We start from the raw sequence: 72,089 nt of genomic DNA on the forward strand, positions 1-72,089 counted from the left end.
AGTAAATCGTCACATGTCCATTAAGGTGAGAAGCCACTTAGGTAAAGGTAGATGAATGAAACAAAATGGTACGGCTGGAATAAATAAGTGGTAAGGATTACCCAATCACAAACCAAATATCTGCGGGAAGAAATACTAGAGCTACTTGAATTCCCACCTATAAAACTCCCGAAACTTTCTGGTTATGCAATTAGGTGTTGGGGATACAGGGGAATAATAATATCTCACCCAAACTAACAATCCCTACATCCAGCTTTATCCATCCTTTAACACATAACCAAGAAACCTTCGAAAATAATGTACCTCAACCTTCGAAAAGCATCTGTTATACGAGTTATGGCCATACTCCCGAACTCCCGCCGCAGTACTGGGTGGCGTCGAGGTTATCTCACCGACAACTGCATAAAAGAGATTTTCAATGTCGGCGAACTCAGGTATTCCAGAACTGCAACGATAAAATTGTACTGACAAAACATCGGATCTCAACTCCCTGGGACACTGCCACAACCCCTAAATGTCAGGAGGCACCAAGAATAATGTTCTCGTCACAAGACTATCGAAACGATTCCAAGATACCCGCGTGATCCTTAAAATTCTTTTTAGTGAAATTTGAGGAGAGGAAAGTCAAAACTTCTACGTCAGGAGGCCTCACCAGAGCGACGAAGGGACTGAGGAGTAAAAAGAATCCTACTCTTCGATATATATAATCCTAAGACTCAAAACATTTTGTTCTAGAGTCGACACCGTCAGCGATTCGATCAAGCAGGGGGGCTCCTAAGTCGGGGATGGCTCTGATTACCAACTTGTAACACCCACGATGCGGCTATATCTCCCACGTGTCGAGGCACGACTTAGAGGCATAACTGCATGGTGGTTTAGTCACAAGTGGGGTAATCTTCACACAATCCCACGTATTGAATAAGAAAGGGATAAAGAGTTGGCTTACAATCGCCACTTCACATAAATAACAAGTTAAACATACATCATCCAGAGTACAATCAAAGGTCCGACTACGGAATCAAAATAAAGGAAGACCCCCCAAATGCTAGATCCCCGATCGTCCCAACTGGGCTCCACTACAGATCATCAGGAAACGAAACATAGTAACGACCCAGATCCTCGTCTAACTCCCACTTGAGTTTGGTAGCATCACCTGCACTGGTATCATCGGGACCTGCAACTATTTGGAAGTATCCGTGAGCCACGAGGACTCAGCAATCTCACACCCGCGAGATCAAGACTATTTAAGCTAATGGGTAGGATAAGTTAGTGAGGTGGAGCTGCAGCAAGCACTAAGCTAGTATGGTGGCTAACATACGCAAATGAGAGTAAGGTGAGAAGCTACACAATGGTCGAAAAGCTATAAGTGATCAAGAAGTGAGCCTGAAACTACTTGTGTTCAAGCATAACACAAGACCGTGTTCACTTCCTGGACTCCGCCGAGGAGAGACCATCACGGCTACACACGCGGTTGATGCATTTTAATTAAGTCAAGTGTCAAGTTCTCTATAACCGGATATTAACAAATTCCCATCTGCCACATAACCGTGGGCACGGCTCTCGAAAGTTTATACCCTGCAGGGGTGTCCCAACTTAGCCATCACAAGCTCTCACAGTCAACGAAGGATATTCCTTCTCCCAAAAAGACCCGATCAGTCTCGAAATCCCGGTTACAAAACATTTCAACATTGGTAAAACAAGACCAGCAAGACCTCCCGACTGTGCTGAGAAATCCGGATAGGAGCTGCACATATCTCATTCTCAGGGCGCATTGGATGAGACAAGCTATATGTAAAACCAGCCCTTGAGTTTCCCCGAGGTGGCCCTGAAGGCGGCTTGGTTCGGACCAACACTCAGAGGAGCACTGGCCCCGGGGGGGGGGGGGGGGGGGGGTTAAAATAAATATGACCCTTGGGCTCGCGAAAACCCAAGGGAAAAGGCTTAGGTGGCAAATGTTAAAACCAAGGTTGGGCCTTGCTGGAGGAGTTTTATTCAAAGTGAACTGTCAAGGGGGTCCCATAATCCCAACCGCGTAAGGAACGCAAAATCAAAGAACATAACACCAGTATGACGGAAACTAAGGCGGAAAGAGTGGAAAAAAACACCAGGCAAAAGGTTGAGCCTTCTACCCTTTACCAAGTATATAGATGCATTAATTAAAATAATAGATATTTTGATATCCCAACATATCCATGTCCCAAACATGGAACAAACTTCAACTTCACCTGCAACTAGCAACTCTATAAGAGGGTCTGAGCAAAAGCGGTAACTTAGCCAAACAACGGTTTGTTAGGAAGGTGGGTTAGAGGCTTGACATGGCAACATGGGAGGCATGATATAACAAGTGGTAGGTAGCGTGACATAGCGATAGAACGAACAACTAGCAAAGCAAAAATATAAGTGATTTCGAGGGTATGGTCATCTTGCCTGCAATGTTCTCAAAGTTGTCGAAAGCATGATCCTCGTTAGTGTACTCAACAGGTTCCTCGTTCACGTACTCGTCTCCCGGCTCTACCCAAAGCAAGAACACAAGCACTGGATCAACAATCAATAACGGTGCAATGCACAAGCAACATGATGCGATACATGGCTTGATATGCAAGATATGATATGCAATGCATATGCATGCTCCGGAAGGAAAATAATGATCAAGGCATCAACTTGGCAAACCAAGTATGCCGCTGGAAAGATGAAGTGATTTCGGTCAAAATCAATTTAAGGATCACCGGAAACGGATGCATGGTTTGCAAATGGCAAGCAAAACAAGAATGCCGCAAATCGGCAATTAATAGCATGATGGCTCTTAGAATGCAACAAGAAACTAAGCTATTGTGCTCCAACATAGCAAAAAATCATATGGTAGTGATGTACAAGAGATGCTTGGCAAAACAACATGCATGGCAAAAGTCCAAAAGATATCAGCTTCACAGACTTAGTGAAAATACTAACATGGCATAAACAACATGAGGAAGCAATGTTTAGACCAGGCAAACAACATGCTCTAGGAACTTATAATGGCCAACAAATGCATGGCATGCTTTTACTAAATGCATAGAACAAAAGTCCCTTAGTGAACATGAGCCAAACAGGAACATAAGATTTGATGGCACACATGCAAAGATAGCAAGTTTTATAAACAGATTCAGACTTCGAAGAAAAACAGAGCATGGCATAAACAGATTCATGATAGAAACTTTGCAAGCTCATGACAATCACCACAAAGCATTAAATGACAACATAAGCATACCAACAGCAATAAGACATGTTCATTAAGCTAACCCTAGCAAGAGAAAGTTCATATGATGCATGGATCACTAGCAAAACACATGGCAATATTGATTATCATGTTAACAATCTGCCAGGAACATTATTTAGCAAAAGTAGAGCAAGAAAAAGACATGCTAGAGTACTCCATAATTGCAACCAGAGGGATGAATGGATATATCATAACCACATGTTCAAAACATCCTTACTGAAGTATCTCAAAATAATCATTAATATCATGGTAGCAACAAGTTGACATGGCATCAAGATAACAATAGGAAAAGGGCTTAGCAAAATCCTAAGTGCCAGAAAATAGCTCCATCATGGAGCCTACTTTGCATGCTTGTGCTAGTCACCACATAGCTCACAAAAATACAAGACTTGCACCCCTGTAAATATGGCATGTTTTAGTTCAAAACATATGTAGACCTCATGCTCATAAGAGGCACACGCCAAATGCAACAAAAAAGACAAATCACCATGTTCTGCTAAGAACCAATAGTTAACATTTATAGCACTCTTGCAACGATGAAAATGGAATCATAATGGCCAGTAGCATGCATGCAAATGCTACTAACATGAAGATCTCAATGAGACAGACATTTCGACATAACATATGCATGATTTGGAGCCATGGTCAAGAAGATGCAACACGATGAAGTAGGCATAAAAATGTCATAGACTTTAGGTCTTAGAAGGAATTTTCGGGGTCAACCTCGCGAGATCTAGGGTTTGCACGTACTTCGAGGCTCGCTGGGGCTTCTCGTCAGAAAAGTGGAGGAGAAGGGCGGCCGAAGGCGTGGACGCTCGCCGGAGCTGCGTTGATGGCGGATCCGATGAGGGGGCGGCTGGATCCGGCCGGGGGAGGTGGTGGTATGCCAGGGAACACGGTGGCGCGGAGGATCCGGCCGGCCGATGCAAGCTTGGGCGGCGGTGGGCCGGCGCGGCGAGCGGCGGAGTCTGGTAGGCGCCACTAGGGCTTTGGGCAACGCGGAGCCGTGGAGCCGCAGAGGTGCAGGCGGTGGTGCGGTGGACTGCGACAACCGAAGGCATGGAGGGGTCGAGGCGGCGCGGGAAGGTGGCCGGAGGAGGTGCGGCGGCTCTCTGGCGAAGGCGGCGCGGCGGCGGCGCGGCGACCGGGCGGTGAGGGCACGAGAGGCGTGGGTCGCTCGGGCGGTGGCTCGGGCCCGGCGGGCCGACGGTGGGCCGAGCGGGCCGAGCGGGCCGCATAGGTGGGAGGAGCCAGCGGACAGGTGGTGGCCCATGATTGGTGCGCACGGCGGCGTGCGGCGTGTCCGGCAGCGCGGAGGAGCGGGGCTACGGTTTCGGGACCCATATTTGGATGGGGAGATGCATATTTATAGGTAGGGGGAGCTAGGAGAGTCCAAATGAGGTGCGGTTTTCGCCCACACGATCGTGATCGAACGGCAGAGAACATGGAGGTTGTTTAGATGGGTTATTGGGCTGTATTGGAGGGGTGTTGGGCTGCAACACAAAAGAGGCTTTTGCGGTTACCCGGATAACCGTTGGGGCATCAAACGACCTCCAAATGGAACGAAATTTGACATGAGGTCTACCCGTGATGTACCAAGGCCACTCGACAAATATCGGCCCATTCCGAGAACGTTTTTCTCCTGCTCACGAAAAGAGACAAGAGGGTGCACTGGGTGCATGTGGGTGTGTCGGATTGCGAAATGGACAACGGGGAAAAAGCTCGGATGCATGAGACGAACACGAATGCAAATGTGATGCACATGATGACATGATATGAACAAAAGCAAAACGAAGACAAAAACCCAACCACGAAGGGAATATCATATCACAAAGCTGAAAATGGCAAGAGTCAGAGTGAAAAATATGGAAAGTTACATCCGGGGTGTTAGATTTTAGCAGTTGAGGCTCTGACCTTTAAGGTTGGCACCCTCTTGGCAGGGGCCTTCTTGTGTAAACCAGGTTTTGTAGTTGCAGCAGTACCATAATCTTTCTTCAACACCTTCTTCTTGGACTTGACTTCCTCTTCAGTGGCCACATAGTCTTCATCTTTCAGAATCTGAGGTTTTCTTCTTCCTTGACCTGGTGGCTTCCTTTGGCAAATTACTGGGAGTGTTCCTACTGCCATCATCTGAGGTGCTTGAGGGACTAGTGCCCTCTCTTAGTTGCACTAGCTCTTCAGATCTATTTTGCTTGTCACATTGGTCATACATCTTGGCAATCACACTAACAGCAAACCCTGTGAGTAGATGTAGATTAGGTAGAATGGATGAGCATCACAAAGTGCAGAGTTTTTGCAAAACTAATGAGTCAAAAACACAGTTTTAGTTCTCCATAGATATCATTTTTGAGCTACCTATTTGCTAAACTCGGTGATACCAAAACAACTTTTGGAACCTAAACTAGTGAACTCGGTCAGACCGAGTCACAGTTCGGTGGCACCGAGATTGCTAGGGTTTCACAAAGAGTCGAAATCGGTCACACCGATTTGCAATTTTTGGTCAGACAGAAAACACATGTGCAATGGCCTAAGCCAAATCGGTGAGACCGATTTCTACAACTTCGTCGGTCTGAGATGAGTTCGGCGGTGACCTAACCCTAAATTTTCGAATCAAATCTAACCTAAAGGATGTTTTATCTGTATAGATTGTTTTCATACGTGGAAAAGATCATGGCGAAGCAATGTGCTAGGAAGCGGAGTAAGGAAATAGCACAAAATATCGAACCCATACCCTAGTTCGGCGGGAGTTCGCTGCGGCGGGAGGTCGCTGGCGGCGAGCAGACGACTCGGAGACCCAAGGCGGTAGAGCAGGATATGCGCAGGATGAAGGGTTTTGGAGGAATTTCCAAAATTCAACCCGTCGGTATATATATCCCGACCCTGTCGGTGTGACCGAGTGGAACAACTCGGTGGCACCGAGATGAAGAATCGCAAGCGGTTACTGCAACTCGGTATGACTGAAAAGTTCAAGTTGGTTGCACCGAGATGGAAAACCTAGATCAACTTGGTCAACTCGGTGTGACCGAAGTGGATGACTCGGTCATACCAAAATGCACAAAGAGGTTTTCAAAGTTTTCCTATGACGAATTGGGAACTCCGAGTGCTCCTCACACAGAGTGGTTCGAATCTGACTTGATCAAACTTTATGATGTAGCATGAATAGAGTTTGAGACGATAAAAGCATAAATAGCTAGAGGAGGTTCCTAGGCATTCTCGTCCATCCATTTGGTAAAAGTGGAAAAGCCAAACAATCAAAGCAACAAATGGATGTCCTCGAAGGAGTAAAATATGCAATCAACATGCTCACTCAATAAAATGGCAAATGAAATATGTGGCAAAGCATGCATAAGCATTCTAGCATCTATCAAGCAATTGGTGATGACTAGGTCATCTATATATGAGTATATTGACTTAGGAGTCAAATGAGAACACTTGATCGTAGGTTATACTCATCGTTTAAGCACAAGTGGGGTTACAACTTTTACATAAAGCATTGTTGTGTTCACACCATTAGAGTTTCTTTAGCTCAATTGATTACAGTAAAGCTCCCCCTAGATGTGATATCCCCTAAGAGGGATGAACTAACCATGGGTTTTGTCGATGATGACTTCATGCAGATGTTGAAGATGTGGATGCTCAATGTTGATGTAGATCATTTGGAGCAATCCATTGGATTGAGCTGCACTTTCAATACCTTGTCGCTTGTCTTACCAACAAGAGGGTTTGTGACTCCTTGAACTAGTGCAAGATGTGGAAGTTGTTTGCACTTGTTCTCGCCAAAGTGATATGAGTGAAGTGTGTTGGCGGAGTCACCCTCAAGAACTTTCTAGTTATTCTTCTTTGGGATCCACATCATCTTGATGGGAATCATTGGAGTTTTAGTCGTACTTGATGTAGTAGAACTTGATGTAGTCTTGGGAATCCACTTGACCAAGGCCTTAGGAGCTTCTTCAAGTGCATCAATCTCCTCTTGGAGCTTGTCCTTGCCTTTTTGCTTGTGGTCTTGTGGTGGAAGATCATATTGAGCTTGTGTCTCTTGGAAAGAAGTAGGACCATACTTCTCTTGTTGAGGAACAAACTTTGTCTTGGGATATTGATCTTCTTCCCACTCAATTCCATTGGCATTGAACTTGCGTTCAAAACCAATACCTTGATTAGCAAGATTAATAGCAAGTTCATCATAGTTTTCATCACTTTGGTCCTGTATCCATGAAGCATCTTCCAATTCCTTCATTTGGTGAGTCAAATATGTCTTAGGAGTTGGTTGACACAAGTGCTTGACCGGCAACACCTTCATCTTGAGTATATTCAGAGTCGGAGTGATAACTTCTCTCGGGGTGATTGTCAAAGTCAGAGCCGGATACCATTCACCAACATGAGCTCGATGTCTTCGTTTTGTGTAGCTCCTTGATGATTTGTCCTTACTTTCCGAATCCTTGCCTCTCTTTGACGTTCTTCGTTCATAACGGTCATCTCTACTCCTTCTCTCTCTAGGTGATGATTCTTCTCTTCTACTTCTCCTTTTGGGTGAATCTTCCCTTCTTTTGTAGGGAGTCGTACACTCATTGGAGTAGTGTCCGGGTCTTCCACAATTGTAGCAATTACGTTCATGACTCGAAGACCTTTTGTCATTGTAGGACCTTGAATTGGAACTCCTTTCCTTGCCTCTACTATTGTAGAAATTATTGAAGTCCTTCACCATTAGGCTCAATTCTTCATTAAAGGCTTTTTTATCACTTGAAGATGTAGGATCATCACATGAGGCTTTGTAAGCACCACTTGACTTGTTGTGAAGCTCTTCCTTATCCTTGAGTGACATCTCATGAGAAACAATTCTTCAAATGATTTTCTTTGGCTTGAGATCTTTGTAATTGGGCATCATTTGGATCAATGTGCACACGGTATCATATTTTCCATCTAAGGCTCTTAGGATCTTCTTGATGATGAATCTATCGGTCATCTCTTCACTTCCTGAGCCGGCAATCTCTTTTGTGATGAGAGCGAGCCTAGAGTACATTTCAACGACACCTTCACCATCCTTCATTTTGAACTTGTCAAGCTGACTTTGAAGCACATCCAATTTGCATTACTTGACAGAGTCGGTACCCTCGTGCATATCAATAAAAGTATCCCAAATTTCCTTTGCATTCTCAAGACGGCTGATTTTGTTGAATTCTTCGGGGCACAATCCATTGAAGAGAATATCAAAAGCTTGAGCATTGTATTGCAGCATCGTCAACTCTTCCGCGGTAGCTTCACGGTTTGGTTCTCTCCCATCAAAGAACTCACCTTGCAAGCCAATACCCACAATAGCCCAAACGGCGGGGTTATGTCCAATAATATGCATTTTCATCTTATGCTTCCAACTAGAAAAATTAGTACCATCGAAGTAAGGACCTCTACGTAGTAATTTCCCTCGCTAGATGCCATACTCTCCAAGGTTGTGAAACCAAGGCTATGATCACCAAAAGCTATGGAAATCAAGGGAAATGGAGAGCAAATCTCTGATACCACTCGTAGGATCGAAAGTATGTCTAGACGGGCGGTGATTAGACTACTTGACCAAATAAAAATCTAGCCTTTTCCCAATTTTATGTCTTGGCAGATTTTTAACAACTTAGCGCAAGTCAAGCAATCAACCTACACATGCAAGTCTAAGAGTATAGCAGCGGAATGTAAAACATTGCACGTGAAGGTAAAGGGAGGAGTTTGGAGGGAGCAAACGCAATAAAGACACGGAGATTTTTGGCGTGCTTCTGATAGGTCGTGCTATTGTACATCCACGTTGATGGAGACTTCAACCCATGAAGGGTAACAGTTGCGCGAGTCCACGGACGGCTCCACACACGAAGGATCCACAAAGAAGAAATCTTATCTATCCCACCATGGTCATCGCCCATGAAGGACGTGCCTCACTAGGGTAGATCTTCACGAAGTGGGCGATCTCCTTGCCCGTACAAACTCCTTGGTTCAGCTCCACAATCTTGACGGAGGCTCCCAAGTGACACCTAACCAATCTAGGAGACACCACTCCCCAAAGGTAATAGATGGTGTGCTGATGATGAACTTCTTGATCTTGTGCTTCAAATGATAGTCTCGCCAACACTCAACTCTCTCTCACAATTTTGGATTTGGTGGAAAGATGATTTGAGTGGAAAGCAGCTTGGGTAAGGCTAGAGATCAAGATTCAATTGGTTGGAATGGAATATCTTGGTCTCAACACATGAGTAGGTGGTTCTCTCTTAGAAAATGAATGCTGAAGTGCAGGCACGTTATGATGGCTCCACCTTATAATGATGGAAGGGTGGAGGGGTATGTATAGCCTCCACACAAAATCTAACCATTACACACAATTCACCAAACTTGGTGGGACCGGATCAGAAAACTTGGTCGGACCGATTCAGTTCAAAATGTGAACGTTAGGCTTTTCGATGGGACCGACATGTGAACTCAATGGGACCGATTTCATTAGGGTTAGGGCATAACGTAATCTCGGTGCAACCGATTACAGAAACTTGGTGGGACCGATTTTGGTAATAAGCTAACCAGAGAGTTGGTCAGGCACACTCGGTGGGACCGAAATGTTACGAATGGGAAACAGAGAGTTTGCATTGCAAACTCGGTGGGACCGGTCACTCACCTTGGTTGGACTGAAATGTTATGAAGGGAAATAGAGAGTTTGCAATCCCATCTCGGTGAGACTGAGATCCCTATCGGTGAGACCGAAGTGACTAGGGTTGGTGGCAGTGGTTATGTCAAGTGAACTCGGTGGCACCGGATAGAACATTTCGGTGGGGATGAGTTTGATTTTTGGTTTGGGACAGATGTGTATATGAGAAAGTGGTTGAGGGTTTTTGGATCATATCACTAAGCATTTTGAGCAAGCAAGCCATTAACCAAGACCTCATCCCGTTTTAATAATATTGGCTTTTCCTATGGACTCAATGTGATCTTGGATCACTAAAAGTAAAATGTAGAGTCTCGAGATTGAGCCAATATGTGTCCTTAGCATTTTGATGGGTCCACGTTCCTAATCCATACCATGCCAATCACTAAACTTTCTGAAATGATCATCTTGAAATAGTATTAGTTCAGTGAGCTATATGTTGTTAGTAATTACCAAAACCACCTAGGGATAGTTCCACTTTCACAAAGCCTAGTGTCTGATTCAAGCAAAGAAGTGTCAGTGAAGAGGAAGAGGAAGAGGGACGAGGACGAAGTCGAGGACGTGGACTCATACTTGGAGTAAGGTGGTAGTGTCTTCGCTGATGCTAGTTCGACTGCAGTGTCAAGAGGACTAATTGTTTAGTTTTATTTCAGGGGTGTGTTGTGCTGAGCCCCCAGCAGAACTATGTTTATGTTCTTTCTCGTTGTTTGAACTCTTTAGTACGTACAGTAGTACTAGTATGTCTTACTACTGTTCTTCTTGTAGTTGGTACTACTGCTCGTATCTTCGTGTTCCTACTGTGCTTAATACGTACTAGTTGTATACTTTGGGTCAATCGATTTGTGAAAGAAATTCGACGGAACGAAGGAAGAAGATGGTAGAGAAGCTACCCCAGTATCTATATTAGGGTGGCATGGTGCCCATGATCTATCTTATGAGTGTTGGGTGTGGAATGCAGTTCACCGGAAAATATGGATCGTGCTCGGGGTTAAATGGATGGCGTGGATGGGGGCATGGCGGTGGTAGGTGGTTCAGGGGAGGGCGGGGCGGCAGCGGCAGGCGGTTAGGCGTGTGGCGGGCTGGCGGCTCGATGCCTAAGAGATAAGATGAATAGTGCATGCATTTTGGAGGTTGAAGAAGCCCTTCTGGTCGTCCATGTTGCATCCAACGACTCACAAGAGTCGACTGACCCAAATTGTTCCTTCAGATTGCAGGATCCACGTGGCATTCAAGGTCTTAGTGGTAGATTCCGCGTCTGCACCCGGTTTGCGGGCTTGACGCGGACACGACCGGCTTCCTCCATGACAGCCACCATGTGCACCTCCTCTGCGCGGGCGGAGACGACAATGACACGCTAGCTCATCCTCACCGGCGTGCTGGAGCACACGCTCGTCCTCTTCTTTGTACGGTGTGGGCATAGATGCGGCTCCACCAGCTGCTCGCATGCTTGGCAGCGCGGCGGCATCCTGAGTAGGGACTGCAGACGATGTGAGCGGGCGAGCCTTCGGCTTCATGGCAGAGCGATGGCGGGAAAACGACAGTGATGGGCGAGAAATGCTTGGCCGGAGCAAGCGGGCGCCGGCATGCGCAACGGTGGCGGTGGCATATTGATGAGTGCGTGTATGGGAGCTTAGCTTAGTTTTACATAGGGTTACTCAAACTTAAAAGAACACCGTACTAGTACACATAAACATTAGACTGAGGCATCACTTATACTACCATATTACTTAGCACAACAACGATACTGAATCCTGTGCAAGCGCGTGCACCACACCCGCGCGGTTGATCGAACGGTGCGTCACCGTGTCGCGCTTGAAGGACATCCATCGAACCTTTTTGTGTGTGTGAAAACAATCCCCGAATATTACTCTACCTTTTTTCCTGGAAAAGTTCTTCATGCTACAATATTTCCATATATTTGAATTTACCTTCAGTTCGTGTTTATTTGGATTTGGACGTTTTAGTTGCGCCCTAGTTTTGTTAATGCTGATTCTGTGTGTGTAACTGAGAGAGAACGCGCGTATGTGTCCATATGTGTGTTGTGGAGGAAGGGCAATGTGGAGACTGTGTGCGTGTGATAGAGACATAGAGAGGTGTGAATGTGAAAATAATCATGCATTGGTGAGACATAGGAAGAACGATCTTTTATTTGTACTTATGTGTGTGCGAGAGAGAGAGAGAGAGAAGCATCTGTAACACAACAACCATCTCTCTCGATGGGTCCATCCCTCGCACGATCGCAAGTAACCACTACAAAAAAATACACTTTCGTGATGATACGTATTTGTCACAGTAGGTCGCGTTTTTTGTCATGCATGTACATCCATGACGATTTTATGACAGAATCGAGATAGTCATACCTATGTTGTAGTAGAAGTGTTCCATGACATTACCAAAATTATCATCACGGAAGTGTCCACTTCCATGATGATAAATCGCGCGTCACAGAAGTGCTTTCGCCAAGGGTTACCAACACGTGGCATCCACCATAACGGAACACCGTTAAGCTATCGGGTCTGGTTTTGGATCCGATAACCCGCTAATAGCCCTGACCGATGGGGATTTTCCACGTGTAAAATCATCATTGGCTAGAGGAAACACGTGTCGGCTCACCATTGGGACAGATGTCATCCTCATTGGACCGAATAGAGGCCCATTCCTGTGAAAAGGCCGGACCGTTTGACTTGGTCAAAAGGTGGTGGGTAGGCCCACGGAAAGCCTGTTAACGGCGTTCGCATATAGCCCATTTACAGCCCGCTAACCTACGGCCCGTTACGACCTATCCGAATTAGGCCCAGTACCGTCATCTGGGACGTCCAATATGATTCCAGCCTTTTTAAGTTCTGGCCCATGACGTCTTTCGGTCCATATGAGGCCCTTTGTAACTCTTGCCTATTAACGACCCATGGTGAAACTGGCCCATAATGAACAATGTATCACTTTATTCCCATTAACGGCCCAGTAATCCATTGGGCCATTTGCAGCCCATGTTATCTTTCGTCCTTATCAGGGCCCATTTATTCTTGGGCTCATTTCCAGCATTCGGTTACTTATGGCATGTTACTGCCATTTTCTGCTTGTGGGCCAAATTCAGCCCGTGGTTATAGTCGGCCCGTTTGTGGCCCGTTAATACGTTGGGCCGTTTTCATAGCGTCATCAAATACGGCCTATTAACGACGGCCCGTTATGGTGGGTCCATGAACGGACGACTCCAACTCTAGCCTATTTACGGCCATAATGCGGTCTGTTTTTGGCCCATGCTTGGCCAATCGATCATACGGCCCGTATAAGGCCCATTGATGATACAGCCCGTAGAAGGCCCATTGTTTCTTCGGCCCGTAGAAGGCCCATTGTTTCTACGGACCGTAGAAGGCCCATTGTTTCTACGGCCCGTAGGAGGCCCAGTGTAACTACAGTAAATATGTAGCCCACGGCCTGTTAAAGGCGGGGAAACTACTATAGGTTTAGACCTGCTAATGGCCGAAGATGATCATAGGCCCACGTTTTGGCCCATATGAGTAGCGGGCCGGGTTGAAGACCGGCAACACTGAGATCCACCGAACCTTCCAGCCTAAAATACAGCATACCAACCAAAGAATAAACCTAGAGTATACAATAAAGTAATTACGGCATATTACATCCACTAGGAATCAAAGTTCGCTACCGGTGATAATAAAGCGCAACATGACCGCAGATTACATACACTTGGCATCAAAGGTCGCCACCAGTGCATATAAACACGCCGACAAAAGAATATACAAAACTGAGAGCACTTCAGAAGGCACTAGACCTGGCAAGGTCGGGCCCCGCAAGCAGCCAGACAAGCTGATGAGACCTCAGTTGTGTCAATGATAGATGCTTCAAACCTTTCCGCAAGGCAGTCCCCTGACATCTTCATTACATCTTTGACTTCGAGTCGGAGCTAAGCTAAAGCAAGCCTTTCCGCTTTAAGTTCAGACTGAAGAAGTCGAACTGATTGAGGCAATGACTGCACAGAGGTTATCTCACACCTGCTGATGAGTAGCTTCAACTCACTGTCTTCATCAAGACAGTTCCTTGGGGTCATCTCGCTGTCCTCAAGATGGTTTGGCTCACTTTCTTTCCTAAAGTTCTGCCTGGCATAAGAGATATGACTCTGAAAGAGAAACAAGGAGACACATAACGGGTTTCACAATTATATAAGCAAATAAATGGATCTGCTCTGCATAAGGAACATGTTTTTACAACTACAATTTTGTCGGAGTAAATAACCATGGGTAGCCTAGCCGGCTCCCCCTGGCCCTTCTGAAAAAATTACGAGCCGATTCGGCCCTCAAGAATCCAAGACACAGGGTCGCCTTCCCCTTGCCGGCTGTCTCCAGGCCGGCTATCGGAACGCGACCCGACTTCAGCCCTCATGAAGAGAAGCCGCGGGAGGGTCGGCTCCGAGAAGCCGGCCGCGAGAAGGCCGACTCCAGGAAGCCGGCTCCCATAAAGCGGTCAAGATCGTACCCTCGAAGTCTGCATCCACATAACGGCGATGTGACAGGGCGTGGCTACAGTCAAGCCTGCCACCCACGGATCCCGGAGCACGCCTGGCACAGTGCATCGTACGGGTGTCCATGGCCCGTCCGACGCGGCATTGTTGCCATGATGATCCTGATGACAACCAGGACAGGCCGCCGGCGCAGCCCACGGGCGGTGGGCCCCTTCGGGCAGAGAAACACCCGATGGCGGCCAGGCCTCCCCTAGTCGGCCCAAGATGGAGCCGGCTCCCCACAACCGGCTTGCCACCTCCCTCGAAAAGGACGCCCCATTAAGGAGACAAGACGCGGTGGGGCTACAGTGATCGCCCGTGGGGCGGCGGCACTCTAGCCACGCCCACTTCGGCGAAGCCCTCGTCACCAAGATTGAGCAACAGTAACCAGCCGCCGACAGGGCCCTGACGGTGGGGCCTGCCTGTCGACCAAGGAGCCGGCAGCCGGCGGGACCCACTAGCCGGCGGGCCCCAGCAGCCGGCGTAGAAGCCGGAGAGCGTAGACACAGACGGCTAGGCCCCGCGCCCAGCCGGATTACCATTGTACCCCCAGGGGGTAGGCCTATATAAACCCCCCGGGGCATCCATGCAAAGGGAGATCAATCCCTGCTAGTCTTAGACACCACGTAGGGAGGAGAAGAGAGCAAGCCGTGCCCTTCTTCCTCCTCTCGCCAAACAGCTCAAGGAGCACCGTGTAGCTACTTGTTCATCTAGTGACCATGCGGAGACCCCGCAGAGCAGCAGTAGGGGTGTTATCTCCACGGAGAGCCCCGAAGCTGGGTAAGATTCGCCCTCGTGCATGTCTTTGCCTCATCCCGTTTCTAGGCACCGGCGACGTCTTACTGGCTCCCATAATGATAAGCCACCCATTGTCATATGTTGCACCTACCACCCGACATTTGGCACCCACCATGGGGCCAGGTGCGCCGTCGTCCGGAGACCTGTTCTGGACGGGAACCCTCTTCCTCCCCCGTGAGCGTAGCCAGCCTGGCACGCTCGATGGCTCTTGCCACGACGCGCTACAAGGCATCACCCACATCTGTGCGGCGAGCAGCCTCGCCGATCTCCTTGACCAGACCCTCATCTCCGACGAGCTTGCCTCCGACGCGGGCACCGACGACCTCGTCAACCTCCTCGGCCGGCTCCACGTCTCCGGCGAGCCTGCCGTGGACTTGGAGTCGGTTGGCTCCACCGATACGATGCCTGTCGACTCCGACACGGCCTCACTCGACACTTTCCCCACCGACGTCGCGATCTACAACGACCCGCTTCCCCGGGTCGATGGCTGCAACGCTGTCACCACCGAGGTGATGGTCATCGGCCACGGCGGCGCTTCCGACGAAAGCGCCCACGACGCCCCGCACGCGGCGGTCCACGACTTGTCCATCCCCCTCCCGGCCGATGCCGACGCTGAAGCACTGGAAGCTCGCCGCCTTGCCCTCCTCACGGAGGGCCGGAAGTTGGTTTCCATGAGACGCCTTGCTGAGGCCCACTGACACGAGGCCGACCGCGCCGCCTTTGGCACGCCGCCCCCAGGCGGGCCTAGCCGGGCCGGCGTTGTCAGACAGCGCGGCACTATCGTCGCCGATATGCTAGGAGTCGACCGCCCAGTCTACGCTATTCCACTCGAGAACCTGCGCGCCGCCTAGGCGGCCGTAGACGAGCTAGATGAACTGGGGGCCGAAGAAGTCCCCCACATGACCCGACGCATCCAGCAGCTGATCGATGCAGCCGCGCAGCGGCACGACACCGATGCCCGTGCGGAAAGCTCTCCCCCGCGCCGAGATCACGGTGCGACGTCCTGGACGCCGACTACGGGTAAAACCCGCGCGCGGCGCGAGAAAGAGTCGGCTGCCAACCGAAGTCAGACCTGAATCTCCATCGAGCGAGACGCAGAAGGCCACCCCCGGGCCGTGGAGTGGCGGGGCAACCCGCCTCCGCCCCGGCCCCGTGGAGAGAGATATCCCACCACGCCACCTGTCGCGCATCCGACTCTCAGCGGCCGGCTAGGTCGTCGCGAAGGAGTCGGCGAGAATGACGCCCGCCATCGGATCGACCGCGTAGCGCGATCCCTGGCACTGGAAGAAGACGATGTCGGCCCGCCTTGCTTCGGCCCCCACATCCGCGACGAACCTTTCCCCAAAGGGTTCTCGCTCCCAAGAGACACGCCCAAGTACAACGACTCCGTGAAGCCGGAAGATTGGTTGATCGACTACTCCACGGCAGTTAGCATAGCCAACGGCAACAGGCGCGTTGCCGTGAAGTACGTGCCCCTCATGCTGCAGGGCACGACGCGGACCTGGCTCAACAGCCTCAAGCCATACAACATCAACAGCTGGCTAGACTTCACAGAAGCCTTCATCCGCAACTTCACCAGCACCTACAAGCGGGCTCCCAAGCCCAAACAGCTCTCCTTGTGCGTACAAGGCCCCGCCGAGTCCACTCGCGACTACCTCACGCGTTGGGCCGAGCTCCGCAACTCTTGCGAAGGGGTGCACGAGGTGCAAGCCATAGAATACTTCACTGCCGGGTGCCGAGAAGGCACCCTCCTCAAGCACAAGCTCCTCTGCGACGAGCCGACTACCCTCGACAAGCTTCTGATCATAGCGCACAAGTACGCCATCGCCGACTCCTCGATGAAGACCGAACTCCGGGTAGACGCGTCCGGAAAGGTACTCAACCCGGCGCCCAAGACGCCGGCTGGGGACTCCCACCGACGCCCACACCAGAACGACCACAAGCGCAAGGGCCCAGTGCCACCCTCCACCAGTCGGCAGGTGGCCACAATCGAAGATGAGCAGCCCGAAGCGCGGCCCGCACCCAAGAAGTAGAGGGGCGGCAAGCCGTCTTGGCAGCCGGCCTTCTCCTACGAGCAGACTCTCAACGCCCCGTGCAAGTTCCACAGCGGCGCGAAGCCATCCAACCACACGACCCGGAAGTGCCACTGGCTCACCCGAATCTCTAAAGGTGAAGGGCTCGCACCGCCTCCGCCTGCCGGTCCGCCGCCTCCGGCTCCGCAGCCGCCAGCCGCTCGGCCCGCAGTCGGAGCCGTGCACGATGAGTTCCCCGACAATCATGCCGCCTATGTCATCTTTACCAGCCAGCCCGAAGACCGGCGTAGCAAACGCCGAGAGCACCAAGAAGTCAGCATGGTTGCTACCAACCCCGCTGAGCACATGCACTGTTCAGAAAAACCTATCAGCTGGAGCCGGACCGACCACCCAGAAGTGATGCCGTCTCCCGGCTCTTATGCGTTGGTTTTGGATGCCACCCTTGCAACGGATAGACGCGCTGCCCGTTTCTCCCGCGTGCTGATAGACGGCGGGAGCAGCATCAACATCCTATACCGTGACACCATGGAGAAGCTGAATGTCAAGACAAAGCAACTCATGCCTACTCGGACTTTGTTCCATGGCATCGTACCCGGCCTGTCCTGCACCCCCATTGGCAAGATCAAGATTGATGTACTTTTTGGGGACAAGGAGCATTTCCGCCGGGAAGTGATCTGGTTTGAAGTGGTCGACCTGGAGAGCCCCTACCATGCATTGCTTGGCCGACCTGCCTTGGCCAGGTTCATGGCAGTTCCCCACTATGCATACCTCAAGATGAAGATACCGAGCACCAAAGGCATCATCACCATAGCCAGTGATTACAAGAAGTCCTCTGAGTGCGCAGCAGCCAGCAGCCGGCTGGCCGAGTCCCTTGTGATTGCCGAAGAAAAGAAGATGTTGGACCGAGTCGTGGCCATGGCTGGCAAGCAGTCGGCCTTGTCCCCCGATCCCAAGGAGCATGATGCTCAAGGATCTTTCCAGCCGGCCAAGGAGACGAAGAAGATACCTCTTGACCCCGAGCACCCAGAGAGGTTTGCCATCATCGGGGCAAACCTAAATAGCAAATAGGAAGGCGAGCTCGCTGATTTCCTCCATGAGAATCGGGACATCTTTGCATGGTCCCCCAAGGACATGCCGAGTGTTCCAAAGGAATTCACCGAGCACAAACTACACGTCCGAGAAGACGCAAAGCTAGTCAAACAACCCCTCCGCCGACTGTCGGAGGAGAAACGCAGGATTGTGGGAGAGGAGATAGCCCGGCTTCTGGCAGCCGGCTTCATTGTGGAAGTTTTCTTTCTAGAGTGGCTTGCCAACCCGGTCCTCGTGCTAAAGAAGAACAACAAGTGGCGCATGTGTATAGACTAGACGAGCCTCAACAAGGCCTGCCCCAAAGATCCCTTTGCCCTACCAAGGATTGACCAAGTGATAGACTCCACGGCCGGATGCGTGCTGTTGAGTTTCTTGGATGCTTACTCAGGGTATCACCAAATAAAGTTAGATCCGGCAGACTGCCTGAAGACCTCCTTCATCACGCCATTCGGAGCCTTCTGCTACCTGACTATGACATTCGGCTTGAGAAATGCCGGTGCCACTTTTCAGTGTTGCATGCAGAAGTGCCTCCTCAAGCAACTCGGCGGAAATGCCCACGTCTACGTAGACGACATTGTGGTGAAGACGGAGAAGCGTGGCACCTTGCTGGAAGACCTCAAGGAAACATTTGAGAACCTACGCCGGTTCCAAATCAAGCTTAACCCCGAGAAATGCGTGTTCGTAGTGCCAGACGGCCAGCTCCTAGGCTTCCTGGTCTCCGTACGCGGGATCGAATGCAACCCAGTAAAGATCAAGGCCATTGAGACAATGGCGATTCCCACTAAACTTCGAGACGTCCAGAAGTTTACCGGATGCTTGGCCTCCCTAAACCGCCTCATGAAGAAGACCAACCACTTCGAGTGGAATGACCAAGCCGATCAAGCTTTTCACGAGCTGAAGAAGATGCTGGCCACGCCGCCTGTCCTGGCAGCGCCGACTGAGAAAGAGCCCATGCTCCTCTACATTGCCGCAACCAGCCGGGTGGTCAGCACCGTCATCGTAGTCCAACGCCCAGAAGAAGGCCGAGCCCAGCCGGTCCAAAGGCCGGTGTACTATTTGAGCGAGGTGCTGTCTACCTCAAAGCAGAACTACCCGCACTACCAGAAGATGTGCTACGGCATGTACTTCGCCGCCAAGAAGCTGAAGCCCTACTTCCAAGAGCATCCCATCACGGTTGTATGCACCGCCCGGCTGGCCGAGATCATAGGCAGCCGGGATGCATCCGGCCGGGTGGCGAAATGGCCATCGAGCTGGCCCCCTATACGATCTTCTACCAGCCTCGCACCGCCATCAAGTCCCAAGCATTGGCCGACTTCCTCGTCGACTGGTCCAAGACCCAGTACCTACCGCCGACTCCGGACTCCACTAATTGGCGCATGCACTTCGATGGGTCCAAGATGCGCACCAGCTTGGGAGCCGGCGTCATCCTCACCTCTCCCAAAGGTGACAAGCTCAGATACACGCTGCAAATTCACTTTGCCGCCTCCAACAACGTGGCCGAGTACGAGGCGCTCATACATGGGCTCCGGCTTGCCAAAGAACTCGGCATTCGCCAGATCCTATGTTATGGTGACACGGACTTGGTGGTCCAGCAATCATCCGGCGACTGGGATGCCAAGGACGCAAATATGGCAAGCTACCGCTTCCTCGTTCAGCAGATCAGTGGGTATTTTGAAGGATGCGAGTTCCTCCACGTACCACGAGCCGACAACGAGCCAGCTGATGCCTTGGCTCGAATAGGCTCCACTCGACAAGCAATACCAACCGGTGTATCTCTACAACGCCTCCTCAAGCCGTCTATCAAGTCGTCTCAAGAGTCCGATTCCATCTTCGTGCCGCCTGACCCCGACGCAGCTGGCTCGAAGAACCAAGCAGGTGACCTGGGGACTACGATAGTCGGCCAGGGGGTATCAGCAGGCAGCTCGGGGACTTCCGTAGTTACGCCCGACCCGGGGGCTGCCTCACCCGGCTTGGGGACTAAGGTAGTCGGCCCGGAGACTACACCAACACAGCAGGCGGCGGCCGACTCCAGCATTTCACCGCCCAGCCCGCCCGCCCTGGTCACAGTAGCCGTTTTGGCAATAGAAGAAGTCACAGCTCCGTCATGGGCTCAATCCATCCTCAAATTCCTAATAAACCAAGATCTGCCGGCTGACGAAATAGAGGCAAGACAAGTCCAACGCCGAGCCAGAGCATACACAATCGTTAACAGAGAACTCGTCAAGCGCAGTGTCACTAGAGTCCTCCAGCGATGCGTCGAGCAAGAGAAGGGCCTTGCAATCCTCAGAGACATCCACTAAGGAGAATGCGGCCACCATGCGGCCTCAAGATCACTCGTCGCCAAAGCCTTTCGACATGGTTTCTTTTGGCCGACTGCTTTGGATGACGCCAAGGAGTTAGTTAAACATTGCAAAGGGTGCCAACTCTTCAGCTCCAAGCAACACATGTCGGCTTCAGCACTCAAGACCATTCCCCTCACTTGGCCCTTCGCCATTTGGGGACTGGACATCGTGGGCCCATTCAAGATGGCACGCGGCGGCATGACACATCTGCTTGTTGCCGTGGACAAATTCACCAAATGGATTCAGGCAAAGCCGATCAAGAAGCTGAATGGGCCGACTGCCGTGACATTTATCGCAGATATAGCAACTCGGTACGGCGTGCCACACAGCATCATCACCGACAATGGCATGAATTTTGCCAAGGGAGCCTTGGCACGTTTCTGTGTGACGCAAGGCATCCGGTTGGACCTAGCGTCCGTGGCCCACTCGCAGTCAAACGGCCATGTCGAGCGAGCCAACGACCTCATCCTTTCCGGCATCAAGCCCCGACTGATCGTACCACTGCAGCATTCAGCCGGCTGTTGGGTCGATGAGCTGTCGGCTGTCCTCTGGAGTCTGCGCACTACACCAAACAAGTCAACCGGCTTCACTCCTTTCTTCCTCGTATATGGTGCTGAGGCGGTCATCCCAACTGACATCGAGTTCGACTCACCTCGGGTAACCATGTACACGGAAGCCGAGGCCAAGGAAGCACGAGAAGACGGCGTCGACCTGCTGGAAGAAGGCCGGCTGTTAGCCCTCAGCCGGTCCGCCATCTATCAGCAGGGCCTGCGCCATCCAAGATCCTTCCAAGAGGGCGATCTTGTGCTCCGGCTGATCCAGCGAACAGCCGGCCAGCACAAGCTCCCGGCCCCTTGGGAGGGCCCCTTCGTCATCAGCAGAGCCTTAGGCAATGACTCCTACTACCTGATCGACGCGCAGAAGCCGAAGGCACGAAAGAGAGACTACTCCAGCAAGGAGTCGGAATGACCATGGAACGCCAACCTCCTCCGAAGGTTTTACAGTTGAAATTCAGTATGTATCACGCTAACTTTTGTACTAAGTACGAGACAATAGGCCCCCCGAGGAGAGCTCGGGGACTGCCATCTTTTGTCTATGAATGAAAAGTATCATGCTTATGGCCTTGTCATTGCATTCACTTTTTCCGTCCGCCACCGGGTTCGACTAGTCGGCCCGGGGACTGGCCGCCTGGAGTTATATTAGAAGTCCTACCCGCAGTCAGACAAGTAGTGTGCCGGCTCCCAAGCCTTCTCTTGCCAAAAGTCGCAGTTCGAAGAACCGGCTGTCCGGCTGGCAAGAGTTAAGGGCAGGAACGGGTGCCCACATGAAAAATGGCTAGGGACTAACGGACTAATATAACTAAAGCCGGTTTTTCTCCCACCGCCGACCGGCTACCAGAGTAGCCGGCCGGCCGGCTTCCATTCACCTCGCTCCAATCTAAGAAAGCTCGAGTACTTGCCATCCCAAAAGGGGAAGGCGGCAAAGGAAACAACCTAAGGATAAAAAGCATACATGAATGGAAACCAAACACGCAATAATATTTACATAAAAGACCTTCAAAAGGTCAGCATTCAACATAGTTCGAATACACCCCCAGTGGGTGGAACTGCGCAAGTTTAATAAAGTTGTTCAAAAGGCAACAAGCAGGAAAAAACAAGGACGGCAGACTAAGCCAAGGGAGCAATTGGCGAGTTGGGCAGGTCGGTGGAGACGGCAGTGCCGGCTGGAGGAGTGGCCGGCTGGCGAACCTCGGCATGATCACCGCCTCCCGCAGAGGGTGCGCTAGCACGCTAGCACGATCAGGCTGAGGTTGGCTGCCCGCTTCACCAGTCGGCTCAACATCTTCACCTTCCTCTCCTTCGTCGTCTTCGCCTTCATCACTGGAGGGGATCTCCTCTGTCGAGTCTTCACCCGCTGCCGGGTGCAGCCCGAACCACTCCTCCGGCTGGGCAATGCCGTCGTCATTGATCTCAGGAGCGAAGACGCTGATGTCAGTACACTCGGCGATCGTCGAAGCGCACTAAGCGATAGCCGCCCGCACCTCCTCCAACTCTTCGTCGGCCTCCAGCCGCCAGGTGCGCAGCTGGTCCACGTTCAACCCCGGATACCAGGCTCGGACGAACTCCAGCGCCCGCCCAACTCCAAGTCGGGCTGTCGACGCCTTCCAGGCCTCGAAGCGGCCAACCGCCACCTCCAGCCAGTCGGCAGTCCGAATCGGGGTGCGGGGAATCATCTCGCTTGGCCAGAGGGCGGCCAACACCTGCGCCCCGGCACGCTGGAGGCGGCGGAGCATACGGTGAGCCGGCTGCAGCCGGGCTTGGACCGCCAAGAGCTGCTCCTCAAGCGTCCGGCTCGCGTCCGACGCGATTTCAGCCCCCGCCTGCCGACGTGCCTCGCGATGGGCCTCGATGGATTGGGTGGCGAAGACGGAGTAGCCAGCAAAGTAGTCTACACAGAGAACAAAAAGTAGCACAAGTCAGAACACAAATCAGGGATCAAAGGGCAAGCAGGGAGTGAAGAAGGCGGCTTACCGTCGATCAGATCCTCGATACGGCTGAAGCCCTCACTCAACGCCTACTTCACTTTAGCCCAGCCCGCCGCTTCGGTCTCGAACTCGGCCTTCAGGGCGTCCTTGTTGTCCTGCGCCTTCTTCAGGGCCGCCTTGTGGCTCTCCTCCTGGTCGGCCAACTTCTTGACCAGGCGGTCACGCTCTAGGACCAAGGCGATGTACTCGGCTTCCTTGGCGCGAAGGGCGGCCTGGGCCCCGCTGAGCTGCTCCCTCAAGTCGGCATTGGCTCCTGCAAGCACGAAGACAAAGGAAAAATTAATAAGGGGAAGTCGTCAAGGAAGATCTGACCCGGCTGCTCAGCAGTCGGCCCGAATCTCGGGGACTACACCCAGTGGGTGCGCTGATGCGCCCCCACAGGAGATGAACGAGACAAACACGCACTCCGGCTACTGGTTAGGTCCTCAGTTCTCCAGCCCAGCTCCTGAGCCTGGGAGTTGAAGGCGGCTGCGCGGAGGTTATGATACTCCTGGAAGATTATACAGGAGGCAAGGATAAGTTAAGTTGTCAGAACCTAGTAAGTTCCAAGCCGCCTGCACAGCAGCTGGCTCAGAACTCGGGGACTACACCCAGTGGGTGCGCTGACGCGCCCCCACGGAAGAAATCGAAAGAGCAAAATAACCAAGGACAGAAGACTCACCTGGATGACGGCCCGTGTCGAGAGAAACTCTTGAGTGTATCACTGCAGCGAGGCGGCCTGAGCTTGAAGCCGGTTCCGGACCTCCTGGGCCGCCGTGTTCAGCTCGCCCGTCCCCCTGCTGGGAGTCCACTTGGACGTGCTGACGCTGGCCGCCTCCAGGGCCTCCGCCGTCTGGCTGGCACCAGCTGCTCGGTGCGGTTCCGATGCGGAGGCGCCACCCCCTACGTGCCGGCGCAATGCCGGCTGCACCTCGAGGCCGGCCCCTGCCACCGTCTCACCCCTGGATGGCTGCTCTGGCGCCGCAGCTGATTGGCCGCTTTGGCCCGCTCTAGTCGGTGCCGTCTGCGACGCCCCCTCCATGAAGATCACGGGGTCCTCCTGCCTCTCCATCACCGGCGGGCCTTGGTCGACCTCCTCCGACGGGGGCAGGGGAATGTCGGGGGCCACAGCACGGAGGGGAACAACAAGCAGCGGAGGCCAGTTGTGCGAGGCCTCCGCCTCCGTCTCCGCGGCTGCCGCCTTCGCCCGGGCCTTGGCCGCCGCGTCGGCCTGCTCCTTCGTCGCCTGGGCGGTCCTTCGCTCCGCCGCCTCCCGCTCCTCCCGCGCCTCCCGCGTGTTCCACTCCGTGGCCTCCTTAAGGTCGGCGCGGGGATCCACGCGGCGGGAGCTTCAGGACCCTCCAGTCGGCCCGACTACGGAGCCGCCAGGACCTCGCTCGAGAGAAAGCGGTGCCCTGTCCGGCAAGAAAAGAAAGGTTTAAAAGAGTTTCGGACGAAGAAGACAAAATATATATATGCAAGACATTTGACGACTTACGCAGAGATCGCCTGCGGCTGCTTCACCGCCTTGCGGAAGCGGGCCGCCTTCGCGGCTGCCTCATCCCGCTTGGTCGCCGCCGTGGAGGCCTTGGATTTTTTCAGCCGGCTGCCGAAGAAGGTCGACGCGGCCTGGTGCTTCTGCGCGCCGCCACGGGCAGCCGGCACGGCAGACGAGCCCGCACCTTGATGATCGGGCGTCGGCTGGCGGTGCGGGGCAACTTCGACCTCGTCATCATCCAGCCAGTCCTCGAAGCTGGCCCCGAGTCCCGCGCCTACGGCCTCATCGCCTTCCCCCATGATGGCGTCTTCCATGGCGGCCGCTCCCAGGTCCGGATCGTCGGCGTCGTCCACCGTGCAGTCGGGGAGGAGCTGGCGCTCTACCCCCGCGGCCCCGGCTGTCAGCGGGAGAAGAGGGTTCTGCAGAAGGCAAACCAATTGATCAAGCGTCGGCTATCATGAGGCTGGCTACAAAAAAGGAAGAAAAGAAGAAAGAACTTACAGCAGGCGGAGGGTTGGCGCGGGAATACGGCTCCTTGCCGTATCGCCAATCCTCGGCGAGCTTGCAGTTGGAGATATAATTCACCATGTCAGACACCTCTGCGTGAGGCATCTCCCAGCTGCTCAGCCGGCACAGGTCGAAGCGGCCGCTCATTTGGCAGATCATGTGAGGCCGGCCTTGGAGCGGAAGAACCCGGCGCTCCACGAAGGCGGCCACCAAGTCGGCTCCGGTCAGGCCCTCCGACTGGATCATCACCCGAAGCCGGGAGATGGCTACGTTCCTGGCCTGAGACAGTGACCTGGCCCGGTAGCTCCATGAAGGCTGCCTCCCAGCCGGCAGGTTGACGTAGTCGCCTTGCTGGGCGACGTTCTTCACGTAGAAATAAGACTTCTGCCAAAGCTTCACCGACTGGATCAGCGGAATGGACGGGAACGGATTGTTCTCGCTCGCCCGCCTCATGGCAATGAAGGCTCCGTAGGGGGAGGGAACGCCCGCGACGATGGTGCCGAGCTTGCTTTGGAAGAACTCCCCCCAGAGCTCGAGCGTGGGGAGAACTCCAAGAAAACCCTTGCATAGGGTGACGAAGGCCGATAGCAGCATCACCGCGTTGGGCGTGAGGTGATGCGGCTAGAGGTGGTAGAACTCGAGGAAGGCTCGAAGGAATCCGCTCGCCGGGAGGCCGAAGCCGCGCAGGCTGTGCGAGCGGAAGATCACCCGCTCGCCCTCCTCCGGTGCCGGCGAAATCTCCCTCGCCGGTGCTTGACGAACCCGCACAAGGTTCTCACCGGGCAGACGCCGCGTCCAGCGGAGGAACTCGACGTGGTCCTCGTGGACATTGGAGCCATCCCACGAGCTCGACAATGGCATGGAAGCAATGCGGCAGGGAGCAAGACGAAGCGACGGTGAAACGGCGCGGCAAAGGGTTGCTGCGGCGGGGAGCAAGACAAAGCGACGGCGGAACAGCGCTGCGAAGAGTTGCTGCAGCGAAGAGAAGAAGAAGGAGGGCGAGAAGGGGCGGAGTGAGGGAGAGCGTGCGAGCCTCTGCCGCTCCCCCTCCTCCTCCTACTTATAGACCGCACAGCGGAGCCGAGGAGGCGCGGCGTGGGGGAACGTGGGGATCAACTGCGCTCACTCCCCCACGTCCCGCGATTATTGTGCCTTGATGACAGAATAAAACCGCCGCGGGAAGGTGAGCGGTCCATGTGGGCCGCAGAAGATCCGCGCTCGGACCGAGGCCCGCGAGTGGCGGGCCCGGGCCTGCGGTGGCGTCCCGTCGCGCGTGTGCGTTGGCAGGACTTCCTCGCCATGTGGCCTGCAGAATGGTGCGGGGTCAGCTTGCAGGGCGACCCACATTCCCGCCTACAAGAAACGGAGCTTTCCGAAGACGGTGCGCACAAGCAAAGCCGGCCCCTCGGGATAGGAAGCTGACCTAGCTTCTCATCCTTTTGTCAGCCTCGAAGCTCGATCAGCTTCGGGGACTACTGTCGGAGTAAATAACCATGGGTAGCCTAGCCGGCTCCCCCTGGCCCTTCTGAAAAAATTACGAGCTGATTCGGCCCTCAAGAATCCAAGACACAGGGCCACCTTCCCCTTGCCGGCTGTCTCCAGGCCGGCTATCGGAAGGCGACCCGACTTCAGCCCTCATGAAGAGAAGCCGCGGGAGGGCCGGCTCCGAGAAGCCGGCCACGAGAAGGCCGACTCTAGGAAGCTGGCTCCTATAAAGTGGTCAAGATCGTACCCTCGAAGTCTGCATCCACATAACGGCGATGTGACAGGGCGTGGCTACAGTGAAGCCTGCCACCCCGGATCCCGGAGCACGCCTGGCAAAGCGGTAACATAGCCAAACAATGGTTTGCTAGGACAAGGAGGGTTGGAGGCTTGGTTCAACAATATGGGAGGCATGATAAGCAAGTGGTAGGCATCGCAGCATAGGCATAGCAAAAGAGCGAGCAACTAGCAAGCAAAGATAGAAGTGATTTCGAGGATATGATCATCTTGCCTGAAATCCCGCAAGGAAGAAGAACGAGTCCATGAAGAAGACAAACGGACGTAGACGAACGGGTCCTCACCAACACGACGTGAACGGAACCAACCCAAAGAAGCAACACTGGAAAGAAGAAAACAATCATAGTAAAACAACCACCACATAAACATGGCATGATGCACAATCAAGTATGATGCATGTCCGGTTTAAAGAGGCATGGCATGGCAAAATGCACAAACAATACTACAAATTAAGTGGAGCTCATTATGCAACGGAGTTACATATTGATGGAACACCACATCAATTATTTAGTTCGATCTCGTTTATGTACCCAACAATATTAAATGTTGTTAAACATGGCAAGAGGGTGAAGCAAATGAAAACTACGTATCTAGGCAAGTTTAAATGAGGCCGGAACAACAACCAACAAGTCCGGAAACTCCTCATGTGCATATTTTAGGTTTGGTGTTGTTCTGCCCTAAACCCAATATTATAGTTGTTAAACATACAAGATGAGTGCACCATGTTAAACTAGGCAATTTTCTACCCCATTTACAGATAAAGATTATTAAATTCGGAGTTACGGTTATTTAGTTAAGAATTAAATCATTTTAACATGGCATAGGAGCAAATTTAACCAAACATCATTTCAAACATTTTAAACATGGATGAAAATGGCATAATATGAAACTAGATGAAATTCTAGTCATGTTTCATATATAACTTGTTTTAATCCGATGCACGGTTCATGAGTTATTAAATGCATGAACTTTAGGGACTTTTCTGCAAATCTACAGTCTCAGGATAAAAGGAAAAACATTCAGGCAGAAAAAACTACAGAGATGGGCAAATTTTCCTGGCCCAACAGGAACAGGGGAGGTGCTGGGCGCGTTCTCACCCATGGGCTCGGCCCAGTAGGAAGCAGAGGATGCCGTATGGGGCAGTGGTTGGGCCGGCCTGTGTGAGGCCCAAGCAGCACTGGATCTGGCCTGGAGTGCGAGGTCAACGCACTTGGTCCCTTCGAGCACCCGCTCGAGCAGGAAGCAAGGACGGCGGCTACCGCGTCAAACGCCGGCGAGGGGCGGCGCGGAGAAGGTCGGCGAGGACCGGAATCCGGCCTGAATGGATGCGAGGCGGCGCGGGCTTCCCAGATCTGCCAGCAGGGAGGCCGGATAGGGCGACTGGCGGCATGTTCCGGTGATGGTGGCGCAGATACGAGGCCATGGAGGCTCTGCAGGAAGAGGCAGAGAGCGATGAGACAGGGAGGAAAAACGAGGAGGGAGGAAGGAGAGGGGCGGCCTGGGACGCGACCTGGTGCTCGTCGGGAGGAGCAAGTCCGGCGTGGCCCGCGGGGTGACGGAGTAGAGCAGCGGAGGAGCTCGGATCGGGATCTCCCTCTCCTGATCTGGAGCTTGGGGAGCAGGGGCGGCGCGGTGCGGGCCTCAGAGCCCAGATTGGGGCCCGGGCGGGCCTGACGCGGGCCTGGCAGCGCGAGGCGATAGGAGCGGGGCAGGGAGGCGACGTGGCCTCGCTCGATTGGCCACGAGCGGTGCGGGGTGGCGGCGCAGCCAATGGGACGCTGCCAAGTGGCAAGGTGGAGGTGGAGATCGCCAGAAAACAAGGAGGAGGTGGGTGGATCTGTCTGGTGATGCGGTTTTCGAGGGGGATGCTGCGGCTGAGGGTAGGGGAAGGCTAGGGGCACCCGAAAATGGCAAGGGGGGCTCCTTAAATAGGCAGGGGTCTAGGGTTAGGGGTTTTCATCCATTTTCGGACCCTCGGATCATGATCGGACGGCTCCAGGAACGAGGAGGAGTAGTCTAGGCCTAGGTGGCCTGTGTAGATGGGCTAGAGAGGAAAGAGAGGGAAAACCCGGCAACATTTTTCAGAGACCGAAAACGTCCAACGTTAGACCGGCTATACTGCCGCTATAGTTATCCGTTGGGGCAACAGACGATCTCCGAATGCGATGAAACTTGACAGGCGGTTTATCTACACTATAATAAGACCACACGCCAACTTTCATCCCATTTCGAGAACATTTCCGGCCACTTATAAAATACTATTTCGGACATGCCGCGGGCGCATGCAAGTGTGTCTGGGCTCAGAACGGACAACAGAGAGAACGAAAGAGGCCGGGACGGATGCAAGTTTCGAAAAACATGAAGATGCAATGCACATGATGACATGACAAGATGCAACACGCAAACGAATGACACGGCAACAACAGCGAATTACTGGAGGACACCTGGCACATCGGTCTCGGGGTGTTACAACATTCCACCACTACGAGAGGATCTCGGCCCGAGATCTAGAATGGGACCGGAGGGACAAATGGAAAAGAAGGAGAAGAGGTAAAACTAAGTTGCTTCTTTGACAAATGAGTGAAACTAAAGAACCTTGCGAGGTTGAACAGATTCGAGAAAAGAATACAACGAAGGTGAACCAAGTCGAAAACACTCCGTTAGAAAAGAGGGACAAAGAACATTGCTAAAAAAACCTTAAGGTTGAAGGGTAAAATATATATTGAAACCACTCCGGTTAAAACAAGATAGAGAAGGATTAAGAATGATATAATTTGGACAGCATTCCGACTGTAAATGGAAGGAATTGAACATGAATTTGACAAGATGAGGGGATACTTGATGAAAACAACAATACACTGCCTCCAGAACTATTGAAAGAATGGCACAAAGGGTAAGAACGATTTCAGGCGGCACTCCGGTTGAGAAGGGAGGCAAAACTTGACAGGATGGGAAGAACTCGAAAAGCGGGCACGACACCCCAATTAAAAGGATAAGGACGAAAAGAACACGATCCTGACAAAGCAAGAAGATGGGTTGAAGAGAGCAACATCACAATGCCTCCAAAACAAAGGGAAACAAGATCTTGAGAGAGCACGGTTACAACAAATGTTAGAACGGAGTTGTTGGAAAACCAACAACGAAAAGAATAAGCTTGATATGGTCTTATGGAATACAACTCAAATTATGAGGTGACAACCCGCCACTCACGGGAAACAATTAGATTGGAATAAACAAGGAGACAAGAAACTTATTTCACCAGAAGGATAAAAGAAGACATTGGATCATTTATAAGCACCATAGATAGCAACAATCCTTAGGGAAAGCTTTAGGTGGAATATAACCCAAGATAATTTCAATGAATAGGTTGATGGATTTAAAATACCTCATTCATAACAACATGTGAGTTATGAAACATGAAATTATTAAGAATGACATAATACCATCTCCAATGATATGGAAGAAAGATTGAACTCCGGATTGCAAGATGAAGAAAACTTGAGCTCCTTTGAAAAGAAAGTTGATGAACGTTTCGAGAAGGAATATAAATCCTTGATGAACCATCATGTAGAACCTTCAAGAAGAACTCCGGTAAACAAAAGATAACAAAAAGAAAGAGAAGTTGAAAACACAAAGTGAAACCTTGTAATGATTTAGATGGATCTCCGTGATAATTAGAGCTTGGAACTCCGGGAAGAAAACAATAAGATGAACAATTGAGATCAAGAATTTTGATGAACCTCCGGAATAGGGAATTAACCACTTGGATAAAACAAGAATTAGAATTACATTATGCTTATCCTTCACCAATTAAATTTATGACAATCAATGGATTCGACATATTACTTATTCTCGTAAAAAAGATTAAGATAGATATAGCACCAACTTGAGAAGGTCTTCAAAGAACCACCGGTAGGATTTGAAAGAATGGAAGTATGATAATGTAAGAAGGGGAATCTTGAACAAGCCACCGTAAGAATTGAAAATGAACGAAGAAAAGATAAAGAAACACCGGAAAGAATTAGCAAATGAACGAAGAAGCTTGAGGGGATTTAGATACATCAGAACGAAGAGATCAAGAACTGATTAGAGGATATTTGATTGATGCACCGGTAAGATTTGGAAAATGTGAGCTGCCAGCTGAAATGAATAATAATGAGATAATGGCCTCCAGAGAATCAAACTGAAAAGAATCCTGAATAGCCCCGGATGAGTGAAAAGAATTCTCACAATCAAAACAATTATGAGAGGATGGCCTCAAACTAGAACCACGAATCTCTGATAGAACAGATAGGATATGAAGGAAAAACTCTTCTTCGGTCTTCAATATAGAGAATGACGACGAGAAACAACACCAAGAATTGTAGAGGCACTCCGGAATTAAAATTGGAAAAGGTTGAGCCAATGATGAAAAGAATTTGACAGATCTTGGAGAAAACATCTGACTGATGGTGAATCATCCTTACATCAAACTTCGAAAAGAATTTAGGATAGCTCTGGGAAAATAAGAAGAGTCAGGTAAGATCCTTGGAAAAGACCTGTGGGTTAGGGCCCACTCAAAAGAAACACTATAGAACGATTGCTTGAAAAGAGAGATTCCACCGGTTGAAATAAATGGCTTGAATGAGATAACAACCTCGAAATAGGTTGAACGGATCTTGAGTGACAAGACGATCCTTCTGAGATATCTTCAGCACTCCGGAACAATTGAATAATGAGAAATGAATGAATATGAGGAGCACCGGCATGAGAAAGCATTAGGAACGAGGAAAAGGTTATGATCAACAAAGCTTGACTTGGTTCCACCGGAGAAGAAAAAGAATGGAGAATATTGAACTAGTAGAGCATCTTCATGAGAACCATCGGGTAAGAACATTGATTGAAAAGAATGAAGAGACTTCCCATCAATAAAAAGGGTACTTGAATAAGAAAGTTGAGTCCTTGAAGAAAAAGGGTGGGAGGGAGGGAAAAACAAAGGAAACTTGGAGATGAATGAAACAAACACAGTTGAGAAGAACTGATAATTGATCTAGCTGATGTTGAAACGATCGGAACAACTTGAAGAGAAAACACGCCGGTTGAAAAGGATTGACATGACAATCTCGATGACCGAGAAGGATTAGTACTCACATTGGAGTATGAGAACACCATTTAGGGGAAGGTATGGAATCAACATTTGACATTGAAGCAACTCGAATACCACAACTCAAAACAAAACAAAGGATTGACTTGCAGAATAAGCCGGAACAAACATATGATAGAGATTTCGTCCGAAGTTTTCATGGTGGGGCCTACACGGGCTCGATTGTACAGCACCATCATGTACAAGGCAGTGCACATGACATACGAAGCGTCCCCGAGTCGGCAAAGCCAAGGACTCTTTAAGACACAATGAGACCACTGTAAAACCGACCGTGAATAGGCGGACCACTAGACATCGAACCCCAATTTCATATCGTACATCTGTCAGAAAGATATCCTAAGAGCTACTTGAATTCCCACCTATGAAACTCCCGAACCTTTCCGGTTATGCAATCAGGTGTTGGGGATACAGGGGAAGCATAATATCTCACCCAAAACTAGCAAATCCTACATCCAGTTGTATCCATCCTTCAACACATAACCAAGAAACCTTCGGAAATCGTCTACCTCAACCTTCGAAAAGCATCCGTTATACAAGTTATGGCGATACTCCCGAACTCCCGCCCCAGTACTGGGTGGCGTCGAGGTTATCTCACCAACGAACTGCATAAAAGAGATTTTCGATGTCGGCGTACTAAACTCAGGTATTCCAGAACTGCAACGATAAAATTATGACGACAACGCCTCAGACCTCAACTCCCCGGGACACTGGCACAAAACCCCTGACAGGAGGAACCAAGACAATGTTCTCGTCACAAAACCATCAGAACAATTCCAAGATACCCGCGTGATCCTAAAATTTTTTTAGTGAAATTTGAGAAGAGAATAGTCAAAACTCTACGTCAGGATGCCTTACCAGAGCGATGAGGAGACTGGGGAGTAAATAGAATTCCTAAACTCTCCGATATATAATTCCTAAACTCTCCGATATATAATTCCTAAGAGACTCAAAACATTTTTTCTAGACTCAACAACGGCTGCTAAAAACGATCAAGCAATGGGGGATCCTAAGGTCGGGGAAGGCTCTGATACCAACTTGTAACGCCCTCGATGCGGCTATATCTCCCACGTGTCGAAGCACGACTTAGAGGCATAACCGCATTGAAAGCAATGTCGCAAGTGAGGTAATCTTCGCAAACAACCCATGTAATACATAAGGGAAAAGAAACATAGTTGGCTTACAATCGCCACTTCACACAATTACATGAATAAAGCATTACATCAACCAGATACAATCAAGGTCCGACTACGGAACCAAAATAAAAGAAGAACCCCAAATGCGACAAGGTCCCCGATCGACCCCAACTGGGCTCCACTACGGATCAACTAGAACGAAACAACATAAAGGACAAGATCTTCATCGAGCTCCTCCTGAGCTTGGTTGCGTCATCTGCACGGACTCATCGGTACCTGCAAGCTAGTTTTGGAAGTATTTGTGAGCCACGGGGACTCAGCAATCTCACATCCTCGCGATCAAGACTATTTAAGCTTATGGGTAAGGAAAAAAGGTATGAGGTGGAGCTGCAGCAAGCGACTAGCATATATGGTGGCTAACATACGCAAATGAGAGCGAGAAGAGAAGGCAAAGCACGGTCGATAAAAGTATGATCAAGAAGTGATCCTAAAACAACCTATGTCAACCATAACTCCAACAACCGTGTTCACTTCCCGGACTCCGCCGGAAAGAGACCATCACGGTTACACACGCAGTTGATTCATTTTAATTAAGTTAAGGTTCAAGTTATCTACAACTGGACGTTAACAAATTCCCATCTGCCCATAACCGCGGGCACGGCTTTCGAAAGTTCATATCCCTGCAGGGGAGTCCCAACTTAGCCCATGACAAGCTCTCATGGTCAACAAAGCAATAGACCTCCTCCCGAGACATTCCGATCAGACTCGGTATCCCGGTACAACAAGACACTTCGACAAGTTAAAACAAATCCAGCAACACCGCCCGAATGTGCCGACAAATCCCGATAGGAGCTGCACATATCTCTTTCTCAGGGCACACTCAGATGAGCGCTCCATACAACTAAAACCAAACCTCGAGTTTCCCCGAGGGGGCGCTGCACAGGACTCTAGTTTGGACCAACACTGAGAGGAGCACTGGCCCGGGGGGGTAAAATAATGATGACCCTCAGGAGCACGACTCCCAAGGGAAAAAAAGGCTAGGTGGCAAATGGTAAAACCAATGTTGGGCATTGCTGGAAGAGTTTTATTCAAGGCGAACTGTCAAGGGGTTCCCATTATTACCCAACCGCGTAAGGAGCGCAAAATTCGGGAACATAACACAAATATGGCGGAAACTAGGGCGGCAAGAGTGGAACAAAACACCAGGCATAAGGCCGAGCCTTCCACCCTTTACCAAGTATATAGATGCATTAATTAAATAAGATATATTGTGATATCCCAACAAGTAAACATGTTCCAACAAGGAACAACATCTCCATGTTCCAACAAGGAACAAACTTCAATCTTCACCTGCAACTAACAACGCTATAAGAGGGGCTGAGCAAAGCGGTAACATAGCCAAACAACGGTTTGCTAGGACAAGGTAGGTTGGAGGCTTGGTTCAACAATATGGGAGGCATGATAAGCAAGTGGTAGGCATCGCAGCATAGGCATAGCAAAAGAGCGAGCAACTAGCAAGCAAAGATAGAAGTGATTTCGAGGGTATGATCATCTTGCCTGAAATCCCGCAAGGAAGAAGAACGAGTCCATGAAGAAGACAAATGGACGTAGACAAACGGGTCCTCACAAACACGACGTGAACGGAACCAACCCAAAGAAGCAACACCGGAAAGAAGCAAACAATCATAGTAAAACAACCACCACATAAACATGGCATGATGCACAATCAAGTATGATGCATGTCCGGTTTAAAGAGGCATGGCATGGCAAAATGCACAAACAATACTACAAATTAAGTGGAGGTCATTATGCAACAAAGTTACATATTGATGGAACACCACATCAATTATTTAGTTCGATCTCGTTTATGTACCCAACAATATTAAATGTTGTTAAACATGGCAAGAGGGTGAAGCAAATGAAAACTACGTATCTAGGCAAGTTTAAATGAGGCCGGGACAACAACCAACAAGTCCGGAAACTCCTCATGTGCATATTTTAGGTTTGGTGCTGTTCTGCCCTAAACCCAATTTTATAGTTGTTAAACATACAAGATGAGTACACCATGTTAAACTAGGCAATTTTCTACCCCATTTACATATAAAGATTATTAAATTCGGAGTTACGGTTACTTAGTTATGAATTAAATCATTTTAACATGGCATAGGAGCAAATTTAACCAAACATCATTTCAAACATTTTAAACATGGATGAAAATGGCATAATATGAAACTAGATGAAATTCTAGTCATGTTTCATATATAACTTGTTTTAATCTGATGCACGGTTCATGAGTTATTAAATGCGTGAACTCTAGGGACTTTTCTGTAAATCTGCAGTCTCAGGATAAAAGGAAAAACATTCAGGCAGAAAAAAATATAGAGCTGGGCGAATTTTCCTGGCCCAACAGGAACAGGGGAGGTGCTGGGCGTGTTCTCACCCATGGGCTCGGCCCAGTAGGAAGCAGAGGATGCCGGATGGGGCAGTGGTTGGGCCGGCTTGTCTAAGGCCCAAGCAGCACTGGATCTGGCCTTGAGTGCGAGGTCAATGCGCTCGGTCCCTTCAAGCACCCGCTCGAGCAGGAAGCAAGGACGGCGGCTACCGCATCAAACGCCGGCGAGGGGCGGCGCGGAGAGGGTCGGCGAGGACCAGAATCCGGCCTGGATGGATGCGAGGCGGCGCGGGCTTCCCAGATCTGCCAGCAGGGAGGCCGGATAGGGCGACTGGCGACATGTTCCGGCGATGGCGGTGCAGATACGAGGCCATGGAGGCTCTGCAGGAAGAGGCAGAGAGCGATGAGACAGGGAGGAAAAACGAGGAGGGAGGAACGAGAGGGGCGGCCTGGGACGCGACCTGGTGCTCGTCGGCAGGAGCAAGTCCGGCGAGGCCTCAGAGCCTAGATCTCCCTCTCCCGATCTGGAGCTCGGGGACCAGGGGCATCGCGGTGCGGGCCTCAGAGCCCAGATCGGGCCCGGGCGGGCCTGACGTTGGCCTGGCAGCGCAGGGCGATAGGAGCGGGGCAGGGAGGCGACGTGGCCTCGCTCGATTGGCCACGAGCGGTGCGGGGTGGCGGCGCAGCCAATGGGACGCTGCCAAGTGGCGAGGTGGAGGTGGAGATCGCCGGAAAACGAGGAGGAGGTGGGTGGATCTGTCTGGTGATGCGGTTTTCAAGGGGGATGCGGCGACTGAGGGTAGGGGAAGTCTAGGGGCACCCGAAAATGGCAAGGGGGGCTCCTTAAATAGGCAGGGGTCTAGGGTTAGGGGTGTTCATCCGTTTTCGACCCTCGGATCACGATTGGACAACTCCAGGCACGAGGAGGAGTAGTCTGGGCCTAGGTGGGCTGTGTAGATGGGCTAGAGAGGAAAGAGAGGGAAAACCCGGCAACAGTTTTCGGAGACCGAAAACGTCCAACGTTAGACCGGCTATACTGCCGCTATAGTTGTCCGTTGGGGCAACAGGCGATCTCCGAATGCGATGAAACTTGACAGGTGGTCTATCTACACTATAATAAGACCGCACGCCAACTTTCATCCCATTGCGAGAACATTTTCTGGCCACTTATAAAATACTATTTCGGACATGCCGCGGACACATGCAAGTGTGTCTGGGCTTAGAACGGACAACAAAGAGAACGAAGGAGGCCGGGACGGATGCAAGTTTCGAAAAACATGAAGATGCAATGCACATGATGACATGACAAGATGCAACACACAAACGAATGACACGGCAACAACAGCGAATAACTGGAGGACACCTGGCACATCGGTCTCGGGGTGTTACACTGGTGCTCTACATATGTTTTATTAAGGGTTTTGCCATCTTTCCAGAGGTGCAACCCATGTATTTTTGTGATGTGTGTGGTGACTAGCACAAGCCTGCAACGTGAGGCACTTGGTAATGCTGATTTCAGGGACTTAGCATTTCCACTAAGTCCTTGAGCTGTTTATCTCATATGGTCATATGTTCATGTTGTTTCCTAGTGATCCGTGCCTCTTTTGAGGATGATCAGTAAGGATGTTTTGGTAATCTTGTAGTGCTCTATCCATCCATGTCTTTGTTTGCAATTATGGAGCACCCTAGCTTGAGTCAATCAAGCTCTACTTTTGCTATTTCGTGAATTTGGGCAGATTGTCTACTTGTTAGCGATCTTGTCGAGGATGTCTTGAGGAATCGGGATACCGAGTCTGATCGGAATGTCTCAGGAGGAGGTCTATTCCTTCGTTGACCGTGAGAGCTTGTGATGGGCTAAGTTGGGACACCCCTGCAGGGATTTGAACTTTCGAAAGCCGTTCCCGCGGTTATGGGCAGATGGGAATTTGTTAATGTCCGGTTGTAGATAACCTGAACCTTAACTTAATTAAAATGAATCAACAGTGTGAGTTACCCTGATGGTCTCTTCTCGGCGGAGTCCGGGAAGTGAACATGGTGTTGGAGTAATGCTTGCGCAGGTTGCTCTCTAGTTTCTCGCTCGCGCTTTGCCTCCCCTTCTTGTTATCTTTTGCGAATAGTTTAGCCACCATATATGCTAGTTGCTTGCTGCAGCTCCACATACATTTACCTTGCCATACCTATTAAGCTTAAATAGTCTTGATCGCGAGGGTGCGAGATTGCTGAGTCCCTGTGGCTCACAGATTACTATTACACCAGATGCAGGGCCTGATGATTCCGCTCCAGGAGACACGCTTCAGCTCAAGTGGGAATTCGACGAGGACTCTCAACGATACTACATGTCTTTCCCTGATGATCAGTAGTGGTGCCCAGTTGGGGTGATCGGGACCGTGTCGCATGTTGGGTTATCTTTTATTTTGGCGCCGTAGTCGGGCCATGAGTGTTTGGATGATGTAATGTTATTTATGTACCTTGATTGACGTGGCGAGTGTAAGCCAACTATGTTATCTCCCCTTTTATTATCTATATTACATAGGATGTTGTGAAGATTGCCTAACTTGCGACATATGCCTTCAATGCGATTATGCCTCTAAGTCGTGCCTCGACACGTGGGAGATATAGTCGCATCGAGGGTGTTACAAGTAATGCCATTGGTAAATCCTATCCTCTGATTGGCCAACCATGCTCTGCTTTTGAGCTGGTGATATTTACTCTTGAAACTTCTGGTATATGTTCCTAAGATGCCTTGATGGGTTGAACCTATGCCTTCCTTTACCCGTGTGAACCCGAAAGAGATCATGGGTTATACTTATCTAATATTTCACTAGGTAAAATTTTCAACACAAATGTCATTTTTGAAACACGAGAAGTCAATGGAAGGTTATGCATTGGAGAAGTGGGAGTCAACCTTGAACTTGTGTTCATGCTCATGGAAACGATGTAGATCTTATCATTAAAGCTTCTCTTAAATTAAATATTCCCTTGGTATAAGTTCTTCTTATATCTGGGATTTAGCCTTTTGCAACCGTAGTTCCGGCCATGTTCTCCTTTTAAATAACATTTCTCGGACAAGTTGAAGTACTTGTCTTCTACAAAGCAATACCCCAGTCCAACCTCTACTTTGATCTATCGTCGAGTATTACCCCCTGGTATCTCAAGATTATCACCACACATCAACTTCTTATGAGTACTTCATCAAGTACTACATTCTCGCCGATTCCAATTTTTCCTGGGTTCTGAGTGGTTAGTACTCGAGTACACCGATAACTGAATCGTGTCCATTCTACGATTCAATAATTTTTAGCAATCTTCTTTTCTTACGAGATTGTACCCAATCACGTCATTCCTAGCCTGATTGGCTATATCATTATCGTGCTGATTTTATCTTTGCTACCTGGTTCTTAATCCTGGAGCACAACTTTCAATGATGAGCTAGGCTTACATCGATTTTCATCGTCATATACTTTCGCTTTGAACAGCAAGTTGATTTCGAGTTTGTGTCGTACACATGGTTCTAATAACCTTTCGCTTCATCATTCCTTTGACCTGATGTCGTCGCTGATTGATTACAACTTCATGAAATCTCTCGACAAATGTTTCGTGATCATCATCAACCTTATGAGATCTTACAAGATATCAATTGAATTCATGATGAGAAAAACCATCCTTGCCCTTGATGATTTGTGTTATCATCGCCCACTTTATTTCCCTCACTCTAGCACAACACTTGTTCGTGTTTTGTGTTATACCTTGAGTTCTTTGCTATCCAGCATTTGTTCTTCTTTACCTTAGGATATTTCCACCTTTTATGTCAAAAATATCGTTGGAATTTCACCACCTATGGGAATTCTTGATACAAGTGATACTTCTCACCATCACCATTCCTTCTTGGTCCCCGTGTTGTGTGAATTCAAAACTTCTAGCAACTATTGCTTGTATGTTACGAATGATAGCTTCTTTCTTCATGGGTTGATTATTGACTCATCATCCAAACATTGATCGTGCTACCAAGTCTAGATTTTCGGGTGCACCCGTCTATCATTGTTAAATTATGTATGTTTTCCTCGAGCATACATCATTATATCATTTGATCTAACTAATGTTATCTACTTGTTCACAAAATTGTGGTAATCTATCTTTTTCGGAAATCTCAGTGAGTTGTCGCCAAGTCCATCAGCCACCTCCTCATCCTCTTCTCTGTTTAATGATGAACTCTTCACTGGTGTGCGTCAGTCCTAAACAAATGGTTTTTACCCATTTCCGCGACGACATTTGGAACCATCGCAAAGTGAGTGTGTGCGAAAGGGTGTCCTTCCCAGACGACCCAGAAATCATCGGGGATAGGCCCTCCTGGGACCCAGGCCAGGGTTGTGTGCGACCGGGCGAGGAATGGAAACCCAATCATTTCCATAGGTATGTACATCCCACACAGTGAATCCCAGAAATCATTTCCGTAGGTATGTACATCCCACACGGTGAATCCAAAAAATCATTTCTGTAGGTATGTACATCCCACACGATGAATCCAAGGAATATGTTTTTGTTCTTATGTACATCCCACACAGTTAATCCAGGGAAAACGTTTTTGTTCGGATGTACATCCCACACGGTTTTATGTATACACTCGTGTGTCAAAGGTGTAACTATCACACATGCTCTACCTTGGTTCATTGTTTGCTTTCATTGACTACATTACACACGATTTGATATAGAAAAATGTGTGGCATTGGGCTACCCATCGCAAGCACTTTCACTGCTAGAAACATTTGCAAAGTTCCATGACCGTCTGTTCTATTTTTATTTTTGCCTGCAATTTATTATTCTAATTGGAAATTTTGAAATACGAAACATGCAATTCAAATTCTCAGCACAGTGGTTCAACAACGGATCCATAAATAAAATTGCCAGTACAATATGTTCAGTAATTACAGGATTAGGCAGCAATTAAGTATGATGAACTGCAGTATTTAAAGGCGGTAAAGGTGAAGAGACAAGTGTAAATCATTTTGACTGCCGATGGTGTTGAAGAAGTGGAATGCCCATAATGTGCCTTCCTGCATGCCATAGGCACGAACCACTTTTGTCCAACCCCTTGTGACGCTCTCCCGCCCATCCTTCACCGCCTTCAGGAAGACTTCTAGAGCATGAATTATATACTTTAACCTTTGTTGCCTCCACTCCGGTCATGTAGTTTGCAAGGTAGTCATCAGTAAATAGCTTCGGAAACCACTTAAAAGAGAAAAATATCAGATATTGAGGTCTAATAGAGCAACTTCTTGTAGGCAGGGGGAAAAGGCAACACATTACTTACCATCCTAAAGTTCATTGCTGTCTTCGAAAAAGTGTAAATAAAGAGCTTAACTCCAATCACCCATTTCTTTCGCCTAACAATCTTTCTTAGTTTCCTCACTTGACGCTTGTTCATGAATATCTCATTGCCCCATTTGCAAAAGGGATCGAAGCGTGGATCAGTAGCGCTCATATATGTACCTACAAGCAACCAGTAAATGTTAGAAGCTAAACTGAGATTGCACAAGTGATGTAAAATAGAACTACCTATGTTCCTAAGTACAAGTATTTTTTTTTGAGATTACAATATGAACTACATACAGATGTATATATAATCATAGATATAGTTTAGAATAGAATCTAGATTCACTAATTTTGCTCCTTATGTAGTCTATATTGGAATCTCTAAAAATACTTATATTTAGGAATAGATGGTATATAAGACATGGGATGCAGATAACCTCGACGGCAAACAATAGCATCGCCCATTGTAGCCCTGTGTAAGTACATGGAAAGCCAATGTTAACTACAACAGGGTTAACATCCATCGAAAATAGAAAATGGTAATAAAACGGCAACATCTGTAGTGATATCTTCATTTTGAAAGAGTAACACGGTAGCAAAGGGACGGATTAAAAAATGGATACAACTGTTAATTGCAACAGGCTTAACAACATCCTAATTCATGTTTTGTAAGTTTGTAGCCATTGAAATACAATTCTTTAAAAATGGATACAACTGTTAATTGCAACAGGCTTAGTGGCCATTGAAACCGGTACTGATAAAAAAGCAATTGGCAGAGTTAAACATCATAGGGCAGGTGCTACCAGAGCAGATAATGGCCCAGTTGTCTATAAAAAGGTAGGGAAAATAGCTCAAACGTGTTAGGCATGTTTACTACAACTTCCTTAATACATCTAAAGTAAAAAAAACATAGCCATTAATTGCAACTGGTATTGCTAAGATTGAACAGGTGGGTACATACTTGGTAAGTCCTCCGAGGTAGTTGCTGGGGCACTTCATCTTGGCCAGAGCCTGCCCAAAGTCAGCGGCGGCGAAGGCGAGCTGTTCCTCTGAGTCGAAGGGTGGATCAGTGCCACTAACATGTGTACCTACAAGCAACCAGTAAATGGTAGAAGTTAAACTACAATTGCACAAATGATGTGAAATACTGTAAGACATGGGATGTAGCTAACCTTGATGGCAAACAATAGCATCGGCCATTATGACCATGTGTAAGTACATGGACAAGCATGTTAAGTACAATAGGGTTAGCATCCACCAAAAAAGCAAATGGGGCAGCATCTCTAGTATATCTTCATTGCGGAGAGTAGTAGGGTAGCAAATGGACAGATTAAAAAATGGATACAACCGTTAATTGCTACAGGCTTAACAACATCCTAAGTCATGTTTTGTAAGTTCATAGCCATTGAAATGCAACTGTTTAAAATGGATTCAACTGTTAATTGCAATAGGCTTAATAGACATTGAAACCGGTACTGATAAAAATGCAATTGGCATAGTTAAACATCAAAAGGCAAGTGTTGCCAGAGCAGAGAATGGCCTAGATCCCTATAAAAAGGTAGGGAAGGTAGCAAAAATGTGTTAGGCATGTTTACTACAACATGCTTAATACATCGAGAGTACAGAACAAAGCCATTAATTGCAACTGATATTGGTAATGTTGAACTAGTGAGTACATACTTGGTATGTCCGGAGAGGTAGTTGCTGGGGCACTTCATCATGGCCAGAGCTCGCGCAAAGTCAGCGACGACGGAGGCGATCTGTTCCTCCGGGTCGAAGCATGGATCAGTGCCACTAAACATGTGTACCTATAGGCAACCAGTAAATGGGTAGAAGTTAAACTGCAATTGCACAAATTATGTGAAATACTGTAATACATGGGATGTAGCTCACCTCGACGGCAAACAAAAGCATCGGCCGTTATGGCCCTGCGTAAGTACATGGACAGGCATGTTAAGTGCAACATGGTTAGCATCAACTAAAAATAGCAAATGGGCAGCATCTCTAGTGATATCCTGAGTCATGTATTGTAAGTTTGTTGCTGGTATTGGTAAAATTGAGCTGGACACGGTAATATTTGAAAATCACACAGTGTGTAGTACTGAAATAAACAAGGCACGAACATGCTTAATACATCAACCATACATATCATAGCCGTTGCAAGTGGTATTGGTAAGATTTAGCTTGTAAGATCTTACCTGTTAAGTCCTAGGGGGTAGTCACTTGGGGGGACTTCATCTGGGCCAAAGCCTACACCATGTCGGCTGTGGCGGCGGAGGCGAGGTGTTCCTCCCGGTCAACACGCACAACAGCCATCGTGCCATGGACCGCCATCAGCTCCTGGCGGGGCGGATTTGGATGCATGAGGATGTTTCGCAGGCGCCATTTAAGCAATCAGGCCGGGCACGTGATAGAGATCGGTGGGTTACCTGACTGGATCCGAGCACAACATATATGTGGTTGAAGCTGTGGTTGCGGCTGCGGCGGTTTGAGATGCTGGTAGGGCGAGGCGCGAGGGAGGGGGGATACTGAGGGGAAGTGGTTGTGGTTGGAGGAATAAATTCTGAAATCGCGCGCCTAATGAAAATTTTGGTGCGAAATTTGAAAGTTGGGAGGGGGAAGCACACAACGCAGACGAAGTGCGTAAAATACTCATGTGCAAGAAAAAAGAAAGTTGGCAGATCCCATCTCCAAAAAATGTACAGGTGTAATTGATTTTTTTCGATCAACGGTACGGCTAGTTTATTAGGAAATATCGCACAGGTAACTGACTTATAGGTCATTAACGCAAAAAACGCAGATGGGTACGTCATAGAAATCGTATGTTTTGTGACCTTCTAATGATTAACGCAAAAAATGCACATGGGCACACATGCTAATAAACGCTCAAAGCCCTCAAAGGATGCTCTTACCGACATTGTAAATTAATACTATAGACTTAGAGTACTACTGGTAATTTGATGAAATACTACAAACTTAAACAACTTCTCACATGCTGCCATCAGGGCATGCCGGCCAGACGCTGGTGTTCTCCTTCCCGGCCTTGTAAGCGGCATCCCACCGTGCTTCGATCTCCGCCAAGCTCTCCTCACCACAGCGTGCGGCCTCTTTTTTCTTGCGGCAGTGCGACTCTCTTTTCTTCACTGCTTTTTGCCTTTTCCGCTCCTTCTGTGCGGCTTAGGATGCCTCTAGATCCACCACCCATTCGGCCATGGCAGTCTCAAAGTCCCTAGTTCTAGTATGCACTAGGCTAGCCCTTCTTGTGTGCATCATGTTTAAATTTCTCAGAAACTTGAAATGGGGATGTTGAAACCCTAGCACTAAATGAATTCAACTAGGTTCAAATAAACAATATTTTCAATGAACCCAAAATGCCCATTGAAAATGCTCATGATTTTTGATAAAGGTGAAAACCTCTACCAAAAATGGTGCCAGTATTTCTAGGCCACTTCTGGACATTTGAATTAACTCATTATGTATTTGAATTTGGGCATTTAATTGCTATAATTATTTTAAATGCTCAAATAATTCTGAAACTAAATGTGGGTTGTTGGAAATAATTCAATAGGTCCCCACAATTTATTTCAGATTTGTAGATGTGGTTTAGTATTATACCAAATCAAAACAGAGTTAAAGCAATAGAATACAGAAACTTAAATAGCAAAACAGAGAGAGGCAATGAACTCACCCATCCAACCCACCTCGTGGCCCAGCACTGTAGCAGAGGCCTAGCCCAGTAGGCAGCCGACACGCCAATCGTCGTCTTCCTCTCGCTAGTAGGATACCGAGCGCGTGGCCGACGCACGCACTCCCTCCTCGCGCCACCTCCTGCCTCCTTGTCTGCCTCGTCGGTGAGGGAATAAGCCCCAGAGCCGTCTGGATCGATCTCTCTCTCTCTCCTCGCTCTCTCTCCCCTCCCCTGTCTCTCTCACGCGCATCCACCGAGTGCGATCGTTGACGCCGACCACCGCATGCACAACCATAGCCGTCCCTCACCCTCTGGTTGTGTTCCCGAGCTCTGAATCCTCACGTCATTTCTCCAAGACGAAGGAACCAAGCCCGGATGGCCTGCATCACCGTTGCCATCATCTTCTTCAACCTCGGGTCGCCGAGATCGCTGGCGACCTTCTGACATGACCAGCCCCTCCCCGAGCTCGCCGAGGCCCCCGTTGCAACCGCTGTGAGCCCCCGGTCATCCCCCTAACCCCACCTCCATTTGATTGCCATAGCCACCGCCCCCTTTCTAACAGCAGGCCCCGCCGCATGGGCTCATCGCCGGCGAAGCCCCGGTGACCATTTGGTCACGCGCGTGCACCCATTCTGCTTGCCGCGACCCGTAGAGCATCCCCAGCGCCTCAACTCGCTCATTTGTGAGCAGCAACACCGAACCAGACCGCACCCGAGCTCCGGCCGCCGCTCACGAACTCGCCGTCGTCGGTTCCAGCCACCACAGGCCCGGCCACCACCACCATTCGATGCGCGCCAGCGAGGGCTCTCCAACGAGCCCAAGCACACCTCGAACCGAGCCCTGTGGGCGATTCCCGAACACCTCCGCCACGTCTGGCCATGGCCGGCGGCCTAATTACGGTGAAAACGCTATTTGGCACTAACCTAATGACCCCTTGGCTCCATGACAGGTGGGGCCAGCCCCTGTTAAGTTTTTTTAGGTTAAACCTAATCACTAATTAGCATTGTTTCAGTGACATGCGGGTCCCGCATGTCAGGTTTGACTCAAGTCTGTTGACTGGCTGACATCACACTAACGTAATGCTGACGCAGTAATCACCTTTCTGGATTTTAAATAAATCTAAATGATTTATTAATTTCAGAAAAATGACCTAAACTTCTAAAAAATCTTAGAAATAATCTATAACTCAGATTGAAAAGATTTATATATGAAAAATGATCAGAAAAATCCAAATAATCTGAATATGGCATTTTCATGCATGTTAGAACAACTTATAGCTGCTGTATTAGACAAATAAATAAATGGCATTTGAAATGCCTTACATGGAGTTTGAATTTGAACCTTTGGTTCAAACCAACTTCATTTAATCTGGTTGCTAGATGCATTAGCCCAAACACCAGCATGTTGCCATGTCATGCTCATACATCATATTGTTGCATTGCATTGATTGTGTTCTTCCCTGTTTGCCGGTGTTCGTCCCCTCTCGATAGACGTGGTTTCGATGATGTGATCGATGATACCGATGAAGAACTATACTATCTTCAGAATTTCCAGGCATGCAAAACCCCCTTGTTCATTCCGATACAATCCCACTATCTCGCTCCTGCTCTCTTTTACTGCATTAGGACAACAACGATTCAACTGTTACATGCTGTGGTAGTTGAACCCCTTTCCCCTGCATGACTTGTCATTGCCATAGTAAATAGATGAAACCCACTAGCATGAGTAGGAATTGTTTGAGCCCTGATGTGCCTACTCATTCATGCTTCTTGTCATGCCTGCTACTTCTTAGAGTTGAGTCAGGTCAGATTCATCGGGAAAGAATTGGAACGTGGTGAACATGTCCTACTATTGAGAGCTAAGTGTGTGATCACGATTTGGTAAAGGTAGCGGTGAGAGGCCTTTTAGGAGCACATGGTGGGTTGTCTCATTGCAGCTGTTCTCAGGAACTGAGTTCTGTGTTTGTGATCCATCAACAGTTACTACCACACATTGGGTTCCGGTAACTCGGCCCCTCTCGGATTATTAATCAAATCGATCTCAGTCCAGGAGTAGCAACTAGTTTCTGGTGTTTGTAGGTAGTGTTAGTAGTCTACCAAGTGGCACCCGGTACAGGTGGGCTTGGGACAGACTAGGCAAAGTGGCACGGTGTACCAAGTGGCACCCAGATGGTGGGCTTGGGAACCCTGCACACATCGTTTGGGGCCGTGAGTGACATCCCGTCCAGATCTCCTTGTGGATGGAACCTGAATAGGAGATAAACCTGGTCGAGAGACTTGTGTGGTTAGTCAGGTCGTGGCCGACTCCCTCGCCAGGCTTCCGCTTGAAGGTTGCCGAGGTACACGACGTGTACATGGTGGTAAGTGGCGAGAGCATGTGTGAAGAAGTACACCCCTGCAGGGTTATCATTATCTATTCGAATAGCCGGATTCCTCGGATATGGAAACTTGGACCCCTTGCATCATTCATAGACAAGTGAAAGTGGATACTCTAAAACTCGCAAGATAAGCGTGAGTGCTATGGATGGCCTTCTCACAGGGAGACGGGAGCGGATCCATAGTGGTGTATTGATATGGTGAATATGTGGACTCGTGTGCGCCACCTCAAAAGAGTTATTTGTAGTCATACTTTAGGATAGCCACTAAGTCAAAGCTGGCTTGCTGCAGTCAAACTCCACCACCCACTTTTTGATACTGATGCATATGTAGTTAGTTTTGATGTAAGTCTTGCTGGGTACATTTGTACTCACGTTTGCCTATTTTATGTTTTGCAGAGAGACGTCAGTCTCGCTAGTAGCTCCGTGTGGACTTCAACGTTTAGCTTGATACCTCAGCTATGATCTTGTGCCCTCGGCAGGATCTGGTAGATAGTCAGGCTTCTCAGCCTTTTTCATTTGTAGAAGTCTGTACTCAGACATGTTAAGCTTCCGCGTGTGCTTTGACTTGTATGCTCTGAATGTTGGGTCATGATACCCATGTTTGTATTATCTGGCTCTTCGGAGCCTAATGAATAAATACTTGAGTCGTTGAGTTATGTTGTGATACCATGTTGTATTTACACATGTCGAGCATATTGTGTGTATGATTGAAATGCTTGGTATGTGTGGGATTCGACAACCTAGTTGTTCATCCTTGGTAGCCTCTCTTATGGGGAAATGTAGTCTTGTGCTTCCATGAGCCATAGTAGTCCGCTATAGCCCAGTTCTCCGGAGTCCTCTTAGCCCAGTGCTATAGCCCGGATTCGCACGCTGCTGACCGACATGCTCGATCTTGATTCATGTATGCCTGTCCCCATAAGTTAGTGCCACTTTGGGTTCACGACTAGTCATGTCGGCCCGGGTTCTCTATCATATGGATGCTAGCGACACTACCATATACGTGAGCCAAAAGACGCAAACGGTCATGGGCCATGGTAAGGCGATACCCGTGGGGATACCGTGTGTGAGGCCGCAAAGTGATATGAGGTGTTACAGGCTAGATCGGTGTGACTTAGAATCAGGGTCCTGATAGCTTTGGTATTAGATCCTGACTGCCTGTTGTATTACCAAGCCAAACTGGTCGAAGTCGAGTCTAGAAATGCTTTAGTTATATAAGGGAATTGATTGTGGAAGGGAATGTAAGGCTCTTTTTACTCCTTTACCTTATGCCCTTCTGATCCGAGTCACCCTCATCTTTTCTACGGGGATTAAGAACTAGGCTTCTCATCTCTCTATCAGGATCACGTGTTACTAATCTGTAGACTTATAAGATTGATGGATTCAAGCCCAAGTTTAGTTCCTACTACTTCTGTGTGTTGACAGTTGATCTCAGAACCTTAATATTGTGTTGTTGAGTGGTTATGCTACCATTTCGCAGGATGTCTCAGATCTTTTTGAGCATTTACAGCTGTTATGCTGTCCGAGCCATCCAGATCTCTAAATAGTCTGATGCATTTGCAAATCCCTTCCTCCTATTCCTGATCTCCATTTGGGCCAGATTAATCACACTAATCGGTGAATTGAGGTACTTTGTTGCCTCGACATATATGTTGGAGCTGTTATTATGACCCTAGGTGTTTTAGTGAATCACCTAGTAATCTAGCCATGTTTTGTGTTTCCGGTGTGATGATTCTGGCCATCATTCTCGAAAGAATCTCATGATGTTATTTAGTTGGTAGGTATTCCATTCCTGGGTTTCTGAACCCGAGATTCACCCTACTTACTTCATGTTGATAGTGTTGCTAGTTCCTCTAGGATATTAGTACCCTTTGCGATAGTCCTCGAGGTCCGTGGTATTTCCTTCTTCCAAATATCATGAACTACTTATGGATGAACTTCCTCGTTGAACCTAAGAATCACAACCAGAGTGCCCTTGATGAGCTCTCGATTCTATGTTGTGACTCTGCCAGTCCTTCCTTTTCTGCATGGGTTATCCGGAAGAATTATGTTGAACTTTTCTCAACATACTAAGGTATGCATCCACAACTTAGAAAATTATATGTTCCTTTGAGTTGTCCCTCTTAGTTGTTATTTGACCTTCGTCTGTCAATTGTTGGTCAGGAGTAGATGTGCATTCATGTTCATTGTTGCCTTTTATTCTCGAGGTCCGTCAAGTTGTTCTATTCCGGAATGACTAGGAGAAACAAACTCCAGTACCTTATCCATATCCAGGGTTGGGTCAAAGTAGTTGTATCCTGCAGATCAAAATGCCAATCCATCTTTTGTTCTGTTCTACCCTGAAGTATTGCCCTCTTGATGTCAGGAATGTCATGAGAATTGCACCATCCCTTATGAATTCTTGATGAAGTGACACCTCTTGCCATCATGATTCATTCCTCAGTTTTCCATGATATTTTATCTGAAATACTGTCAAGCGAATTGTGATGTGTGAAATCAGTACTGCTAGCAACCCCGTTGCTTGGTAGTTAAAGGACAATAATTTCATTCTTAGCGTGTTGGTTACTGAACCATCATTGTAAGATGGATCATGCTACCTAGTCCATTTTCCCTGGTGCACCCTTCAATCAAGAGTTAGGATTGTGTCAATCCTTGCCTAATTGATCACATCATCTTGCCCTGAAAAGCAAGATTGTTCTCGAGCCTAGTAACATATCGGTGGTTCGTGATTTTCTGAATATCTTCTCGGAAGTGTTACTAGGTTGTCACCTGACCGCTATGTTGAGATCGTGATCTAGTTGGTTTCATGTGGCCACCCCTTTCTCTAAGAATCTGTATTGGACAGCCTTGAGCTAGTTGGTTAAGCTAAACAACAACTTGGAGATTTGGAAGATAAAAGCTTGACCCACCTAGTTCAATTTCAAAGGGATATCCTTGTGTTTGAATAGTTGTTGAAGAAAGATGACATCTTCATCGATTGGTCCTCGTGATCAGTTGCTGGGTCTATCATCTTGTCAACACTTTCATTTGGGTGTGGGCTATCCTCAAATCAAATCAGAACCAACGATATTCGTACTGTTGTCTTACTCGTGGTTCATTCCTCGAGCATACATCATTATTCTTTTGTTCTGACCAAGGCTATCACCTTGCTCACATAGTTGTGGAATTCCATCTTCATGGGAATCATGATGACTTGTTGTTGAGCCCATGAGCAACATTTTTTTATCTCCTCCATGACTTGTGTTGAACATCCAGCTAGTGTTGGAAACTTCTAAAAGCATTATCTTCATGTCCTGTTCATGAAGAATATGTTGGATGAAAGAAGTGACCTTCTCTGATTCACGTGCATTTGATGTAATTTGCCACCATGAGTTCGAAGAAGATTGTTTTTGTTTCCTCTGGTACCATCCCAAGTCAGTCATGCATGTGCGAAGTATGCTATGGTTTGACATGCTCGTTACCTCCATTCCATATGTATCTCCTAGTACACCAAGCCAGTGATTGATTGTCGGGGAAACTGATCCACGAACACCTATGGGGCCGGCGGACCGAGCCCCTTTCGGTTCGGCGGGGGGCGGAGATCACACGAAGAGCAGATCGAGGCGAAGCACACGAGCAGTTTACCCAGCTTCAGAGCTCTCCGGAGAGATAACACTCCTACTGCTGCTTGTTTCATTATTTTGTGTTCTTGCTCCAGAGAGAGAGCGTAGTGTTTTTCTGGATTCCGAACAAATCGAACCTCGCGAACCTGTCCCCCCCCCCCCTCTACCTTGTGCATGGGCCTCCTTTTATACGCTAAAGGGGTCGCCGACAGGTGGCAACGCAAAGAAGGGTACAAATGTAAAAAGCGAGGTGGTTGGTACAGTTACTTGTACAGTGCACCCTACCTAACCCCGACGGCAGGGGACAAGGGCATTAAATGCCCGTCTGAGTCGCCCAAACAGTGCGGAAAAGGACCGTTAGGGGCGCCACCGTTCGCCATGATGGCGATCTTGTCAGCTTCGCATGCCACTGCGCACCACTGGCTGCACAGCCTCCCACCACGCGCGCCTGGAGAGGCCCCCAGAGCGACACGTTGGTGGATGCGCTGGAGCGTGGGCACAGAGTGGCCGCCTGCTGCGGCAAGCGCCTTGCCGCTGCTGTTATCTTGTCGGGTCCGGAAGCTTGTCGCTCACCGGGCCTCGAGGTACCTTGGTTGGTCTTCCCGGCAAGCTCCTCTTGCCGGGGCCTTGTTGCCTTGCTGGAGCGCGCGGCGCCTCGCGGCAAGTTCCTTGGAGTGCTTTGGTTGGCCTTCCCGGGCAAGCTCCTCTTGCCGGGGCCTTGTCTCTTGAGCTTAAGTACTTTGTTCTTGAATGGTCCCAAGGGAACCACGGAGGATCTTGGCGTTCGCCCGGCAAGCCATGCCGCGGGGTGCTGCAACTGCCCGTGCACAAGTTCGGGGTACTAGGGTACCCCTATTCTAGTACACCGACAGGAGCCCCCGGGCCTGGGCCAGACACGGTGCCGAGCGCTGTTGGGCCAGGCCCAAGACAGGGCACAGGCACACGCGGACTGGGCCACGCCGAATCTCGCTCCGTATCCACCGCGCTCTCCCCTAACGGCACGCGTTGAATGCGGCGTTGTGGGAGAGATCGTGGGTGGTTCTTTATTCGGAAGGGCAAAACGTCCGCCCCGTCCCTCTTTATAAGCAGAGGAAACAGGGGCAGTTCGTTCCCCCTCGCTGGTTGCTACTACTCCATCTTCACGAACCTCCGCCGCCCCCCTCCCTTCTTCTCGAAGCCGAGAGAGCAGCGCTCCGCCCCCCATTGCCACCAGCATCACCAACGCCGTCGACCTCCCCCACCACCTCCGCCATGGCTCCGAAAGCCGACAAGGGAAAGGGCGTGAAGTTGGCCGAGGCGCAGCGGCTCGCGGCACTGCGGAAGGAGCGGGCGATCTTCTCCCCCCAGCTCGGCGCGAAGGAGCTGAGGGAGTACTTCTACCTCTTTTGGGCGACGGAGACGCGTGCGCATCCACGCACGAGGGTACTCCCGGCCGCTGCTTCGAAACTGGCTCCAAACGGGTACCCATTCTTCACGCTGTTCTTCTATTGCGGGCTCTGCCCGCCCTTCTCTTGGATTTTTGATTGATTTTTCTCCCTTCTTCGTTCTTCAGACCCATCCGCTGCTGAGCCAATGGAGACAGAGGGCGCCGGCGAGGAAGGCGCGCATGGCAGCAGTGACGATGCCGCCGCCAACGAAGAAGGGGCCGGTGCTGATGAGACCGCCGGCGAGGAGGCCGCCAAGGCTGCCGCCGCAGAAGCCGGTGAGGGGTCGGGCAATCGCACTGACGACCCTGAGGCCGCAGGAGCGCCAGGCGGTGCGCCGACCGCTGATCCCTCTGCCGCTGCTGCGCAGCCGGGCTCCGAGGAGCCCCAGCCCGGCGCCTACTTGAAGGCCGGCGATGATATCTTCATCAAGCTATCCTGGGCGTCGAGCTCCAGGGCGCCGGTCGAGGGGGAAACTTTCGATGAGGAGGTGCTCGCCTCCGCTGGACTGTCGTTGGTCGACGCGCCCAGCAACAGCAGTGGCGAGCCTAAGGAGGAGCAGCTGCTGCGGAAGCTGCTGTCACTCTACCGCGCACGGCAAGCCAAGCTGGCTTCCTGGGAAGCGCTTGTCGCGAAGGCGGGAGTTGATATGGAGAAGCGCGCGGAGGAGCTCTGGGGCCACAATCAAGAAGCTCTCCGGTCCCTGGCACAGGAGCGGGAGCGACTCGCCGAGGAGCGCACGGCCTTCCTTCTCGAGAAGGCCAAAGCTGAGGAGGAACAAAGGCTGGCCACTGAGAAGCAGTACGCGCGAGAAGGCGAATTGGTGCAGCGGAAGGCCAACCTCGACAGCTACGAGGAGGAGCTCGCCGAGCGCGAGCAAGCACTTGGCGGGGTGCTCAAGGAAGCAAAGGACGCTGCCGCAACCGCAGAGGCCGCCAAGAAAGAGCTAGAGGAGAAGGTGGCGCAGCTGGAGGCCAACATCGGGAAGAGCGGCGAGGAGGTTGCCGCGCTCAAGCGTGAGCATGAGAAGGATGCTGCCGCCCACGGTGAGCTGCAAGGTCTTCTCGCTGAGAGGGGCAAGGAGCTCAGCGCCGCCAAGGATTCCAATGCAGACCTGGAGTTGAAGCTGGCCACGCTGAAGCAGACGCTGGAGGCCGCCAAGGAGCGGGAGAAGACCTTGTCGGAGAAGGTCAAGGCTAACAAGGCGCTGCTGGAGAGCATCGCAGTTACCCAGAACTCATTCAGAGATACTATGGAGCACTGGACCGAGGGTCTGGTGAATATTGCCGCAGTCATCGACGAGGAGCTAACGCAGCTGGGGATGGAGGACTTTGGGTATCCCTCCGACGAGAATCTCCAACCCAGTGCCAAGCTCAGCCTGTTCTTCAAGGGCGTGGCGACGACACTCCAGCGGCTCCGGGAGAGGATCCCAAAGCAGCTGGCCGACGAGTCGCGCAAAATCTGCGTCGGGGTTCTCCAGAAGGTGCTGATGAAGGTGGCCTTCCGCAATCCAGGCCTCAGCTTCACCAACGTCCTCAAGTCCTTGCCGCCAGACGCCGATCGGGACGCACTCAAGGCCCTTGTCGCACCCATTGTGGACAAGGTGAGCGAGATCAAGAGGGTTGAGGGCGATCGCGTAGACTAGGCCGCCCATTTCTTCTTTTCCCTTGTCGCTGCTAATCATGTTATGAAAACAGTCTATTAGAGCTGCGACAAGTTATCTTGTAACATAACTTTATTTCTGTTATCAATTGCTATGTTATTTCTTCTACTAGATTCCTTCCTTTGTATGTTTTTACCCTACGCTTCTAGGGAACTTGTCGGCGCAGGCACCCGAGCCGCGAGCGCTGAGTGCAGAATGTCAGCAGCCTGCTGGCGGCGCTGCTTCTGACAAGAAACCTTGTCGCGACTAGATGCAGCACACTTAAGTTGTTGAGCGGACTCGAAACAAAGTAAGGGCGCAACTAGCCACGAGTTGGTTCCTCTGCGCACAGGTTTTCCATACAAAGCAGGGTTGTTTGAGGAAGATAACTCAAAAATTTAAAAACTGATTGCTCAAACTTTGGCAACTTAGCTTTTCTGTCGTTTGCTTCCCGGCAAGGCAAAACTTTGCTTGAACGACGCCTGGTCCATACCACAATCTTCTCCTACCCCCCAGCAAACTTGTGTGCGAGGGAACCTTCTTTTCCTTTGTTGAGAAAGAAGAAAGAAATGGACAAGTTGTGCGGAGCACATGGGGTTTTATTTATGCACGGGATCTGCGCCCGGCTTTGTACAAAGGATTACATGCAACAGCGGCAAGACTTGTACAAAAGGTGGTTGCCGGAACGGGTTCCGGCAACTGCGCCCTACGGGAAAAACTTACGAAGATGTTCTATGTTCCAGGAGTTGCTCACTGGAATGCCATCTTCGGTCTCAAGGCGGACAGCACCGGGCCTTGTGACTCGTTTCACCCGATAAGGGCCTTCCCACTTCGGTGTCAACTTGTTGGAATTCTTGGCGGACTGAACGCGCCGAAGAACAAGGTCGCCTTCCTCGAAGCTTCTGGCCTTAACTTTGCGGCTATGGTAGCGGCGCAAAGCTTACTGGTATCGAGCAGCTCGTACAGCAGCCTGAAGATGATCTTCCTCAAAAAGCAGCGTGTTGTCTTGTCGCAGCTGTTCTTGCTCAAGCTCATCATAAGCGAGCACTCGAGGCGATCCGTATACGAGTTCCGTGGGGAGAACTGCCTCTGCTCCATAGACTAGAGCGAAAGGCGTCTGGCCAGTGGCTCGATTTGGCGTCGTTCTGATCGACCAAAGAACCACCGGCAGCTCCTCGATCCAGTTCCTTCCGCACTTGCGCAGCCTGTCGAAAGTTCTAGTCTTGAGCCCGCGCAGCACTTCAGCATTTGCCCTCTCTGCTTGACTGTTGCTTCTCGAATGAGCAACAGAAGCGAAGCAGACCTTGGCGCCAAGGTCTTGGACGTACTGCATGAAGGTGCGGCTCATGAATTGCGTGCCGTTGTTGGTGATGATCCTGTTAGGGATCCCGAAACGGCAAACGATTGACCTGAAGAACTTGACTGCTGACTGTGTTGTCACCTTCCTCACTGGCTGCACTTCCGGCCACTTTGTGAACTTGTCGATTGCGACGTACAAGTACTCAAAGCCCCCGACAGCTCGGCCGAGGATATCGAGCCCCCAGACCGAAAATGGCCAGGATAAAGGGATCGTCTGGAGAGCTTGAGCTGGCTGGTGTATCTGTTTGGAGTGGAACTGGCACGCTTCACACTTGGTTACTTGTGCAGTTGCATCCTGGAGGGCTGTCGGCCAAAAGAAACCTTGCCGGAAAGCTTTGCCGGCAAGCGATCTTGCGCCAATGTGGTGGCCACATATGCCTCCATGTATCTCTGCCAACAGCTTTTGTCCATCTTCCCGGCAAATACACTTCAATTTCACACCATTGAGTCTTCTTCTGTACAGTATGCTATCGACAAACTGGTACATACTTGACTGCCGGGCTACTTTTTCCGCTTCTTCTTGCTCTTCGGGAAGTTCTCCTGTCTGAAGGAAATGGACAATCTGTTGTGCCCATGCTGGAGCTTGTGGCTCGACAACAAGGACTAAAGGCACATCTGCTGCTGCGGGAACATCCGCTTCTACGGCAAGGACTTGCGGCCCTGCCGGAGCTTGATGTTCCCCGGCAAGCTTGCTGGAGCAAAACTTGTCGGGAGCGTCTGCTCCAACGGGACAAACCATAAGGCTTGCCGGAGCAGACTGCCCCTCAGCATCCTTAGTGACCTTGAGGTTGCGGATTGTTGGTGAAACCAACATTGGCAAGCACCCGACCGCAGTTATGCGATCAGGGTGGTCCTCAATATCAAAGATGATAGGCGTGCTGGACCATTTCAGAGGCTTGCGTGACTCGACAGGTGGTTCTGCTACATTAACTTCCCGCACCCACTGCTTGAGCTGGCGGTGTGAGGTATGCAGAGAAGCACCACCGTCAATGCACAGGACCTCTGTGGCTTTCTGGAACTCCTGCTCATCAGTCTCCTCATCATCCATGTCTTCATCATCGTCGTCATCTTCATCCTTGTCGCGGCCGCGAGGAGGTCTGTCTCCTTGCCGCTGCTTGGCCTTGCCGCGGCGTCCTCCTCGGTCGGGACGTTTCTTGCCGGATCCCCCAGCACCTTCCTGGGCCTTCTCCTTGTCGCGCCGCTCGTATTCAGCTTTCTGTTGCTCAACAAGCTGCTCGACTTTCTTACAGCTCTGGAGATCATGGCCCTTGGTGCGGTGGATCTTGCAATACTGCTTGTTGGTGCCGTCCTGCTTGTCAGCGACCGCCACCTCCGCGGCAACCTCCTTGCCGGAGTCACCAGCTTTGGCTTCCTTGGCGCCACCACTGTTGCCGGACTGCTCAACAACTAGCACCTCTTTGCCTTTCCTCTTCCTGTTGTTCCGCCGCCGGTTTTTCCTTGCCGGGGCAGCATCTTCACTGTCAGATCCTCCCGCTCCTACATTCTCTCCGGGGAGTCTCCTCCCTTCCTCAGCACGTGCACACTTGTCGGCCAGTGCATATAACACACTGACATCCCTGATCTTGCACATCGCCATTTCCTCCCGCATCCTGCGGTTTTGCATATTCTGATGGAACGCGCTGATCACCGCGGCAGGGTGGACGTCTGGGATGTTGTGCTGCACACTGCTGAATCTCTGAATGTACTTGCGCAAGGGCTCTCCTTCCTTCTGAGCAAGCAGATGAAGATCACTCTCCTGGCCATGAGGCTTGTGTCCGCCTGTGAAGGCGCCGACAAATTGATGGCACAGATCAGCCCAAGAGGATATGGAGTTGTCCGGCAAGTGCATGAGCCAGGATCTGACGTTGGGCTTGAGCACCAGCGGGAAGTAGTTGGCAAGGATCTTGTCATCCCGTCTCCCGGCAGCCTGCACCGCAATGGTGTAGATGCTGAGGAACTCCGACGGATGCGTCTTGTCGTCGTACTTCTCCGGTACGTCTAGCTTCAAGTTCTTCGTGCTGGGCCACTGGACTTGCCGCAGCTCACGAGTGAACGCAGGGCAACCTACTGCGTACGGCAGATCGCCTGGTTCCCCTGGCGCATGCATGTCAACAGAGGGCCCAGCGCGCTTGTCGGATTGACGTCGTGCTTCTCTTCGGCGCTTGATGCGAGTTCGAGCGTCTTCTTGTTGTCGATCATGAAGAACTTGGCGCTGATCGCGACGAGCTCGTGGATCCGAAGATGCGGTGGAGTCGCTGTCGAGGTGGATCCGGTGAGTCGGCGATCTTGGCCTTCGGGGTCGTGATTGCATGGTAGTTGCACCTCCACCCGTTTCGTCGCCACCGGCTCGCGCCCGGCAACCCTGCCGGGGCGGCGACACGCTCGGCCGCCATGGAGTGTCGCCGTTGGCGTAGCCGATGAGACTCTGAATGGTGGCCGTCCATTCGTCGATCTGTCCGACGTTGGAGGGTAATCTAGGAGAAGTTGAGCTCACGCCAAAGCTTCTGCTGGAGTGGTGGGTGGCAGTGGCGGACGGCGCGAGGAGTGGGACGTGCTCGGACTTCTAACTATGTTAGAAGGAGCAGTATCCCGTCCAGGCGACCGTGCCCCGCTCGTGCCAGCACGCTGGCATGCATGCTGGTCTTGAGCGCCCCGAGATCCGCCAGCTTGGTCTTGGCCTATCATGCGTATGGCACTGCAAGTGCCATGACGCTGTCGGTCTTGCGCCTCCTGAGAGTGGCGTGGAACATGCACAATCGCCGAGGTTTGTGCAGCCTTGTCCTTGGACCTGGCAGCATCACGAGCTTCCTCGTCGACGTCCATTCTTCCGCCGGCGTCCATTCCACCACCCGTTTGCTCCAACGGTGGCGGAAGTGACGTGGACGGAGCGGCTGCCGCTGAAGTCTTCTTCTTCGGTGGCATGTTGATGAAGGGAATGAAGATCTAGCTCGTGTGAACACCGGATCAGGTTCACACAATCTCGACGCCCCCAAACCTGGCGCGCCAAAGATGTTGGGGAAACTGATCCACGAACACCTATGGGGCCGGCGGACCGGGCCCCTTTCGGTTCGGCGGGGGGCGGAGATCGCACGAAGAGCAGATCGAGGCGAAGCACACGAGCAGTTTACCCAGCTTCGGAGCTATCCGGAGAGATAACACTCCTACTGCTGCTTGTCTGGTTGTATTATCTTGTGTTCTTGCCCTAGAGAGAGAGAGCGTAGTGTTTTTCTGGGTTCCGAACTAGTCGAACTTCGCGAACCAGTCGAACCGAACCCTCTCTACGTTGCGCATGGGCCTCCTTTTATACACTAAAGGGGTCACCGACAGGTGGCAACGCAGAGAAGGGTACAAATGTAAAAAGTGAGGTGGTTGGTACAGTTACTTGTACAGTGCACCCTACCTAACCCTGACGGAAGGGGAAAGGGCATTAAATGCCCGTCTGAGTCGCCCAAACAGTGCGGAAAAGGACCGTTAGGGGCGCCACCGTTCGCCATGATGGCGATCTTGTCAGCTTCGCATGCCACTGCGCACCGCTGGCTGCACAGCCTCCCGCCACGCGCGCCTGTAGAGGCCCCCAGAGCGACATGTTGGTGGATGCGCTGGAGCATGGGCACAGAGTGGCCTCCTGCCGCGGTAAGCGCCTTGCCGCTGTTGTTATCTTGTCGGGTCCGGAGGCTTGTCGCTCACCGGGCCTCGAGGTACCTTGGTTGGTCTTCCCGGCAAGCTCCTCTTGCCGGGGCCTTGTTGCCTTGCCGGAGCGCGTGGCGCGTCGCGGCAAGTTCCTTGGAGTGCCTCGGTTGGCCTTCCCGGCAAGCTCCTCTTGCCGGGGCCTTGTCTCCTGAGCTTAAATACTTTGTTCTTGAATGGCTGGGAACCACGGAGGATCTTGGTGTTAGCCCGGCAAGCCTTGCCGCGGGGTGCTACAACTGCCCGTGCACAAGTTCGGGGTACTAGGGTACCCCTATTCTAGTACACCGATAATAACCATTCAAACGCTGGAAACACTCTTGACTGTTGAGTTTTTCCCCAGTTACCAAGATCATTCCCAGCATTTGCATTTTATTCCCAGCTTGCACCTCAGTAATTGTTTTCCAGGATCATCTTCAAAAGTGGGCTTACCATGGGTCCCATCCATCTCCGATGATAAGCAAAAATCATCCATTACGTTGTCTTCAACAAGGTAGTCCACATCGTCCACCTAGCCCGAGTATGTCAGTCTTTCGAACTCCTTCAAATGACCCATTAAGAATTGCCTCAGGCTAGTATGAAGAGTTTCAATGATCTATGGATCAAAAGTAATTCTTTTTGCCACTTAAGGGAATAATTCTACGAGCCACCTCCCCTAAGGTGCCCCATTATGGAATCATGGCAATTATTTCATCGCTATCTTGAGATCATGCACCGCCCTCTTCAGGGTGGGATTTTTGCCTACCCAGTAGAACCTTGTCATCTACCTTTTCCATCACTCCTAATCTGTGTTTCATGTCTCAGCTCAAGAGATATTCTAATGTCCCACTCCATGAGTTGATCTTGAGTGCTCGTTCTTCGAGGAAATAATTTCCTGTAGAGTTTCCTTCTGTCGTCATCGTGTTGGATGAAGATCTCGAAAGCAAATATGTCAAGGTCAATATGAAGCAATGAATCAACATCCTCGAGAAGGACATCTGGATCATGAAGATTGTGTTAGCTTGTGTCTCTATGTCTTCTTACCTCACGACTTGAATCTCGGGACGAGATTCTTGTTTAGTAGGGGTGAGTTGTCACATCCCTAGTTCTAGTATGCAGTAGGCTATCCCTTCTTGAGTGCATCATGATTAAATTTCTCAGAAACATGAAATGGGGATGTTGCAACCCTAGCACTAAATGAATTCAACTAGGTTCAAATAAACAATATTTCCAATGAACCCAAAATGCCCATTGAAAATGTTCATGATTTTTGATAAAGGTGAAAACCTCTACCAAAAATGATGCCAGTAATTCTAGGCCACTTCTGGACATTTGAATTAACTCATTATGTATTTGAATTTGGGCATTTAATTGCTATAATTATTTTAAATGCTCAAATAATTCTGAAACTAAATGTGGGTTGTTGGAAATAATTCAAAAGGTCCCCACAATTTATTTTAGGATTTGTAGATGTGGTTTAGTATTATACTAAATCAAAACAGAGTTAAAGCAATAGAAAACATAAACTTAAATAGCAAAACACAGAGAGGCAGTGAACTCACCCGTGCAACCCACCTCGTGGCCCAGCACTGTAGCTGAGGCCCAGCCCAGAAGGCAGCCGACACGCCAGTCGTCGTCTTCCACTCACCAGTAGAATACCGAGTGCATGGCCGACGCATGCGCTCCCTCCTCACGCCACCTCCTACCTCCTTGCCTGCCTCGTCGGTGAGGGGATAAGCCCCGGAGCCGTCTGGATTGATCTCTCTCTCTCCTCGCTCTCTCTCCCCTCCCCTGTCTCTCTCACGCGCGTCCACCGAGCGCGGTTGTCGATGCCGACCGCCGTACGCGCAGGCACAGTCGTCCCCACGCCCTCCGGTAGTGTTCCCGAGCTCTGAATCCTCATGCCGTTTTTCCAAGATGAAGGAACCAAGCCCGGACGGCCTGCATCGCCGTTGCCATCGTCTTCTTCAACCTCGGGTCGCCGAGATCGCCGGCGACCTTCCGACGTGGCCAGCCCCTCCCCGAGCTCGCCGAGGCCCCCATTGCAACCGTTGTGAGCCTTCGGTCATCCCCCCTAACCCCGCCTCCGTTTGATTGCCGTAGCCGCCGCCCCCTTGCTAACAGCAGCCGCCGCCACACGGGATCGTCGTCGGCGAAGCCCCAGTGATCATTTGGTCATGGGCGTGCACATGTTGTGCTTGTCACGATCCGTAGAGCACCCCCATCGCCTAAGCTCGCTCGTTTGTGAGCAGCAGCACCAAACCAGACCACACTCGAGCTCCGGCCGCCACTCATGAACTCGCCGTCGTCGGTTTCGGCCACCACCACAGTTCGACGCGTCCCAGCGAGGGCTCTCCAATGAGCCCAAGCACACCTCGAACCGAGCCCTGTGGGCAATTCCCGAACACCTCCGCCGCGTCTGGCCATGGCCGGCGGCCTAATTCCGGCGAAAACGCCATTAGGCACTAACCTAATGACCCCCTGGCTCCATGACAGGTGGGGCCAGCCCCTGTTAAGTTTTGTTTTAGGTTAAACCTAATCACTAATTAGCACTGTTTCAATGACATGCGGGTCCCGCATGTCAGGTTTGACTCTGGTCAAGTCTGTTGACTGGCTGACGTCACACTAACGTAATGCTGATGCAGTAATCACTTTTCTAGATTTTAAATAAATCTAAACGATTTATTAATTTCAGAAAAATGTCCTAAACTTCTAAAAATCATAGAAAATAATCTATAACTCAGATTGAAATTATTTATATATGAAAAATGATCAGAAAAATCCAAATAATCTGAATATGGCATTTTCATGCATGTTAGAACAACTTATAGCTGATGTATTAGACAAATCAATAAATGGCATTTCAAATGCCTTACATGGAGTTTGAATTTGAACCTTTGGTTCAAACCAACTTCATTTCTCGCTGCTAGATGCATTAGCCCAAACACTAGCATGTTTCCATGTCATGATCATACATCATATTGTTGCATTGCGTTGATTGTGTTCTTCCTTGTTTGTCGGTGTTTGTCCCCTCTCAATAGACGTGGTTCCGACGATGTGATCGATGACACCGATGAAGAACTATACTATCTTCAGAAGTGCCAAGCAAGCAAAACCCCCTTGTTCATTCTAATACAATCCCACTCTCTCGCTCCTGCTCTCTTTTACTGCATTAGGACAACAATGATTCAACTGTTACATGCTGCAGTAGTTGAACCCCTTTCCCCTGCATGACCTGTCATTGCCACAGTAAATAGATGAAACCCACTAGCATGAGTAGGAATTGTTTGAGCCCTGATGTGCCTACTCATTCATGCTTGTTGTCATGCCTGCTACTGCTTGGAGTTGAGTCAGGTCTGATTCATCGGGAATGAATTGGAACGTGGTGAACATGTCCTACTATTGAGAGTTAAGTGTGTGAATAGGATTTGGTAAAGGTAGCGGTGAGAGGCCATGTAGGAGTACGTGGTGGGTTCTCTCATTGCAGCCGTTCTCAGGAGCTGAGTTCTGTGTTTGTGATCCATGAACAGTTACTACCACACATTGGGTTCCGGTAACTCGGCCCCTCTCGGATTATTAATCAACTCGATCTCTGTCCAGGAGTTGCAACTAGTTTCCGGTGTTTATAGGTAGTGTTAGTAGTCTACCAAGTGGCACCCGGTACAGGTGGGCTTGGGACAGACTAGGCACCGTGGCACAGTGTGCCAAGTGGCACCCAGATGGTGGGCTTGGGAACCCTACACACATCGTTTGGGGCCGTGAGCGACACCCCGGCTGGATCTCCTTGCGGATGGAACCTGAATAGGTGATAAACCTGCACGAGAGACTTGTGTGGTTAGTCAGGTCGTGGCCGACTCCCTCGCCAGGCTTCCGCTTGAAGGTTGCCGAGGTACACGACGTGTACATGGTGGTAAGTGGCGAGAGCGTGTGGGAAGAAGTACACCCCTGCAAGGTTATCATTATCTATTCGAATAGCCGGATTCCTCGGATATGGAAACTTGGACCCCTATCATCGTTCATAGACAAGTGAAAGTGGATACTCTAAAACTCGCAAGATAAGCGTGAGTTCTATGGATGGCCTTCTCGTAGGGAGACGGGAGCGGGTCCATAGTGGTGTATTGATATGGTGAATATGTGGACTCGTGTGCGCCACCTCAAAAGAGTTACTTGCAGTCATAGTTTAGGATAGCCACTGAGTCAAAGCTGGCTTGCTGCTGTCAAACTCCACCACCCCCTTTGTTGATACTGATGCATATGTAGCTAGTTTTGATGTAAGTCTTGCTGGGTACATTTGTGCTCATGTTTGCCTATTTTATGTTTTGCAGAGAGACGTCAGTCTCGCTAGCTAGTAGTTCCGTGTGGACTTCGACGTTTAGCTTGATACCTCAGCTACGATCTTGTGCCCTCGGCAGGATCTGGTAGATAGTCAGGCTTCTCAGCCTTTTTCATTTGTAGAAGTCTGTACTTAGACATGTTAAGCTTCCGGATGTGCTTTGACTTGTATGCTCTGAATGTTGGGTCATGAGACCCATGTTTGTATTATCTGGCTCTTCGGAGCCTAATGAATAAATACTTGAGCCGTAGAGTTATGTTGTGATACCATGTTGTATTTACACATATCGAGCATATTGTGTGTATGATTGAAGTGCTTGGTATGTGTGGGATCTGACAACCTAGTTGTTCACCATTGGTAGCCTCTCTTATGGGGAAATGTAGTCTTGTGCTTCCATGACCCATAGTAGTCCGCTATAGCCCGGTTCTCCGGAGTCCTGTTAGCCCAGTGCTACAGCCCGGATTCGAACGCTGTTGACTGACATGCTCGATGTTGATTCATGCATGCCTGTCCCCGTAAGTTAGTGCCACTTTGGGTTCACGACTAGTCATGTCGGCCCGGGTTCTCTGTCATATGGATGCTAGCGACACTATCATATACGTGAGCCAAAAGGCGGAAATGGTCCCGGGCCATGGTAAGGCGACACCCGTGGGGATACCGTGCGTGAGGCCGCAAAGTGATATGAGGTGTTACAGGCTAGATCGGTGTGACTTAGAATCGGGGTCCTGACATCCTTACCATGTGTGAGGTCGCGGGCGGCGAGGAACGCGACATGGTGGGATGCCATCGCTTCCCTACCAGTTACTGTGTGCCGCGGTGCCATGGAGGACGCCTGGAGAGAGCTCTGGGATGGATGGGCCGTGCAGATGTACAGTGCGGTGGTATTCAAGAGCTCAACCACAAATGACAATAGAAATTTGGCTTCCCTTACAATTTTGCTCGTTCATTATCGCACACTATTCATCCCCGTCGCTTCCGGAAACAGTGTGCGCTGAGCCTATTGTGTGTTGCGTTATGATTAGCCGGAACCGTAGCCACGCGGATCGCGCGTGTGCACCGTTGGATGCGCCGCAATCGAACGGCAATCCATGTCCCTAACATCACACCCGTGCACCTGTAGCTGGATTGGATTTATATGCACTAAATGGCTAGAAAATGCACATAATCCCCTAAATATGGTAAATGAGCCCGGAAAAATGCCAAATTTGAACGCGATGATTTGCAGGGTGTATGTTCGTCGTAGAAAAAAACTCCAGGGCAAAGAACGAAGAAAATTTGGATTCCCCTTAAATCTTGAGGATTTCCCTTTCGAAAGCATGGAACTTCCTCGGTGATGGTTCGATTTATGAAGGTCGTGCATGACAACATAAGCCAAACCTTCTCAAATTTTTACCAAGGCATGGTGAGGTCATACCATGGCACCATGCCAGGCGTCATGGCTTTTAAGCATTTATTTCATTTTTTCTATAGTTGAAAACCAAACAAACAGACATTTGTGGTTGACTATTATGACATATTTCATCGAAATCTGTCCATTCCTTGTAAAAGGCATGAGAATTTACTAAATGGAACGAGCATGGCTTTCTAGGCCGTTCGTGTGGACCCTTTCATGCATTGATTGTTTGAACTTGAATTATGCACATTAATGCCTACGAAATACACATAATCCCCTAAATATGGCAAATGAACCCGGAAAAGTGCCAAATTTGAACACGGTGATTTGCAGGTTGTATGCTCATCATAGAAAAAACTCGCGGACAAAGGACAAACGAAATTTGGATCCCCCTTCAATCTTGGTGATTTCCCCCTCGAAACCATGAAACTTCCTCGGTGATGGTTCGATTTATGAAAGGCGCGCATCACGACATAAGGAAAACATTCTCCATTTTTTATCAGGGCATAGTGAGGCCATAACATGTGTGACGCCCCGAGACTGATGCTCCAGATGCCTTCCATGTCTTGCGTGTCAGCTGTGTTATTTATTTGTTTGTTTGCATTCATCATGTCATCATTTGCATTGCATCGGCAGTTGTTGCCGTCATTATTTATAATCTTGCATCCGCTCGTAGCTGCTGCGTCCCCCCTCCCCCTTGCTTTTGTTGACCGTTCGAAGACCAACCTTGTTCTTCGTTTTCCCTCTTGCCTAAACCGGAGTCTCTTTGCACAGTGCATCAACCCCTGCATTGTCTCTTTCTCAACTTCATCTTCTTCTACACCAACAACCGTGCTTGATCATCTTCTTCTCCTTCTTTCTTAATCCATTTAAATTGTGGTATTCTATTTCCTGCACCAATTTAATGTTCATTCTTTTCCTATAATTTTTGGACCATGCCACTTACCTCTCGGCCTAATCTCATCTTTTTTGAGTTGTTTTGGTTGGGTTCAAAATGGCTCGAGTTTGAATTTAATTCAAACTTGAATTATTTTTCTATCTCTAAAATGTCCAAAACATTTTAATCAAATTGTGCATATTACCAGGACTCCATAAATATCTTCATGTCTGCCAAATTCCATCCCTAACCCTCTCTTTATATTTTTCGTTTTCTATCTTTTTTGTTTTATCTTGATGGTTATGAGAAAGAGTGTAGAAGAGAGTAGCCCAGCAAGCCCCTGGCCGTTTTCCTCTCCACTAGGCCGGCCTCCCAAGGCCCAGTCGCCCCTCCTAACCCCAGTCGCCTAGTTGCTATTTTCGCTCCGCCGCCAGGAGCCCGATCCCCTCCTCACCTCTCGTTCAACCCCCTCTCTTTCCTTCCCGCAGCGAACCGTCTTCTCTCCCGATCCCATCGCATCATCTCCCTCGATCCCTTCCTGCTTCCATTGCGTCGCCACTCTTCTTTTTTCCATGCCCAGCTCCATCCCTGCAGCTCATGTCCCTCGTTCCCACACAGCGACGCCGCCGCCGAAGCTCCGTCCCACGCCGTGCCATCTCCGTCTCGCTGGCGCCCCAAGCTCTCCTCTCCGTCGTGCCTCCTCCCCTCCTCAGGCCCCATCCATGGCGCCAATTCTCCTCCTTCGCCTGGAGCCGCACGCCCGTCACCCTTCTCCCCTCGTGTCAGGAACGACCGCGCCGCTACGCATGCCTTGCTCCGGCCGATGAGGCCATGGTCCGGTGCCGCGCCGCTGTGACCAGGAGCTCCTCGCTTCGACACGGCCTAGCCCTGCTTCTCCTCCACGCGTCATGGCCTTGGCCCCTCAACTCCGCCCGTCGCCTCTGCTGCCCTCCTCGACGTCCTGCTCAACATCTCCGTGGGCCATGGACGTGTGCTGTAGCCTGCCTTGCTGCTGCACACCCGAGGGCTCCTTGGTATTGCTTCGTGTTGGATTCAACCGGCAAGTTCCTCTTCACAGAACGTCCACAAGACCACAACCGGGACCTTGTTCTGCTACGTTTTGGTCACGTCGAGTTCCTCGAAGGCCACCGATGCCTAGTATGTCTCAAGACCCGGACCAACAAGTACCACGATGCACGGAGCCCTCGGTCCATGAAGCTCGACTACCTTCGTGTGTACTACTACCGTCGCCCCGAAGACGTTGGAGTCATCAAGTACCTCTCCGAACGAACGTGAGCGACTACCGTCGCAAGAACGGGACCGGCAAGTCTGAAGACCCCAAGTACCATGACACCGATGACATGAACATATACGGAATGTGTACGACTACGCGATGTGACGCCAAGTTCGATGACGACAGTGTACTACGATCCGCGAGTACCACCACTTCCACTACGAACTCGAACCGCCGCAAAACCGCACGCTTGAAAGGTATAACGCCGAGATGACGCCCGTGAAAGAATGCATGTGTGGTGTATGAAATGCTCGTGTTTGCACCGTGCCCGACATGTTTCTTGCATGTTCCCTGTTGCCATACCGTCGTCTTGTGGCACACCCAGTTACCGGGATCACCCCACCATCTTTTGACACGCTCATATCACACTACCTTTTGCACCGGTGTCTTTGTGAGCTACCAGAATCGATATGTTGCCGTGGCATCATTTTTGGATTCCTCGCCGTGGTACCCTTTCTTTCCACCATGGTGACGAATGCTTCATAATATGCTGATGTCAACTTTTTCAGAAAACTTGCATAAAAATTGCACATGTCATCTGCATCATGATAATAACATTTAAAATGTTTAAAATTGTTGTTGCATTAAATTGCTAATGCACATTAGAATTTACCGAAATTGTTGTTTGTTGTTCCGGACTCATTTAAACGTGCCTAGTTAGGTTGTTTTATTATGCTTCATCTCTTGCCATGTTTAACAACTTTTAATATTGTTGGATACCTAAATGAGAGAGAACTAAATAAGTCACGTGGTGTTTTGACAATATGCAATGGAGTTGCATATTGACCTCCACTTAATTTGTAGGATTGTTTGTGCACTTTTCCATGCCATGCTTCATTAAACCGGACATGCATCATACTTGGTTGTGCATCATGCCATGTTGATTTGATGGTTGTTTACTATGTTGTTTGCTTCTTTTCGGTGTTGCTTCTTCGGGTTAGTTCCGTTAACGCCGCGTTTATGAGGGTCCGTTCGGCTACATCCGTTTGTCTCCTTCATGGACCCGTTCTTCTTCCTTGCGGGATCTCAGGCAAGATGACCATACCCTCAAAATAAATTCTATCTTTGCTTGCTAGTTGTTCGCTCTATTACTATGCCGCGATACCTACCACTTGCTATATCATGCCTCCTATATTGCCATGTCAAGCCTCTAACCCACTTTTCCTAGCAAACCGTTATTTGGCTATGTTACCGCTTTTGCTCAGCCCCTCTTATAGCATTGCTAGTTGCAGGTGAAGTTGAAGTTTGTTCCATGTTGGAATATGGATATTGTTTGGATATCATTATTATTTCTTATTTAATTAATGCATCTTTATACTTGGTAAATGGCGGAAGGCTCGGCCTTATGCCTGGTGTTTTGTTCCACTCTTGCCGCCCTAGTTTCCGTCATACCGGTGTTATGTTCCTTGATTTTGCGTTCCTAACGCGGTTGGGTGTTATGGGAACCCCTTGACAGTTCGCTTTGAATAAAACTCCTCCAGCAAGGCCCAACCATGGTTTTACCATTTGCCTCACCACCACCTACTTTTCCCTTGGGAGTCGCGCTCCTAAGGGTCATCTTTATTTTAACCCCCCCTAAGCCAGTGCTTGTCTAAGTGTTGGTCCGAACCGGGCAGCCTGCGGGGCCACCTTGGGGCAACTCAAGGGCTGGTTTTACTTGTAGCTTGACCTATCTGGTGTTGCCCTGAGAATGAGATATGTGCAGCTCCTATCCGAAGTGCTGAAGATATCTCAGAAGATTCAAGTTTCCTTCTCAATTTGCTCATGTTCTTTTGAGGATGTTATCTCATTCAAGCCATTTAACTCAACCAGTGTATTATATCTTCCTCAGTAATCATTTCAACAACGTTTCTCTTGAGTGGGCCCTAACCCGCATGTCTTTTCCCAGGATCTTACTTCACTTCTCTAATTTTTTCCGGAGTTGTTTTCAAATTCATTTCAAAGTTTGATGTAAGAATGAGTCATCATTAGTCAAATGCCTTCTCCAAGATCTTTCACATTCTTTTCATCATTGGTTCAACCTTTCTAATTTCCATTCTGGAGTGCTTCAACAACTCAAGGTGGTGTTTCTCGTCGTGATTCTCAAATTCTCAAGACCGAAGTAGAGTTCCTCTTAAATTCTTATCCGTTCTTCCAAAGATTCGTGATTCTAGCTTGATGCCATCTTCTCATAATTGTTTTAGATTGTGAGAATTCTTTTCACTCATTCGGAGCAATTCAAGAGTCTTTTCAGTTTGATTCTTCGAAGGCCATCATTTCGGGTTTATTCATTCTTAGCTTTCAGCTCTCTTTCTCTAAATCTTACCGGTGCATTGATCATACATCCTCTAATTAGTTCATGATCTCTTCGTTCACTTGTATCTAAATTCTCTCAAGCATCTTCATTCATTTGCTAATTCTTCCCGGTGTTTCTTTATCTTTTCTTCATTCATTTTCAATTCTTACAGTGGTTCTTCGAAGATTCTTCTTACTTCGTTTATCATATCAATTTATTCGTTGTTTCAATCCTTCCGGTGGTTCGTCGAAGACCTTCTCAAGTTTGCGCTATATCTATCTTAATTCTTTCAACAAGAATAAGTAGTATACCAAATCCGTTGCTTGTCATCAATTTAAATTGGTGAAGTATACTCATAACATAATTCTTATTCTTACTTCATCCAAATGATGGATTCATTCTTCCGGAGGTTGTTCTTGCTGAGTAAATTCTCAGTTCAAGTGCTTCATACTTTTCCCGGAGTTCCAAGATCTCTCAACTATATCACCATGAAGCTCCATATAGTCATTGCAACGCTTCAATCTTGTTCACTTCAAACCTTCAATTCTTTTATGTTATCTTTTCCTATCCGGAGTTTCTTCATGGAGGCTCTACATGGTGGTTCATCAAGTATTCCTTCCATTCTTCAATCGTTCTTCAAGATTTCTCTCGAAGTTATGGTCCGCCAAGATATTCTAAAATAAACATGGTGCTCAACACATGTTTTGTTTGGGCGATGTCAAGCATTCTTCATCTTGCATTAAGAAATGCAATTCTTCCTATCTTATCTTTTGAGGTGGTGTTATGTCATTCTTGATAATTTCCGTTCATGTTTTATGATTCACAAGTTGTCAGGAATGACATATTTTAAACCAGTCATTTTCAATTCGTTCATGAGATCATTTGCAACCCATCAATCTCTTCATTGGAGTATATTGGGTTATATTTCACCTAAAGTTTTCCCTACGGATTGTTGCTACTTATGGTGCTCATAAATGACCCAAGTTCTTAATTTATCCTCCTGGTGATGTAAGTTTTTCATCTCCTCGTCGATTCAAAGCAAGCAATTATTTTCCGTTTGTGGCAGGATTTCGCCTCATGTTTTTGAGATGTTTTCCATAAGTCCTCAACAAGCTTGTTCTTTTCGTTGTTGATTTCCCAACAACTCCGTTCAATCCTTATTTTTAAGGATGCTTTTAAAATTCTATTGTGGTAGAAAATGTCATTTTCTTCTCAATTCTTTACTTTCCAACAATCCAACTTCTATTCATTCGTTCCGGAGCCATTGTGATGTTGCTCTGTTCACTCATCATCTCGGATTGTGAGGACCATGTTCTTTTCGTGCTTACCCATTCAACCGGAGTGTCATGTCCTCTTTTCAAGTATCCTCTTATCCAAGTGCTCCCATTTTTCCAAGCTCATATTCTTTACCTTCCATTTCCAACCGGAGTGTTGTCGTAATTAATCCTTATCATTCCTTGTACATATCGTTTCAACCGGAGTGCTTGCATGTACTTCTTGTCCATTGCAAACCTTTTTCTTATGTCTTTCAACCTACAAGATTCTAGTAATGTTCCTTGTTCCTCTTTTCTAACAGAGTGTTTTCAACTTTGTTCATCTCCGTTTTATTCTTCCTTTTAATTTGTTCAACCTCGCAAGGTTCTTTGGTTTCACTCATTTGTCCAAGAAGGAACTTAGTTTTACCTTTTCTCTTCCTCTTCCGTTTCTCTCCGGTGTCATCCTAGATCTCGGGACGAGATCCTCTTGTACTGGTGGAGTGTTGTGACGCCCCGAGACCGATGCTCCTGACGCCTTCCATGTCTTGTGTGTCAGCTGTGTTATTTATTTGTTTGTTTGCATTCATCATGTCATCATTTGCATTGCATCGACACTCGTTGCCGTCATTGTTTTTAAACTTGCATCCGCTCGTAGCTGCTGCGTCCCCCCTTGCTTTTGTTGACCGTTCGAAGACCAACCTTGTTCTTCGTTTTCCCTCTTGCCTAAACCAGTCTCTTTGCACAGTGCATCAACCCCTGCATTGTCTCTTTCTCAACTTCATCTTCTTCTACACCCACAACCGTGCTTGATCATCTTCTTCTCCTTCTTCGTTAATCCATTTAAATTATGGTATTCTATTTCCTGCACCAATTTACTTTTCATTATTTTCCTATAATTTTTGGACCATGCCACTTACCTCTCGGCCTAATCTCATCTTTCCTGAGTTGTTTTGGTTGGGTTCAAAATGGCTCAACTTTGAATTTAATTCAAACTTGAATTATTTTTCTATCTCTAAAATGTCCAAAATATTTTAATCAAATTGTGCATATTACCAGGACTCCGTAAATATCTTCATCTCTGCCAAATTCCATCCCTAACCCTCTCTTTCTATTTTTCTTCTTCTATCTTTTTTTCTTTTCTCTTAATGGTTATGAGAAAGAGAGTAGGAGAGAGTAGCCCAGCAGGCCCCTGGCCGTTTTCCTCTCCACTAGGCTGGCCTCCCAAGGCCCGATCGCCCCTCCTAACCCTAGCCGCAGGGGAGAGCCTTGCTCGTTTCCTCGTCATCCCTCCACCGCAAGGAGCCCGATCGCCTCCTCACCTCTCGTTCGACCTCCTCTCTTTCCTTCCCGCGGCGCACCATCTTCTTTCCCGATCCCATCGACTCATCTGCCTCGATCCCCTCCTGCTTCCCTCACGTTGCCACTCTTCTTGATCTCCATGCCCAGCTCCATCCCAACAGCTCATCTCCCTCGTTCCCACATAGTGACGCCGCCGCCGAAGCTCCATCCCACGTCGTGCCATCTCTGTCTCGCCGGCACCCCAAACTCTCCTCTCCGTCGTGCCTCCTCCCCTCTGCAGGCCCCATCCTTGGCGCCATCCCGCATGTCTTGCTCCGGCCGGTGAGCCCATGCTCCGGCGCCGCGCCGCTGCGACCAGGAGCTCCTCGCCTCGATGCACCCTTGTCCCTGCTTCTCCTCTACGCGCCGTGGCCTTGGCCCCTCTGCTCCGCCCGTCGCCTCTGCTGCCCTCCTCGATGTCCTACTCGACCTCTCTGTGGGCCACGGACGTGTGCTATAGCCTACCTTGCTGCTGCCCACCCGAGGCCTCCTTGGTCTTGCTTCGTGTTGGATTCGACCGGCAAGTTCCTCTTCACAGAACGTCCACACGACCGCAACCGATACCTTGTTCTGCTACGTTT

The sequence above is a fragment of the Triticum aestivum genome, chromosome 3A (assembly GCF_018294505.1).
Source record: "Triticum aestivum cultivar Chinese Spring chromosome 3A, IWGSC CS RefSeq v2.1, whole genome shotgun sequence".
Classification (NCBI taxonomy): Eukaryota; Viridiplantae; Streptophyta; class Magnoliopsida; order Poales; family Poaceae; genus Triticum; species Triticum aestivum.